The 72,089-nt window shown below is 36.3% G+C and overlaps 4 protein-coding genes across 4 annotated transcripts; 2 read left to right on the plus strand and 2 right to left on the minus strand.

The window, feature by feature from the left end:
- The first annotated feature begins 29,486 nt into the window (after positions 1 to 29,486).
- On the plus strand, positions 29,487 to 30,855 carry LOC131649782 (uncharacterized). The gene is made up of 4 exons (XM_058919539.1): positions 29,487 to 29,686; positions 29,875 to 30,077; positions 30,197 to 30,316; positions 30,449 to 30,855. Exons 1-4 carry the CDS (start codon positions 29,487 to 29,489, stop codon positions 30,853 to 30,855), a joined length of 930 nt encoding a protein of 309 aa, XP_058775522.1.
- A 2,384-nt stretch (positions 30,856 to 33,239) lies between these two features.
- Positions 33,240 to 33,647, plus strand: LOC131649783 (uncharacterized). Its single transcript, XM_058919540.1, has one exon. The coding sequence runs from the start codon at positions 33,240 to 33,242 to the stop codon at positions 33,645 to 33,647; it is 408 nt and encodes a 135-aa protein (XP_058775523.1).
- A 1,936-nt stretch (positions 33,648 to 35,583) lies between these two features.
- Positions 35,584 to 37,242, minus strand: LOC131646612 (RING-H2 finger protein ATL51-like). The gene has a single exon (XM_058916609.1). It carries the CDS (start codon positions 36,855 to 36,857, stop codon positions 35,745 to 35,747), a length of 1,113 nt encoding a protein of 370 aa, XP_058772592.1. The 5' UTR covers positions 36,858 to 37,242; the 3' UTR covers positions 35,584 to 35,744.
- Positions 37,243 to 39,428: 2,186 nt separating this feature from the next.
- Positions 39,429 to 42,128, minus strand: LOC131646613 (29 kDa ribonucleoprotein A, chloroplastic). Its single transcript, XM_058916610.1, has 4 exons — positions 41,721 to 42,128; positions 41,438 to 41,536; positions 39,963 to 40,268; positions 39,429 to 39,839 (listed from the first exon to the last, which is right to left on the minus strand). The coding sequence occupies exons 1-4, from the start codon at positions 42,069 to 42,071 to the stop codon at positions 39,630 to 39,632; spliced, it is 966 nt and encodes a 321-aa protein (XP_058772593.1). The 5' UTR covers positions 42,072 to 42,128; the 3' UTR covers positions 39,429 to 39,629.
- Positions 42,129 to 72,089: the final 29,961 nt, after the last annotated feature.

The raw sequence follows: 72,089 nt of genomic DNA on the forward strand, positions 1-72,089 counted from the left end.
TTTAGCTTTTCCTTTCCAAGTATCCTTCTTGGGAGGTCTCTCCTTTCTCTTGGAACTGAATAGCTCTCCTGACAGATCGGGCCTGAGATTTATCCTTAGCTAGGCCAAAGCCTGAAACAAATCCTAGCAGCGGGTTTTCGTCGTTAGGGATCTCATCCTGAACTAGGGTATCCCCAGACTGAACCTCTTTTGCTTTTTCTTGTTTATCCAGGAGGGCCTTCATGAATCCTAACATCTGAGTCATACCTCCTTTAACCTCTTCCATACTAACCTTTGGTTGATCCACATCTTCACGAAGGGCAGTTTGATTTTGTTCTAGCTGCTCCATCGATTTCTTTTGCTTGGCTTTTGTTTGATAGTATGGTCGGGATGTTAGGTTATCCTTCCCAATGGTCCCTTACTCTGGAGATAGAAGAGGAATCTTCTCTTAATGTCATGAAAATGATGTGTATGCCGTGCATGATATGTATGATATCCTTTTTTTCCTTTTTTTTTGAATAAAATATGATGCAAGAATGCACATGATGTATGATGAATGAAAAGAGAAATAATAAAAATAATGATCAACACAATATATACATATAGCACAAATCACATAAGTTCATAGGTTCGACGTAGCGGCTCTTGGGAGCCAACCTTTTAATAGGGGGTGTTCTAGAAGGTCTCATGGGGTCGTTCGTAGCCTCCGAGACTTTTTGTCTCTTCGGATTTTGGAACAACTCATTTTATCCATGAGGTTCGAATTTTTGGGGTAGGTTCCCGGAGAGATCAGCTAAGTATCCAGTCCAGCCCTCCACAAAGTCAAGCTTCGTTTCGGACCTTTCCAAATACCTAACCCACTCCGAGTGGAGTTATCAGTGAGACTCGTAAGGCGATTCATGTCCCCTTTTGGTCTCAAAGTTAACTCCCACACTTAGGGTTTTAACACTACATAATATATCCAGCAGTATATAGAAATATAATAGTTAACAAAAATATAAATATATTCACATAGACAGTTAAATATAAACATATTATAAATAATTAAATATTTTTAGACAAAAATGAATAAACAATTTTTAAGAAATAAAGAAATAAAAAAATAATTGTAAACCCTGAAAAAGGCGCGTTAGCCAAACCCTAAAAAGCTGCCAAACCTAAACCCTGCCAAAACCTAAAACCTATAGGAGCATAGTAATTCACCGAAATAGTTATCCCCAGCAGAGTCGCCAGCTGTAGCAACCTGCCCTAAAAATTTATAACTTAGAGAGTCGCCACCTATTCTGAAGGGCGAATAGGAAACCCTACGCAGTATAGAGATCAGGGTTAGATACTATATTCAGGTCGAGGGAAGGTGTTAGGCACCCTCAACCCTTTCCTATGGCTTTGAATGTAAGGTAAAGGTTTATAGCAAAATTATAGAGGTTAATAGCTAAGGAAATGAGAAGGGGAAAATTGAGATTTTATGGAGGGGGACTCGCCTTGTTGCCAAGTGCCTACGTATCTCCTTATGGAGAATCAGAGTCAACGTAGTTCGGGCACAGGATTGTACGCCTTAGAATTAGATTTGAATGGTTTGAAGTTGATTTGAAATTGTTTTTGAAATGCGAAGTTCGAAGGTATTTTGAATTACCTTATCGTAGTTTGAACATCGCAGAATTGAAGAGATGAAAATCCGTGGTTTGTGGTTTAGTGTGTTTTAAGTGTTTGGGCGTACAACCCTGATTTAATATGGCACTATTAACCGCAACGATCAATAGATTCGATCGCCATAGTTAACAGATTAGTAAAGGATTGCTGGCAATTCTAATCGATTGATTCGATTATCACTTTTAGCAAATTGATGTATTTTAATTATTAATTTATTAATTTATCGTTACCCCTCATAACCGATAGTTTCGATTACAAATAATAACGAATTGATAAGGGGAAATATGCTAATCATCATAACCAATAAGATGGTTAAAACCATTTAGCAAAATAAATTTATTTGAATTTTAGTTTATAGGATTTGATTAATTAAATTAATCGATTATTAACCATCGCGACCAATAGATTTAGTCGGAACGAATAATAAATTAAATCCTAATATCTTTGATACTTTGGGCAAATGGGATGGAGCAAACCCTAATATCTTAATGTATTTATAAGGGTTTTTTATTATAATTAAAATTAATTAAATCAATTAAGTCGAATAATCGACATAATCGAATAATGGGGAAAATATGATACTCCTAACCCTAATTATATATTCTATCCCTAAAATAAATTGATTAAATTAAATTAAATATAATTTATAAATATCCTATCTAAATAATTAAATCAAAACAAAAATAGAATAAAAATAGAAATATGTTTAGAAAAACCTGGCTATGATTGTGTGTGGGCATCCTCTGGGGGTTCATGGTGAAACCTCAGCCCTTTTGTGCGTTAGATCCGGATGGTAGGAGATCCTATGGCTGAGCATTGAGGGCGCACCATAGACTCCTCCTCTGTGTGCGCGCTGGAGTATGGGAGAAATAACAACCCCAAAAATAATATGGAACCAGGGATCGAACCCTGGTCCTTATGGTGACAAGCATATCTCCCTTACCAGTCAGGCTACGCATGTAAGTCATTTTAGTAATGAACTGAATAAAATATAAAAGGAACCTGGATGGATTACTGAATTGGACAAAGAATTGCAGACGTGGGACCCTTAGCCAACCGTATAGCCAATCGCGTGTGGAGGGAAGTGTTTGACTGGCCAACCCTACCATGACGCGCTCAGAGAGAGAACCCCAGGTTTTGACCCACCAATGGTGACGTGCCACGCGAGCTGCTGGATATCCCATAGAAACAAAGCCACCGAAACAGTAATTTCCGGTTTTCTTCTCCGGCGAGAAGAAGCTTCGAAACCTGCAAACACACGCAGCCAAGCAAAAAAAACAAACCAGTTCACCTAAATCATAGGCTGCGAATCTAATAGACACGTTACTTTTTCTTGATAAAGTTTGTAAATCTGGGTTTAACGCTTCCCGAGCTCCACACCCTAGTAATGGCAAAACCATGTTCTCACGCTGAAGCTTACGAGAGACAAACCAAAATCACCCTAATTACCATCATGAGCAAGAACATGTAAAGAGAAACACACCATAATGCGAGCAAAACGATTTTGAAGTTAAGAATATATGCAAACCGGTGCAATACGAATGGAGGTGATCCAGGATGTCTTAAGCTTCAGAGGTAATCATGTTACGCTCCTAGAGGCCTCGAGGATCAGATGGGATGCTTAGAAACTTCTGAAAATTGCTGGAGAAGATTATCACTTGTGCCCTAGTTTTTTTGACCTTTGGAAGCCTGAAAACCCTAACCTCCTCCCCTCAAATTTCGTCCTCCCTCTCCTTCTAAATGTTTTAATATATATATGGGCTCATATTAGGGTTGCATCTTTGGAAAACATTTAATCCATTATTCACATAAAAATTGGAAAAAGATTTTGTATAAAATCTTGCTATTTTGGACATTATGTTATTCCATGCATATTTTCCATTTAATATTGACCATTGGATTGAATTTGGCTTGATTGAATATTTGGTACATGAATTATAAAATTTATTTTAATTGAGATTTTTATTTCGATTAAATTTGATTTTACATGAATAAAATCAAATATAACTAAAATAAAAATCATGCAATAAAATTCATGTGATTAATGGACCTCTCTTGAGCTTGGGATCATTTGGACTTTTGAGTGAGCTTTGGAATTGAACCTTGAACTTTGAATCATAGTGAATGGCATATGGGGGGCAAATTTTGGGGTATGACAGCTGCCCCTGTTCAATCTTCTTGAACCTGAAGAGGTAGAAGATGATTGGACACTGAAATGCCCTGAAATTTGCTTGCGTAGGGAAAGAGTTCCGCGGGAGATGGGCTTATAGATGCCACCCATTTACCTGGCAGGGTATTTGTCTAAAGCATATGCTTTTCAGACCTGGATCAGTTGATTGTATCTGAGGAGAGAGGAAGTAATGTCTTACATAAGACTACCTGAAGAGGTTTCTGGAATGGATACGAAAATTTGTCTTGAAGAAGACTACCTAAAAAAGGTACTTAAAACAAGAATGCCTCGAAGAAGGCTACCTAAAAAGGAGTCTTAGAAAAAGGATGTCTTGGAGAAGACTACCTAGAGAGGTAAGAAGGGATTGGATACATGTTTCGAAAAGATTACCTAAAAAGGTAAGATACATCTTAAACAAGACTAACCTATAAAAATGTTTGGAAAGGGTGTGATATGTCTTAGACAAGACTGACCTGGAGAGGCTCTTAGACAGGATATGATACGTTTTAAACAAAACTCACCTAAACAAATTCCTATAAAGGACATGAAACATTTTAAACAAAACTACCTATAGAGGTTCCTACAAAGGGAATGATATGTTTTAAACAAAACTACCTATAAAGGTTCCTATAAAGGATATGACATGTTTTAAACAAAACTACCTATAAAGGTTCCTATAAAGGACGCGACATGTTTTAAACAAAACTACCTAGAAAGGTTCCTATAAAGGATACGATATATTTTAAACAAAACTATCTAAAAAGATTCCTATAAAGGATATGAAATGTTTTAAACAAAATATCTAAAAAGATTCCTATAGAGGATATGAAACGTTTTAAACAAAACCATCTAAAAAGATTCCTATAAAGGATGCGAAACGTTTTAAACAAAACTATCTAAAAAGATTCCTATAAAGGATATGAAACGTTTTAAACAAAACTATCTAAAAAGATTCCTATAGAGGATATGAAACGTTTTTAAACAAAACCATCTAAAAAGATTTCTATAAAGGATGCGAGCGTTTTAAACGGAATTACCTAGAAAGGTTTGGGATATGTCTTAAACAAGACTGCTTGGGAAGGTTAGGATAGTTATCTTGGACAAGACTACCTGGAAAGGTAAGAAACTGTTTGATTGCTTCTGGATTGCCTTTGACGAAAGACTTGGAATGAAGTATTGGAATTGTATCTGTTAAGATTGAATCGTTGATACGATCATGTTTGCGTGGTAATTTGATGATAACATCTTTTTGAAGTGAAGCGACCTGAAAAGGTAGCATTAGTTTTATGCAATGTCATGATGCATGTGTCATGTAATGAGATTCTCAATGAGAATTATGCATGTATGCCTATCCCACACTGCAGGATGTGAATGGTACAGGCGTGAGAAGATCAAATATGCAACAATGCTTTTTGTATGATTCCAATGTGACTTTCCGAATATTGGAAATTTTGAGAGACGTGCCCCTTAATCTGAAGGAGGGACCTTTCGAGGGAACTCGAATTTCACCATGTCTTGCCTGATATGCATTGCCCCAGTGTTTGAATTCTTGAAAGATATGCCCCCCAGTCACTAGGATTCTGGATTGTATGCCCCTGTTCTAGGAAAACCCTCTGAACGTGGTTTCCCCATCTAAGGGTTTTTATCAGGAATTATCGTCTTTGATTAGACCAATTTAGAGGTCTCCTTGATGCTAAGTGTTGGTTTGAATATGAAGCAGATGCTGAGTCATGCGTTTCGGTCGCGCCTGACGGATAGTGATTTGCTGAGTACTCATGAATGAGATGATGTCTGCTATAAGATTACCTGAAGAGGTCCTTGGAAAGAATGAGAAATTGTCTTAAACAAGACTGCGCTTTAAACAAAGCTCAAAGGGATGTGTTTGTGAGGAGTGTCAAAAATATTCCTATAGAGGACAAGGACTGTTTTTGTGGAATGTGGGGTTTTAAACAAAACTTAGGGCAAAAACATCTTGAAGAAGATCACCCTAGAAAGGATGGTGAACCGTCTTAGAAAAGACTCTGTACTTTAAACAAGGTTCTTGAAAGCATAAGAGAAGTTTGAATATGTCTTATAAGACTAACTGGAAAAAGTTAAGAGATGTCTTCCAGAAGACTACCTAGAAAAGGTTCTTGGAAAGGAATATGCCTTAGAGAAGACTGTCTGAAAGGGTTTGAAAATAGAAAGGATAAGAAGATGGGTCTTTAAAAGACTATCTGAAAAAGGGCTCCTAAAAAGGGTGAGAAGTATTTGAACATGTCTTAAAGAAGACTATATGGGCAGATTGAGAAGTATCCTATAAAGGTTCCTGGAAGGATGTGAGACTGGCATTGACACCATCTGATACTGAGTGATCTTTGCAACGTGCCCCCAGGTAATGGACTTGCCCCATGGGCCATCCAGCATCTTTCTATGGATCTTGATTTGTTTGCCCCATGTAAATGGGATAATGACGAGTTATGCCATGTGTACACATTAGCCATCCCAGTCATGCGTAAGAGATGTTTCTTTTTTTTGACAAGCTTTTAAAAGCTACTTCATCAGTCAGTAGGATTTTTAGCCATTAGCCATGCCCCATGCAACTTCTCCCTGATGTTAACATTTAAATCTATATAGACAAGTGTACTTTATAATGAAATGCAAATGCATACGTCTGTCTTGAAAGTTTGAAAACATTTTTTGAGTAAAACAAAGTTTTTTTTAGAAAGTGATATCAACTCAAGAGTTATAGTAGACCTTAAGGAGTCGGGATACCTTTGGTAACAACACGCTTTCGAACTAACCATGTTTCAGTTAGGACTTTTAAGGGTTGTAACGTGGCCTGGTTCACGGTTTTAAGAAACAAAAGATAGAGGCTCAAAGTTTATTTGTACCCATCCCAATCTTTGTGATGTTCTCCAGTCCTATGCTTAGTTAGCTATGCATTTAGTCTCCAAAAGAATTTGGGAATTATGACGTTAACATTTATGATGGTTCAAAAAACAGAAGTTTACTTTGCAAAGGCAGTCATCCTCCTTTCTTTTCTTTTGTGAGGGTATGTAGTGACCTCTTTTCAACTTTCCCTGAACTGTTCGTTTTAAAACTACAGTCAGCGGGATGCCCCAATTTTGCCTAAGTATCCTTAATAGGTTTTGACTTAGCAGGCCCTTGTATTGCTTTCTTTTCCTTTGCGGACATTGACTGCCGGACTTAATTGATGACGGAGAACCATCAGCGATTATGTTCAAAGGAACAATTTGGAATGGTTAAGTTAACTGAGCAGCTACCCTACCCCAGGTTGTATATGAAGGGTTTTGTTTTATATGAAGGAAAACTCCTACTTCTTTTAGGCTCAAAGGGGTTGACGAGGGATTAACATCCTTATATCTCCATTATTTAGGAATTGAACAAATGCCTGTACATCGTCAACACGGTCTGTTCGAAAGCGTAGTGTATGAAATTGTGGTATCATTTTCGTCATTCTCCCTCTAAAGGTGTACGACTTTAATCGAGAGTTGAATATCACAAAGGAGAAAACCGAGTAAAAACACAATTTTAAATATAGTGAGAACACTAGGAATGAATCAAGACAAACGTAAGCAATGCATTAATGATTGTTGTAAAGTACATAGCATATGTCATAAGACTAATGTTTAAACAAGCGGAAAGAAATTGCGAATGAAAACAAAACTAATGATCTAAGAAATCCTTCTTCTAGCCACCTTGATTTGTTCACTGTCCTTGGAGTCTTCCCCAGAGTTAGGGATAGACTGTTATGTCTGAGGTGTTTGGTCTGTGTTGTCCACCTCTTGCACTCCGTATTGTAAACCCAGGTAATCATCATCCCTAGGGACATTGCTAGCAGAAATGCGAACTATGCGGGTTGTCCCTTTCGTTTGTGGAGTGGGGACAAATCCTTCTTGGGAGGTCTCTCCTTTCTCTTGGAGCTGAATAGCTCTCCTGACAGATCGGGCCTGAGATTTATCCTTAGCTAGGCCAAAGCCTGAAACAAATCCTAGCAGCGGGTTTTCGTCGTTAGGGATCTCATCCTGAACTAGGGTATCCCCAGACTGAACCTCTTTTGCTTTTTCTTGTTTATCCAGGAGGGCCTTCATGAATCCTAACATCTGAGTCATACCTCCTTTAACCTCTTCCATACTAACCTTTGGTTGATCCACATCTTCACGAAGGGCAGTTTGATTTTGTTCTAGCTGCTCCATCGATTTCTTTTGCTTGGCTTTTGTTTGATAGTATGGTCGGGATGTTAGGTTATCCTTCCCAATGGTCCCTTACTCTGGAGATAGAAGAGGAATCTTCTCTTAATGTCATGAAAATGATGTGTATGCCGTGCATGATATGTATGATATCCTTTTTTTCCTTTTTTTTGAATAAAATATGATGCAAGAATGCACATGATGTATGATGAATGAAAAGAGAAATAATAAAAATAATGATCAACACAATATATACATATAGCACAAATCACATAAGTTCATAGGTTCGACGTAGCGGCTCTTGGGAGCCAACCTTTTAATAGGGGGTGTTCTAGAAGGTCTCATGGGGTCGTTCGTAGCCTCCGAGACTTTTTGTCTCTTCGGATTTTGGAACAACTCATTTTATCCATGAGGTTCGAATTTTTGGGGTAGGTTCCCGGAGAGATCAGCTAAGTATCCAGTCCAGCCCTCCACAAAGTCAAGCTTCGTTTCGGACCTTTCCAAATACCTAACCCACTCCGAGTGGAGTTATCAGTGAGACTCGTAAGGCGATTCATGTCCCCTTTTGGTCTCAAAGTTAACTCCCACACTTAGGGTTTTAACACTACATAATATATCCAGCAGTATATAGAAATATAATAGTTAACAAAAATATAAATATATTCACATAGACAGTTAAATATAAACATATTATAAATAATTAAATATTTTTAGACAAAAATGAATAAACAATTTTTAAGAAATAAAGAAATAAAAAAATAATTGTAAACCCTGAAAAAGGCGCGTTAGCCAAACCCTAAAAAGCTGCCAAACCTAAACCCTGCCAAAACCTAAAACCTATAGGAGCATAGTAATTCACCGAAATAGTTATCCCCAGCAGAGTCGCCAGCTGTAGCAACCTGCCCTAAAAATTTATAACTTAGAGAGTCGCCACCTATTCTGAAGGGCGAATAGGAAACCCTACGCAGTATAGAGATCAGGGTTAGATACTATATTCAGGTCGAGGGAAGGTGTTAGGCACCCTCAACCCTTTCCTATGGCTTTGAATGTAAGGTAAAGGTTTATAGCAAAATTATAGAGGTTAATAGCTAAGGAAATGAGAAGGGGAAAATTGAGATTTTATGGAGGGGGACTCGCCTTGTTGCCAAGTGCCTACGTATCTCCTTATGGAGAATCAGAGTCAACGTAGTTCGGGCACAGGATTGTACGCCTTAGAATTAGATTTGAATGGTTTGAAGTTGATTTGAAATTGTTTTTGAAATGCGAAGTTCGAAGGTATTTTGAATTACCTTATCGTAGTTTGAACATCGCAGAATTGAAGAGATGAAAATCCGTGGTTTGTGGTTTAGTGTGTTTTAAGTGTTTGGGCGTACAACCCTGATTTAATATGGCACTATTAACCGCAACGATCAATAGATTCGATCGCCATAGTTAACAGATTAGTAAAGGATTGCTGGCAATTCTAATCGATTGATTCGATTATCACTTTTAGCAAATTGATGTATTTTAATTATTAATTTATTAATTTATCGTTACCCCTCATAACCGATAGTTTCGATTACAAATAATAACGAATTGATAAGGGGAAATATGCTAATCATCATAACCAATAAGATGGTTAAAACCATTTAGCAAAATAAATTTATTTGAATTTTAGTTTATAGGATTTGATTAATTAAATTAATCGATTATTAACCATCGCGACCAATAGATTTAGTCGGAACGAATAATAAATTAAATCCTAATATCTTTGATACTTTGGGCAAATGGGATGGAGCAAACCCTAATATCTTAATGTATTTATAAGGGTTTTTTATTATAATTAAAATTAATTAAATCAATTAAGTCGAATAATCGACATAATCGAATAATGGGGAAAATATGATACTCCTAACCCTAATTATATATTCTATCCCTAAAATAAATTGATTAAATTAAATTAAATATAATTTATAAATATCCTATCTAAATAATTAAATCAAAACAAAAATAGAATAAAAATAGAAATATGTTTAGAAAAACCTGGCTATGATTGTGTGTGGGCATCCTCTGGGGGTTCATGGTGAAACCTCAGCCCTTTTGTGCGTTAGATCCGGATGGTAGGAGATCCTATGGCTGAGCATTGAGGGCGCACCATAGACTCCTCCTCTGTGTGCGCGCTGGAGTATGGGAGAAATAACAACCCCAAAAATAATATGGAACCAGGGATCGAACCCTGGTCCTTATGGTGACAAGCATATCTCCCTTACCAGTCAGGCTACGCATGTAAGTCATTTTAGTAATGAACTGAATAAAATATAAAAGGAACCTGGATGGATTATTGAATTGGACAAAGAATTGCAGACGTGGGACCCTTAGCCAACCGTATAGCCAATCGCGTGTGGAGGGAAGTGTTTGACTGGCCAACCCTACCATGACGCGCTCAGAGAGAGAACCCCAGGTTTTGACCCACCAATGGTGACGTGCCACGCGAGCTGCTGGATATCCCATAGAAACAAAGCCACCGAAACAGTAATTTCCGGTTTTCTTCTCCGGCGAGAAGAAGCTTCGAAACCTGCAAACACACGCAGCCAAGCAAAAAAAACAAACCAGTTCACCTAAATCATAGGCTGCGAATCTAATAGACACGTTACTTTTTCTTGATAAAGTTTATAAATCTGGGTTTAACGCTTCCCGAGCTCCACACCCTAGTAATGGCAAAACCATGTTCTCACGTTGAAGCTTACGAGAGACAAACCAAAATCACCCTAATTACCATCATGAGCAAGAACATGTAAAGAGAAACACACCATAATGCGAGCAAAACGAGTTTGAAGTTAAGAATATATGCAAACCGGTGCAATATGAATGGAGGTGATCCAGGATGTCTTAAGCTTCAGAGGTAATCATGTTACGCTCTTGGAGGCCTCGAGGATCAGATGGGATGCTTAGAAACTTCTGAAAATTGCTGGAGAAGATTATCACTTGTGCCCTAGTTTTTTTGACCTTTGGAAGCCTGAAAACCCTAACCTCCTCCCCTCAAATTTCGTCCTCCCTCTCCTTCTAAATGTTTTAATATATATATGGGCTCATATTAGGGTTGCATCTTTGGAAAACATTTAATCCATTATTCACATAAAAATTGGAAAAAGATTTTGTATAAAATCTGGCTATTTTGGACATTATGTTATTCCATGCATATTTTCCATTTAATATTGACCATTGGATTGAATTTGGCTTGATTGAATATTTGGTACATGAATTATAAAATTTATTTTAATTGAGATTTTTATTTCGATTAAATTTGATTTTACATGAATAAAATCAAATATAACTAAAATAAAAATCATGCAATAAAATTCATCTGATTAATGGACCTCTCTTGAGCTTGGGATCATTTGGACTTTTGAGTGAGCTTTGGAATTGAACCTTGAACTTTGAATCATAGTGAATGGCATATGGGGGGCAAATTTTGGGGTATGACAGCTCTCAAGCGCGAAATAGATATCCTGTCGTTACCGATGATTATCGGTGGTCTGGATATAGTCTAAAGTAAATAAAAACTTCACAGAGTAAAAAGAAACCCCATAGTTCCGAAAATTCTTACACAATGATAATGATAAAGCAAAAAACCACACAAAAATCTAAAGATAATAATACTTAAAGCATCAAGGTAAAATATTTCATTAAATATTAAAAGTTATTACGCCCAAGGCACAAAAGCCGAAGGAATATGGCATGACATAAATAATATAAATCAATAAGAAAATCAAGGCGTGAAATTTGAGGCTGAGACATCGAGACCAGCTCCTTAAGTCACCTTTGCACTTAAATGGGTCCAGCATCTCAGTAGAAATCACAGCGTCGGAGCATAACTTTCTCTCCCGCTCCAGAACTCGTTCACAAACTCTATTCACATTGTGCATAGTCTACAAAAGAGAATTATTGAGCGCACGCCTCATACTGACTTATCCTGTAGAGCTTCCAAGGCCTATGTATCTTTCCGGTACTCTTTCACCTTGCGAGCCTTTTCTTCAACATAATTAGAAGCAACCTTATACCGCTTCTCTGCATCTTTCAACTCAGTTATGTGAGCCGCCCTTGAAGAATGAGAGTCATGTATTTTTATTGCCTCTTGTAGAAAGAGTTAGAAGCTTTAAGCTCCTCCCACAATGTAACAAGCTTTGTCAGGAGATTAGTACACCTCAGCTCCAGAGCTTCATCTTTTCCTCTCCAAGTATCCTTTTCCATGATTGGACTAGACGGGGCCAAGATATCAACCCGTCTAGTCGAGACGACAGAGAAAATAATACCAACTCTGAACATGTTGTAAGCAAGCTGGCAAGCCAAATGTGTATAGGAAGAAATCAACCAAAAATGCAGCAACCAAAAATGGTAGCCGAGGAGATTAGTACACCTCAGCTCCAGAGCTTCATCTTTTCCTTTCCAAGTATCCTTTTCCATGATTGGACTAGTCGGGGCCAAGATATCAACCCGTCTAGTCGAGACGACAGAAAAAATAATACCAACTCTGAACATGTTGTAAGAAAGCTGGCAAGCCAAATGTGTATAGGAAGAAATCAACCAAAAATGCAGCAACCAAAAATGGTAGCCGACATCATTCAACATACTGAGTTGTTACAATCAAATGCATTGTTTCTTTCTCAAAGTAAAGCAGTAAAGGCTCTCGAGCGCGAAATAGATATCCTATCGTTACCGATGTTTATCGGTGGTCTGGATATAGTCTAAAGTAAATAAAAACTTCACAGAGTAAAAAGAAACCCCATAGTTACGAAAATTCGTACACAATGATAATGATAAAGCAAAAAACGACACAAAAATCTAAAGATAATAATACTTAAAGCATCAAGGTAAAATATTTCATTAAATATAAAAAATTATTATGCCCAAGGCACAAAAGCCGAATGAATATGGCATGAAATAAATAATATAAAGCAAAAAGAAAATCAAGGCAGGAAATTTGAGGCTGAGACATCGAGACCAGCTCCTTAAGTCACCTTACACTTAAATGGGTCCAGCGTCTCAGTAGAAATCACAGCGTCGGAGCATAACTTTCTCTCCCACTCCACAACTCGTTCACAAACTCTAATCACATCCTGCATAGTCTACAAAAGAGAATTATTGAGCGCACGCCTCAGAATGACTTGTCCGGTAGAGCTTTCAAGGCATATGTATCTTTCCGGTCTCTTTCACCTTGCGAGCCTTTTCTTAAACATAATTAGAAGCAACCTTATCCCGCTTTTCTGCATCTTTCAGCTCAGTTATGTGAGCCGCCATGGAAGAATGAGAGTCATGTATTTTTATTTCCTCTTGCAAAGAGTTAGCAGCTTTAACCTCCTCCCACAATGTAACAAGCATTATCTGGAGATTAGTACACCTCAGCTCTAGAGCGTTAGCTTTTCCTTTTCAAGTATCCTTTTCCATGAATGGACTAGTCGGGGCCAAGATATCACCTGTCTAGTCGAGACGAGAGAGAAAGTAATACCAACTCTGAACATGTTATAAGCAAGCTGGCAAGCCAAATGTGTATAGGAAGAAATCTAAATGTCAAGTACTTCTATGTCTTTAGGAGCAAGTTCTACATCTTGACATATCGTGGGAAAAGATGAAAGATGGATCCTAAGAGTAATGAAGGAATCTTCCTTGGATACTCGACAAACATAAAAGCTTATAAAGTTTATAACAGGCGCTCCAATGGTATGATGGAGTTTATAAATATTGTCATTGATGACACTCTTTAAGATAAGGAAGAAGAAGATGATGAGGTTCCTCCGCAACAAATTGATGTCCCAATTAATGTCCCATACAAGGATTTCTACATTAACTCTAAGATCACCAATACTGATAATACTCTAATCAACAAGGGACTATTAATCAGAGTTCAAAAGGATCATCCCTTTGAAAATATCATATGAAATCTTAATGAAGGATTTGTAACAAGATCTAGAGAGAGTATTTCCAACTCATGCTTTATCTATAAGATTGAACCTAAGAATGTCAAGGAGGCATTGAATGATGAATTTTGGATCAATGGTATGCAAGAAGAGTTGTGCCAGTTTGAAAGGAATAAGGTATGAGAGCTAGTTCCTAGACCTGAAGATGGGAATGTCATTGGCACCAAGTGGATTTTCAAGAACAAATATGATGAAAGTGGTAATGTGACAAGGAATAAGGCAAGGTTAGTTTCTCCAGGGTATACGTAAATTGAAGGTGTAGACTTTGATGATACATTTGCCCTAGTAGCCAGACTGGAACCCATTGGACTATTACTATGAATTTCATGCATGATGAAATTCAGACTATTTAAAATTTATATTAAAATTTCCCTTTTAACTGGGTATCTCAATGAAGAGGTCTATATGGAGAAACCCAAGGGGTTTACTTATCCCAACTCTCCTGATCATGTGTACAAATTAAAGAAATATCTTTATGGATTCAAACAAGCACCAAGAGCTTGGTATGTGTGATTAACTAAATTCTTGATCAACAATGGATATAGTTTAAGGGGAATAGATAAAACTCTATTTGTGAAAAATAATGGAGAGAAGCTTATGATAGCCCAAATCTATGTGGATGACATAGTTTTTGGCAGGATGTCTTTCATGATGGTGAAGCATTTTGTTCAACAAATACACTGTGAGTTTGAAACGAGTCTTGCAGGAGAACTGACTTATTCATTGGTCTTCAAGTAAAGCAAATGTAATATAATATTTTTGTGTCTCTGAGCAAGTATGCTAAGAGTATAGTGAAGAAGTTTGGTCTTGACAATGTTATTCATAAGAAAACTCATACTGCAATTCACTTGAAGCTTTCTGAGGATGAAAATAGAGTTGATGTTGATTAAAGCCTCTACAGAAGTATGATAAAAAGTTTACTATATCTCACAGCTAGCAAACCTGATATTATATTTTTGTAAGTGTGTGTGTGTGCTAGGTACCAAGCAAAACCTAAGGCTAGTCACTTGACTTAAATGAATAGAATCTTGAAGTACTTAACTGGAACTTATGAGTATGGAATATTGTAATCTCATGATACAAATTCCATACTTGTAGGGTATTATGATGTTGATTGGGCTAGAAGTCCTGATGATAGAAAAAGAGCATATGGTGGATGTTTCCTTCTTGGCAAAATCTACTACTAGAACTAAGTACATTGCTGCTGGAAGTAGTTGCACTCAACTGCTCTAGATGAAATAGATGTTGAAGTAGTACAATGTCGAACGAGATGTCATGACATTGTTTTGTGACAACTTGAGTGTCGTAAATATATCAAATAATCCTATTCAACATAGTGTACATGTATTCAGGGTGATTTATTTTTTCAATCACTCCTTTTATCTAGACAATCGACACAAACAAGAGAAAAGTTACCATATCCCTATCGGGTACTAAGAATGTAGTTCTCTCTTCTATCTTCCAAGTGTGGGTGTTATTCAACATGAGTTAGAACAAGGAAAAATCCAATAAAACTTCCTCTAGAAAGGGAATCAATATCGACAAGGCTAATGGGAGGTTTCTTAAGGCTGAGAGGAACAAGAACAAGTGAGGTGGTTCCACTGCTGCTACTAATGTGGAAACCCATGATGGACCATATATTGAAACATTTGGGAAAAGGAAGACATACGTGTCCAAGATGAAGACCTTGAAGAAGAAACCAATGCAAGAAAGTGACTCAGGTGCTGACGAAGATTGGACAACCTTCATGAATTCAATTAGGCGTGAAGACTGAAGACTTTAATGGTGAAGGGACCTTCTGATCCTGAATATTGAAGGTTTATTTTTTTCAGTTTAGTTTGTTAGCCTATGTATTCTGGGCATGTTTTTGGCGTCTTAAGAATGGTTTATATAACTGATATGATGTTGGTGCATCATTTGAGGTCATTCTGGTTTGTCTACTTTTTTTTGGTGTCTATGTGCTAACATACAAACCAATGTATGACTAACCCTTTGCCAAATTATGGCAAAATGGGGGAGTAGTGGTGTGTCTGATATGTGTTAGTTAGTTTGACTAACTAACAAGCAACATGTAATTTTTTAGTACTGACTATCTTGTAAGTACTAATTATGAGCTCACGTGCATATGCTCACATGCTAGAGTATCGGGAAAGATATTCGACCCTTTTGGAGTGAGCTCTTGTATTAGTAATATTATGCATATCCTGATACTAACTACTAATTGTGTGTGTTATGCATGGCTAAGTATGTGAATGATGGCTTGCTAATAATTGTTAGTTGGTAGTATTGTATGCTACTAACTATTTGTTGGTTAAGTGCAATGCACGACTAAGATTCTGAATGATTGCATGGTGACTGATTGATTTTTAGAGAATTGTTATTGTAGGGCATCTATTCTCATGTTGCTTATTTTCTACTAATGTGGTATAACTCTGATGAATGTTTTTGCTGCTGAATGAGTGCTAATTTATCTTGAATAGTTGTATTACCATAATTTGCCAAAAGGGGTATTGTTGTTCCTTTTTGGACTGGCTACATTCTGCAAAATAACATGAAGAAATGTTCAAGTGTTCAATATTTCTCTAGATTTTTCAAGTTGTTTTATGGTGTAGAAGAGACACATGCTGGATGCGATGTCCAAGCATGTGGGTACGAAATTTGGACCTTGCTCAATAGGCCAAAATGATGAATTTTGGGAGATTTTCTTAATAAGATTCAATCAAATTTTATTGCTTTTAGTTAGCAATATGACTATATGATTTGTTGGACAACTGTGAAAATCAAATTAGATTTAAATGGAGATTTAAATTTGAATTTGAAACAAACCAAATCGTATCTTTGTGTTGGAGATATTTATGGAACAAATTATATCCAACTAATTGTGCAACTATTCAGGACAAAATCAAATCAAATATCCAAGGAGAAAAGCCCAAAATACTTTTGCTATATAAGGAGCTGAAACCTACATTGGAAAACAGGCAATACATTGAAGATCTTTAGAGTGTTAAGGTTTATTTGAATCCTTGTTATTGTTGTATGTACACCACACTATCTTTCACTAACATGTTATAGTTGTAGGTTTGTCTAGTTGAGTTGTAATTCAACGTTCATTCACATTGATTGAGGCTGATCAATAGGGTTTAATGATTGAGAGAAAGTGAAAGTGGTTCTCATATTTAGGGGAGTCCTGAATAGAATTTCATTGGGTAATGTTAGGAAGAGACATTGAACAACATATGGCTTGTTGTTCTGACTAAATGTACTAAGCTACTAATAGTGAATTTCTTTTCTTGCGTTGAAATTCAACCTTCCAGACGTAGGTGTTGTTGCATCAATCTTGGTTATCAATTAATATTTTTCTGCTCCATCACCTTGTACAAGTTAAACTGTATTAATTGTGGTGATTATGAATTAAAGTGTCGAATCTGTTGTCCAGGACATTGCATTCGTTTTTTTTACCATAAAAAACAAAATTCTTGATTTTACAAATATCTCTATGAAAATAGAGACAATATCAGATCATGCACTTATGACGTATCAAGTTGATGAAAAAGTTTGAAGCATTGAAGTAGAAGAACTTTGTGTTAAGAGTCTCACATCGGATAATATATGGCATAAACATGTGTTTATAAGTGGGGGCAATCCTCACCCTACTAACCGATTTTGTAGAGATGAGTTAGGCCAAACCACATTTCTTAACATGGTATGAAGAGCCTCGTTTAAGATCCGGTGGGCCACCTATTACGGTTTCCGCTATCGGGCCACCCACCATTTTATTTCCACGCTCCAGTTGTCTAGTCCTGAGCGTGAAGGGGTGTATTAAGAGTCTCACATCGAATAATATATAAACTAAACTTGTGTTATGAATAATAGTAAATAGATGTGGATGTTCATTTTCCCCAATCTTTCTATATTCCTTAACTCCTATAATTTAAGTTCTTAACCTTTGTGTATTCCTTGAGTTAATGGTTGTTATTGGTCATGTACTATAAATATGGATCATATTGTAATGTAAATGGTACTTTTGGAAGAAGATAATACAATATTGCTTTCTCTCTTCTCTTTCTCTCCTTCATGTATCATTCATCTCTATATTGATTTGGTGAATTTCATAACACGTTATCAGCACGATACTCTACAACGCGAGTAATGATATAGCCAGGTTCTATGTTATTTTTCTAATCTTAATATATTTGAACCAATATAATATAATTCATGATTTTGTTACTATTTTTTTTTCTTCATATAAATATGTTTATTTTTTATATATTTTGTAGAGAAATTTATTTACCTTGTACAATAATATTAGATTTCTTTGGTCATTCTTGTTAAATTCCGGAAGAATTTAACATTAAAGCATTTCTATATGTTAGTCCGGAATTGAATTTTAACACATCAAAGTGTTAATTTAATATTCAAGCATCCCTGAAGGATTGCACAAAGAATAATTTTTCTTGACCGTTGTTTATGGAAATAGTTTGTGATGTGATATTTGTAGAACAAAAGATTATTATTAAACTATCTCCAAATTATTGTTCAAAGATTGAGTTTAATCGAGTATTGTGTTTATCAATAATTGATGAATTCCAGAAGAATTCAACGTTCAATCACCTTTAAAAGGTCGCATCTATAATATTATTGAATCCCAGAAGGATTTCATAAAAAAAAATATTGTTGTATCGATCTAAAAATTCATAATTTGTAATATGTTCATTAAAAGATTGTCATTCCAGAAAAATGACACAAATAATTTTAACGCATCCCAGAAGGATGGTTATATATTTTATTTATTTTTTAGATTATTGTTTATAACAAATTATTTATATAGTTCCTGAAGAACTTATCAAGCATCGCTGAAGGATAGTAAATCAAATTAATTATATGACGATATAATTTTAGTGATATAATATTGTATGATTAAATATGTTTAATTTTATAAGGGGTAATTGTTTGATAATTATATGATAATATGTTCATATGAATGTGTTTGATTAAAGTGTTTAATAATGAGATACTATTATATTGGTTTTGAATTATATTGGAGGTATCGAATATCTTTGTATTACACAACACAATTTGGATATAAAATGTGTAGTAGAAAAGCTACCGTCTTTTTTCTCGGGTTTGTACTACACTTATAGTAGTACAATTGACGCACATGTCATTGTAAACCAGTAGTTTACAAATTACACTTAAATGTGTCGTTGGTAAAACCGGTTGGGTCATCTCGGATATAATATGATGCGAATAATTTGTATTGAAGAACCAGAAGTTTCTTCAATCCAGTAAATTTTTGTGTGTTTCTAAAGGAAAATAAAAATTTGAGAAATTGAGTTTTTATGACATTAATTGTTGCATCGACTAAAAGATCATGCATATGTCTCTACTCACAACTAGAAGTATGTGAGATCATTTTCTCAACTAATTAGACTAAGATCTTGTTTTCTGATTTTTTTTAGAAATTCCTTTATAAGTATCACATATATTATTAAAATTGATATTGAATATCATGTAATATATGTTCATAAAAAGAAAATGGACCCGAAGATCCATTCTTTAGACGTCTAAAGTTAATTATATGGTTGATACTTATAAGATCATCAATTCTAAATTATATATTTGAAACACACAAAGTATGATATTAAGATATTTATTCGCATTAAGCCAACAAGATACTATATCTTAGTCCTCCCTAATTTATTCTAATATTTCTCATCTAAGTGAACATTTGGATGTGTTGTGTATATTCCAATTGCTCCAATATAATACATTAAGATGAGTCATGAAAGAATATTGGAAAAATATAATTAATATGAATCTCAATTTTGAGGATATAATTTGAGAAAATAATTAAATACTTGATTGCAGCCCAGTAGGCTGATTATCACTTGGTAAATTAATTTTCCCAATATTAGGGGGAGGGAATAAGTAGCTGAAATCATGAACAAGAAGTTCAAATGAACAGCTAAAATCATGAACAAGAAGTTCAAATGAACAATTTAAAATAAATTGTTGTCTTGATCCTCGTACAAATCAATATGAACCAGAAGTTCAAAATATAATTCATTTGCAAAGTATATGAAATAAATTATCAGCTGATAATACTCCACTCAAAGTGGATTCTCCTATTGGATAATATAATATTGCAACAGAGTTGTTGCTGCGCCTGAAGCGTGGTATGAAAGTCGGTTCCAATGTTAAAAGTCCTCTACTAAGAAAAGAAACTAAAGATGACCCAAGTGAGGATATGAAAATGCTAAGAGCATTGTGACCTAATTTAATTTTCAGTTCCAGAAGAACAAATCAAGTACTTGAAATATGAAATAAAGAGATCTCGATAAATTATGTCATGGATGAAATGGAATGGAATCGAAATTGAGATAACCAAATAAAGTCAATATTGACAATGTCTTTGTATACAATATAGCGCAAAAGGTGATCAATGATAACGAGGATCATGAGTCAAAGTCTATTAAAGATTGTAGACTAAGTGAGAATTGGCCAAAATGAATATATTCAATTAAAAAAGAATTAAACTCACTTTACAAGTGACTCACTTTTGGACCTGTAGTCCGAACACTTCAAGGTGTGAAACTAATTGGATATAAACGAGTTTTTATGAAAAAGAAAAATAAGAATGATATAAAGTTTGATTTATTGCTCAATGATTTTCACAAAGACCTAAGATTGATTTTGATAAAACATATCCACCTGTAGTGGATTCAATCGAATTTTGATATTTAATTAGCCTTGTAGCACATGAAGGGCTTAATTTGAACATGGTGAATGTTATGACATCTTTTTTATATGGTTCACTTAATAGTGATATTTACGTGAAACTCCCTGAAGGGTTCAATATACCAAAGGCACGTAATTGTGGATCTCGAGAAAACTACTACATCAAATTGAACAAGTCTCTCTATGGGCTGAAAGAATCTGGATGCATGTAGTATAATCGCCTTAGTGAATATTTATTAAATGATGAATATACTAATAACTCAATTTTTCCTTGTATTTTCATAAAATGATGTGGAAAAGTATTTGCAATAATAGTTGTCTATGTGGATGACATAAGTATTATTGGAACTCTTGAAGAGCTTCCAAAAGCTATAAATTGCTTAAATAAAGAGTTTGAGATGAAGGACCTAGAAAAGACAAAATATGTCTAGGTTTGCAAATTGAGCATTTGGACAAAAGAATATTTGTACATCAAGAAGGCTATATAGGAAAGTGTTGAAATGATTCTATATGGACAAATATCATCTATTGTCTACTCTAATGGTTGTTAGATCATTAGATGTAGAGAAAGATCCTTTCAGGCCTCAAGAAAATGATTACAAAAATTGTTTGGTCCTTAAGTACCATATCTTAAGTGCAACTGGAGCACTAATGTATCTTGCTAATTATACATGTCTCGATATATCGTTTGTGGTCAATCTATTATGAAGATACAATTATTCGCCTACATGAAGACATTTGCACGGAGTCAAACATATACTTCGTTATCTTAGAGATGTTGGTTACTTGTCAGATTCTCACAAGGGTAGATCTGAAAGAGGTTATTTGTTTAGATGTGATGGTACAACCATTTCATGGCGATCTATGGAACAACTCATGGCAACAACTTCATCAAATCCTGCATAACTATTAGCACTCCATGAAGTCACTTCCAAGAAGAAATTTTAAGCAACTACTACAAATAATATCGTCTCACATGTAAATGTCTGCATGAGGGGGAGAAATACATATGTTTTGCACTCTTTTTCCCTTCACCATGGTTTTGTCCCACTGGGTTTTCCTGGTAAGGTTTTTAACGAGGCAATTCACATTTAAAGGATATTGTACTCTTTTTCCTTCACTAGAATTTTTCCCACTGGGTTTTCTCTAGTAAGGTTTTAACGAGGCATATCCTCAATGAACATCCAAGGGGGAGTGTTATGAATAATAGTAAATAGATGTGGATGTTCATTTTCCCCAATCTTTCTATATTCCTTAACTCCTATAATTTAAGTTCTTAACCTTTGTGTATTCCTTGAGTTAATGGTTGTTATTGGTCATGTACTATAAATATGGATCATATTGTAATGTAAATGGTACTTTTGGAAGAAGATAATACAATATTGCTTTCTCTCTTCTCTTTCTCTCCTTCATGTATCATTCATCTCTATATTGATTTGGTGAATTTCATAACAACTTGTATTTATAAGTGGGGACAATTTTCACCCTACTAACTAGTTTTGTAGGAATGAGTTATGTCAAACCATATTTCTTTAACACTTTGATTAATGCTACTATTAAGTTCTTTTATAACAAGAGTAACTTTCAGATATATGTCTCTCAAAATCATTTTATGATGCATTGAGTATGTCTCTCAAAATCATTTTATGATTATTATTTGAATGCATTGAGTATGTTTAATAATAAACTGATTTATTTATAAATTTAGAATTAAAGTGAATTTTGATACTACAAGAAAAAGTTGGCGCATTTCTTAATCGAAATTGAAAATACATTTGGTTTGCATTTAGGGATTTTTTTTTCTCCCGGAAAATAGTCTTTCATATACTTATTTACGTCTCTCATATACTTATTTACTTCTAGAAGTGGACAACTGACATAAGACATGTTAGGGAATATTCAAATTAGTTTATCTTTGTTCAATAGTTTCGATAAAAAAAAGGACTAGAAGTTATAAGTTTAAATTTTCCAATTTAAATATTCAAATTAAATTTTTGCTTTACAAAGTTATTAGTGTGATTATTTAAACCGAACCGAGTATTTTGGGATAGAAAAACTTTTGAGAATTTGTTTAGTTTTTTTTCTAAATTTTTGTGGACATATAGTATTTATCTTTCAAAATGAAAAGTGAGAATTGGTTTTTTTGTGTATGTATCTTGCGTTTTTGTCCTTCATGTTTATTTGGGCCTGTTGTCATTTAGGCCTATTAACATTTTTTTGGTCCATTTTATTTGATCAAAGAATTTGACCATTTTATTTGATCAAAGAATTTGATTAATTAACATGCCACTCCACACTTATTCCTGACACCCTCCTTTTTTGGTAATATTCTCACATAATAATCGAAAATTTGAATTTTTTTGGGAAATACCAAAAATTTTGTACAATATTGAAAACTTCATTAAAGTTACTATTTTTTACCGTGTGGGTTACCAAAAATTTCAAATTTTTGCTACCGGAAATTTCAAATTTCCGGCAACGCGGTAAAATATATTGAAAAATTTGAAATTTCCGATAATACTGTTGTTTATGTTTTTTCTCCTTTTTTAATAATTTTTTTTGAAAATAAAATTTGGTAAAGTAATTACCTGACATTATATATATATATATATATATATATATATATATATATATATATATATATATATATATATATATATATATATGCATAAAAAACAAACTAGAATGACTTCTTATACATGTCTTTCCCAGTGTCTAAAGCGACCCGCATATGCTGATTCTCATGCTTTTGCACCATCAGTACAATTCTATCTTCAATGGTTAGTGACGGGAGGCAATGGACAATCAGATTTCAACTTTACCTGAACCAAATGATTCTCGTTGATAAAACCAACAACAATGATTGTGTGTGTACTCGTATACATATGCGGAGCTAAGATAAGGGGAAAATGTGGTGTTAAGTCTCCTGGAAAGGGAACCAAATACGACATTGTATTAAGAAGCAATAGGGTAACCCATATAAGGAATCGTCATCCATTTGTCCCTACCCAGCATAGCCAAGTGTTCTACTCGTAACACATTCCTAACTGTAGAGACACTATCATAGAACATCTTGGAAAACAATTCAGAGTGTTGATGAACTTGAGTATCTAACTGCGGTTGTATCAAAGGACAGGACTCTGTTAGAACAAGATTTGGTTCTGCATCCAATCCTTAAGTTTTGATGATAGCAATACATATATTTTATATGTAACAATTGTGTACTCTAATAGTTTCTTGAGTGTGCAAATTCACTATTTTTATTGATTAAGGATTGTTGTCTAGAAGATCATCAGAAATAGCTTTAACACACCTCAGAAGAACTATTCATCCCATTCTGAAGTGACATCAATAATTTTGAAGAATGTTGAATGGCTCAATAGATAAAGGATTTACAAATGTTTCTTAAAGCTAAGTTATTCTATCAAATCAAAAATCAAGATTTCAAGGCTCAAATAAACTTTTGCTTCCAGCTCAGAAATCAAGATGCGTCGTTTGGATTAGCTGTTTACTTTCAACTCTAAAGACTTCATTCTGACTCTGAAGAATCAACTCTCTTTGGTCGTCTATATTATCAAATTCTTCCATGCCTTTTCTTCTTCATATCAGAAGTACATCTCAAAAGAAGAATGACTAGAAACTTGCAATAGAAGCAATATGGCACAACAGTACAACACTTTTTCCACTATTGTATGACGTATTGTACAAACCCGATTTTGGTATGCTCTTTGTCCCCCACGATATTTAGGATCCGTTACATCAAGGAAATCTACGTCTTGTCCTCTCTCAATGATCATTTTTTCCATGAGACTATATATATGAGGCACTCTCATTTGAAGAAGTTGCCGAATTACAATGCTGCTAAGGCAATATTTTTAAACTCAGCAAACAAACTTCAAAGAGAAAAAGAGAAAGAAATATCTTAGAGATATTATTCTAAAAATCTGATATTGTTTTATGATATTACCTTGTAAAAATTGTTCATCAAAATACATGGTTTTATCATCATCAAAAAGGGGGAGATTGTTAGAACAAGATTTGGTTATGCATCCAATCCTTAAGTTTTGATGATAACAATACATATATTTTATATGTAACAATCTTGTACTCTAATAATTTCTTGAGTGTGCAGATTCACTATGTTGATTGATTAAGGATTGTTGTCTAGAAGATCATCATAAATAGCTTCAACACAGGTCAGAAGAACAATTCATCTCTTTTTAAAGTAACATAAGCAATTCTGAAGAATGTTGAGTGGCTCATCAGATAAAGGATTTACAAAAGTTTCTTAAAGCTAATCTATTCTATCAGATTAGAAGTCAAAATTTTAAGACTCAGATAATTTTTTGCTTCCAGCTCAGAAATCAAGATGTGTCGTTTAGATTAGTTGCGTCGTTTAGATTAGCTGCTGCTTTCAACTCTGAAGACTTCATTATGACTCTGAAGAATCATCTCTCTTTGGTCGTCTACGTTATTTGAATTCTTCCATTCTTTTTCTACTTCACATCAAAAGTACATCTCAAAAGAAGAATGACCAGAAACTTGCAATAGAAGCAATATGGCACAACAGTACATCACCTTTTTCCACTATTGCAGGATGTATTGTATGGACCCAATTTTGGTCTGCTCTTTGTCCTCCATGATCTTTAGGAGCCATTACATCAAGGAAAGCTACATCTTGTCCTCTCTTAATAGTCATCTTTTCCATGGGACTATATATATGAGACACTCTCATTTGAAGAAGCTGCAGAATTACAACATTGTTAAGGCAATATTTCAAACTCAGCAAACAAACTTCAAAGGAAAAAAAGAGAAAGAAATATCCAAGAGATATTGTTCTAAACATTTCATTATGAGAAATCTAATTTCTAAGAATCTCTAGATCACAAGAGCTGCTTCTCATTAGATTGTGTTATCATTTATACTTAAGGTTTTTATTTCAATCTACATATTTAGAAGCAATATCTTGTAAACAAATTCATTTGTAAATTTGTTGAGATTTGTATTCCTCAAGTGACTAGGTTGTTAGTCTATATACTTGAGAGGGCTAAGTTGTCTTTCTAGACTTTTAGAGTTTGTTTGTAATCTTTCAAGATTAGTGGATTAAGTCTTTTTGTAAGGTGAAATCACCTTGGCGGGTGGACAAGATTAACCTTTTCTAAGGTGAACTTGTATAAACCGAACGTGTCAATCTCTCTTCATTTGTTATCTATCTTACTGATTATGGTAAAGAAAAAAATTTAAAAAATGCAATTAACCCCCCCATTTCTTGTGTTTTTCTCTACATTCAAACTCTTCACCACATTCAAGTAAAGCTGCAATAGCACGGAAACCACAATTTCCATCTTTACCAACATCAATAATGTCATGGATGTATGGATATAAGAAAGCAGGGAACTGTGATAAGTAAAGATGTCTTGATTAGTTGGTGGACGATTGGCTACCAATAGGCTGTTGACTTACTGTTGGTTTTGTGCATGATCTCTTCGTAGTCTGGCTCTCATGTGAAGCCTCAGCATTCTCCCATTGGCTAAGTTCTCAATGCACATCACTCTCTTGACCCTTTATACTCTTCTTAACTCCCCTCTTTGGCTTGTACTTCATCGGTATTAGACACATTGAAGTTGTGGATGGAAATGTTAGATCAAAAACTTTTTTCTTCAACACCCTCTAACCTACAACACCCAAAGTACTTAAATATCTCTTCAACTCTTCACACTTTTCTTCCAACTCTTCACCCTCTAACCGGGCTCATGATCTGCAATATGAAATTTCGTCCAGAATACGTGAATTGAGTCTAAAGGAACAAGGTTGCCTAGAATTTGGAAACCTGCAAGCTGACACGCACACGGTAACCCATGTGTTGTTCTAATGAAGCAACCACATCTCTCTTTGCTTGAACCAACAAATTTTACCCTTTTTAGTTCTTTTCCAATAAGCTGTAAACATTGTCTTGAGACAAAATCGTGCAACCTATCATAGAATGGAGTGTTATACTGATGCTCAATGTTGACAATAATTTTTTGAAATGACACTTTGATGAAACCAAGATGCAACTTAAACATGGTATTCACGGCATTCTAACTTTGACATAAATCACCCTGACTTGTAGTCAACATGTTTTTTTGTCTCCAATGAGCAGACTCCACCCTATGATCCATAAATAGAAAAACATGTTTCAATCTATTTTTGAAACATAAACATAAATAATAATAATAACATCAGACTGTCATGATATGTGTAACTTTTTGTTGTTGTGTTCCCTAAATGAGTGACTCTGTTAGTCCAAGCAACAACTAATCTTTCTTTATAAGGTGTTAACCATGTTTCATTTACATGCTTAATAAATAAAGGAATATCAACACAAACACTTTCTATAACACTTCGATATTTAGATTTAATTATTTAATCTATTATTTGATATTTTGAGGTGATTATATGGGTTAATATGAGTTATATATGAGATTATGTGACGTGTGATGCTAAGTGTAATGTTTGTAAGATAGTGGAAGTAAGATGGTAGTTAGAATAATAAATAATATAGTTCTAATTAGCGTTGTTAATAAAATAAAATAAATTAAAGAGATAATATGAAGTAGAGTTAGTAAGGGCGTATTAGGAAGTTCATAATAAGGGTCCTAAGGCCAACTAGGTAAATAGAAGAAAGGAAGAGAATGATCATTAGTCGTAGAATTTTGGAAATAAAAAACGTGAAAAGAAAGAGAGAGCTAGGGCAAGAACAGGATAAGAAAACGACTGTAAGATTCGGGAAGATATTCAAGTTACTCGATAATCTAAGGTAAGGGGAGTTATCCTAGTTACTATATTAGCCCTAAGGGATTGATAATTGTAGGTTGATTTTGGGTTTGAGATTCTATGATGAATTTGATGATCTTGATAAACTATGATGATGAATTATTTGGATTGTATGATTAATATGATGTATGATATTGTTGATTGTTGTATTGATGAATGATAATGTGAACTAGAGTCAAATTTACCATGTTTATGAACTTGAAGGACTAGGGTTTGATGAAGATTGTTGGAGGTATGATGAACATGTGTAAGTTGGTGTTTAGAATAATTAATCTATGTTAGAACTAGGATTATAGACCTTAAATCACAGGAATTTAATGATTAGAACATGTTTTTGGGTGAAATATTGGGAATGGCTTAATGCAGGTCGCGTAAGTTTTTCTACAAAATTCGCAGACCGCGCTTAGCACGCTTTTTTTAGCAAAAATTAGGGCGAGGTAAAATAGAGCGCGTTTAGCTCGGTGGTGAGCGCACGTTGCGCGGTTTACTGGCACAAAATTTATGATTTTTGAAAAATGATGTCAGAATATGAAAGCTTATATTTTACTCTAATTTTTGAGAATTTTCTGGAATTTACTACGCACGTTTGGGTAGGTTTATTGGGAAATTTGTATGGAACTTGATTTTATGAATTCATGTATTTCTATACTTAATTGTGATTAATGTTGTTGCGATGATTGATATCATGACAATTGATAATTATGTGTCGAGTTGACCGAGACGTTTATGAAGTTTTGTGTGTTTGAGGTAATGATATGATTTTGATGAATAAATGAAGGATGGTGCTATTTTTACTAGCCTTGGTCGTTGATTTTATGATGTTGAGCATCATGCATTCATAGCATAATTGTAGGACGATAATCTAGTGATGTTTGTAGGACCATTGTCCAGTGACGCCCCTTAATCCCATTGTTCAAATTGAGTGCAATATTGCGAAGTGCTCCGGTTCCAAGCAGGAATCGATCCTATGGCGAGGATCCATTGGTGTTGCATTGCATTGATGGTGACGTGAATGATTTAAATGATGATCATAAATGAATTGTGTGATGATGTTGTGAATAGATGATGATGTGCAGGTGTGACTAAGTATGTGAAGCATGAGGATATGTTGTATTAGTATATGTGTGTGATTGATTATTTGTATACCACTACTATATTTATTCCTTATGAATTATATAATAATTATGAAATACTATCCCTTTGAATGTTACCTCCACGTGGGTAACGCGCAGGTATTCAGGAGTAGTCCGCCAAAGTTACAGGATAGCTTAGTGGAGTCCCTTTTACCGTTTGTTTAGAATAAAGGGAGTCTTGCTCTGATACGTAACATCGGGGTCGAGATCGTTGTGTTTGGAACTATTATGTTCACTTTTAGTTATTTGAATTTAATTTGAATTTGATGAATTATCATTCATGGGATTATGATGGTTTGAGTTATGACTCATGAACTATGAAGTTCAATTAATGATTTATGAAGTTTATTGAAGAACTTTTTAAATTATGAATTTCGCTGTGAGATATTATGTTTTGTTTTGTGACGATAATGGAGTTTAGTTTTAAATAAATTTTGAGAACCCGTGTTACGGAGCAAGACATTCAATTGCGATGTTTTTTTATGAAGATGTGACACCCTTATTGGTGGTTTTAAATTGATTTAATTGATATTATATTGCGAATTTTCCTTGTGGGTTAGAAGGGTGTTACATTTGTGGTATCAGAGCAGGTCGGTCCGTCTGACCAGGTTATTGGGTATATAGTGTGACAGTTGAATAATGTAGATAGTTAATTCTAACCATGATGATAATTTTGATGTGTACAGAGTATGGCTGGAAGAAACGACGCTGCAATTGCTGCTGCTTTGGAGGTTGTTGCTCAGGCCAAGCAGAATCAGCCTAATGTAGGAGTGGTTGACGAGTTACGTAGTTTGAGTATGATCCAGATGGAGCTCAAAAGTGGCTCAAGGAGATCCAGAGGATCTTTAGGGTGATGGATTGTTCTGCGACGCAGAAGGTACACTATGGTACTCTTATGCTAGCTGGTGAAGTTGATGACTGGTGGGTTTTTACTCGTTTGAGGTTGGAAGATGTTGGGGAGGTGATTACTTGGGCTGTGTTCACGAGGGAGCTCATGAGGAATTATTTTCCTAAAGATGTCAGGGGAAAGAAAGAGATGGAGTTCCTTGCACTGTAACAGGGGAATTCAACTGTCGCTGAATATGCTGCTAAGTTCGTGGAGCTTGTGAAGTTCTATCCACACTATAGCAAGAAGACAGATGAGTTTTTGAAGTGTATTAAGTTTAAGAGTGGGTTGCGTCCGGAGATCAAACAGAAGATGGATATCATCAGATCCGTAGGATTGTAGAATTAATGAACAGTTGTCAGATTTATGAGGAAGACAATATTGCTCATTCGACTCATTACAAGAGTCTGAACAAGAAGAGAGGAAAACTGCATCATGACCGTAAGAAGCCTAATAATGCTCCAGATGATAAAGGGAAACAAAAGGTTTTTGACTGGAGGAAGACAAGTGGGGGAGGAACTCCTGCTACTGTTCGATGTTATAGGTGTGGTGAGCAAGGTAACCGTTCTAATGAATGTGATAACAAGGTGCTGAGGTGTTACAAGTGTGGTAAGACCGGTCATCTTGCTCCCGACTGCAAGGACGATGGTCCAACTTGTTTTAATTATGGTGAACAGGGTCATATATCAATATCCAGTGTCAGAAGCCAAAGAAGGATGTGAATTCTGCCAAGAACAATGGTAGAGTGTTTGCTTTGAGTGGAGCTGAGGATTCCAAGAAGGACAACTTAATTCGAGGTACTTGATTTATTAACAATGTCAAATTGGTTGCTATTATTGGTACTGGTGCTACTCATTCGTTTATTTTGCTTGATTTTGCCACTATGTTGGGATTGTAATTGTCTTCTATGGATGGTAGTATGGTAATAGATACTCTTGATAGGGGTTATGTTGCAACTACTTTTGTTTGTAAGGAATGTACTTTAACTATCTTTGATAAGAGTTTTATGATGGATTTGGTGTGTCTACCCTTACACCAAATCGATGTGATCCTTGGAATGATCTGGTTAGAGTTCAACTATGTTCATATCAATTGTTACAATAAGACATTGAGGTTCCCCAAGTTCGGTGATAACGAAGAACTGATGCTGTTGACTGCTAAGCAAGTGAGTGAATGTCTTAGAGATGAAGTCGTGATGTTTGCAGTGTTTGCATTGTTGCAAAGTAACCATGAAGCTACAAGTGTTGAACTTCCGTTTGTCTGTGAATTTCCTGAGGTGTTTCTGGATGATATAAGTGATTTGCCTCCGAAATGTGAAGTAGAGTTTTCTACATAATTGGTGTCAAGTACGAGTCCAGTATCGATGGCTTCTTATAGAATGTCGGCTTCCGAGCTGAATGAATTGAAGAAGCAATTGGAAGAGATGCTTGAGAAGAACTTTGTTCGACTGAGTGTTTCCCTGTGGGGTGCGCCTGTGTTGTTAGTTAAAAAGAAAGATGGAAGTATGAGGTTGTGTGTGGACTACAAGCAGTTGAATAAAGTGACTATCAAGAATAAGTACCCACTTCCAAGAATTGATGATTTGATGGATCAGTTGGTGGGTGCTAATGTTTTCAATAAGATTGATTTGAGGTCGGGTTATCATCAAATTCGTGTCAAGACAGATGATATTCCGAAGATGGCGTTACGAACAAGGTACAATCATTATGAATATACTCTGATGCCATTTGGTGTGTTGAATGCTCCAGGCATTTTTATGGAATATATGAATCGGACTTTCCATTCCTATTTGGATAAGTTTGTGGTGGTGTTCGTTGATGATATTTTGATTTATTCCAAATCGAAAGAGGAGCATGCCGGGAATTTATGCGTGGTGTTGCAAGTGTTGAGAGAGAAGAAGTTGCATGCAAAGCTATCAAAGTGTGAGTTTTGGTTGAAAGAAGTGAGTTTTCTAGGCCATGTGATTTCTAGTAGTGGAATTATTGCGGATCCTTCTAAAGTTGATGTTGTGTTGCAATGGGAGACCCCGAAGTCTGCGACTGAAATTCGAAGTTTTCTTAGTTTAGATAGATACTGTCAAAGGCTCACTGAAGGATTTTCTGAGTTGGCATTACGGTTGACTCAATTGGCTCGAAAGGGTCAAGCGTATGTATGGGATGTTGCGTGTGAAGAAAGTTTTGTAGAATTGAAGAAGAAGTTGACGAACGCTCCGGTATTAATTTTGCCTAATCTCAGTGAGTCTTTTATGGTGTATTGTGATGCGTCAAAGATGGGCCTTGGCGGTGTATTGATGCAAAATGGGTAGGTTGTTGCCTATGCTTTGAGACAACTTAAAGTTCATGAGAGGAATTATCCTACGCATGATTTAGAGTTGGCCGCTGTGGTGTTTGTTTTGAAAATTTGGAGACATTATCTATTTGGCTCTAAATTTGAAGTGTTTAATGATCACAAAAGTTTGAAGTACTTGTTTGATCTGAAAGATTTGAACATGAGGCAGAGAAGGTGGTTTGAATTATTGAAAGACTATGATTTTGATTTGAGTTACCATCTTGGTAAAGCAAATGTGGTAGCTGATGCATTGAGTAGGAAGTCTATGCATATGTCAATGATAATGGTGCGTGAATTGGAATTAGTTGAATAATTCAGAGATATGAGTTTGTTGTGTGAATCAACTCTTGATAGCGTGAAATTGGGAATGTTGAAGTTGACGAGTGGAATTCTTGAAGAGATTCGAGAAGGACAGAAATCCGACTTGCGACTAGTTGAGAAATTAACATTGATTAACCAAGGTGAGGGAGGTGAATTCCGACTTGATGAAAATGGTGTGATGAGATTTGGGAATAAAGTGTGTATATTCTAGAGGTTCCAGGACTTAAGAAGAGTATTCTTGAAGAAGGATATAGAAGTGGTTTAAGTATTCATCCAGGTGCTACGAAGATGTATCAAGACTTAAAGAGATTGTTTTGGTGGCTGGGTATGAAGAAAGATATTGATGAGTTTGTTTATGCTTGCTTAACTTATCAGAAGTCGAAGGATGAACATTAGAAACCTTCTGGGTTAATGCAACCATTGAACATTCCAGAGTGGAAGTGGGATAGCATTTCCATGGATTTTGTGACGGGTTTATCGAAGACTGCTAAGAGAAATGATTCTATTTGGGTGATTGTGGATAAGTTGACTAAGTTGGCTCATTTCTTACCGATGAAGATTAACCATCCTATTTCTAATTTGGTTGAGATATATTGAGGAGATCGTGAAGTTTCACGGAATACCTTCGAGTATTGTGTCGGATAGGGACCCAAGGTTTACGTCGAGGCTTTGGGTCCTACTTTGAGGTTGAGTTCGGCGTATCATCCGCAGACGGATGGTCAAACCGAAAGGGGTATTCAATCATTAGAGGATTTATTGGAGGCTTGTGTGTAAGACCAATGAGGAGATTTGGATACCCATTTTACATTGATTGATTTTACTTACAATAATAGTTTTCATGTGAATATCAGTATGGTGTCGTATGAAGCGTTGTATGGTAGGAGGTGTAGAACTCCGTTATGTTGGTATAAATCAGATGAGAGTGTTGTGCTTGGACCTGAGATTGTGCAAGAAATGACTAAAAAGATAAGGATGATCCAAGAGAGGAAGAAAGCTTCTCAGAGTCGTTAGAAGAGTTATCATGATAAGAGGAGGAAAGCACTTGAATTCTAAGTGGATGATGATGTGTTTATGAGAGTTACTCCGGTAACTGGTGTCGGTAGAGCTTTTAAGTCGAGAAAGCTTATGCCACATTTTATTGGTCCGTATCAGATTTCAAAGAGGATAGGTGAGGTGACTTATCGGATTGCTTTGCCGTCGTCGTTTGCAAATCTTCATGATGTGTTTCATGTATCTCTATTGAGGAGATATGTTCCAGATCTATCGCATGTGATTCAAATGGATGATGTACGAGTGAAAGATAACCTGACTATTGAAGCGTCACCAGTGCGAATAGAAGGACGGGAGGTGAAACAATTGCGAGGTAAAGAGATTGCCTTAGTGAAGGTGATGTGGGGTGGACCATCAGGTGAAAGTCTGACGTGGGAGCGAGAGGACCATATGAGAGAGAGTCATCCGTTTTTTGTTTCAGTCATGTAATTTTCGAAGGCGAAAGTCTTTAAGTAGGGGAGAGTTGTAACACCCCGATATTTAGATATTTTGCGGTGATTATATGAGTCAATATGAGTTATCTATGAGATTATATGACGTGTGATGCTAAGTGTGATGTTTGTGGGGTAGTGGAAGTAAGGTGGTAGTTAGAATAATGAATAATATAGTTCTAATTATCATTGTTAATAAATAAAATAAATTAAAGAGATAATATGAGGTAGAGTTAGTAAGGGCATATTAGGAAGTTCGTAATAAGGGTCCTAAGGCCAACTAGGTAAATAGAAGAAAGGAAGAGAATTTTCATTAGTCGTAGAATTTTGGAGAAAAAACGTAAAAAGAAAAAGAAAGCAAGGGCAAGAATAGGAGAAGAGAACGACCGTAGGATTCAGGAAGAGATTCAAATTACTCGATAATCTAAGGTAAGGGGAGTTGTCGTAATTATTATATTTTCCCTTAGGAATTGATAATTGTAGGTTGGTTTTTGGTTTGGGATTCTATGACGAATTTGATGATCTTGATGAACCATGATAATGAATTATTTGGATTGTATGATTAATATGTTGTATGATATTGGTCATTGTTGTATTGATGAATGATAATGTGAACTAGAGTCTAATTCACCATGTTTATGGATTTAAAGGTATAGGGTTTGATTAAGATTGTTGGAGGTATGATGAACATGTGTAATTTGGTGTTTAGAATAATTAATCTATGTTAGAACTAGGATTATAGACCTTAAATCACATGAATTTAACGATTATAACATGTTTTGGGTGAAATATTGGGACTGTCTTAATGTAGGTCGCGCAAGTTTTTCTGCAGACTGCGCTTAGCGCGCTTTTGAAAACAAAAATAGGGCGAGGCAGAATGAAGCGCACTTAGCGTGCTGGTGAGCGGGCGTTATGTAGTTTACTGAGACGAAATTTATGATTTTTGAAAAATGATGTCAGAATATGAAGGCTTATATTTTACTCTAATTTTTTAGAATTTTCTGGAATTTACTGTGCATGTTTGGGTATGTTTATAGGGCAATTTGTATGGAACTTTATTTTGTGATTTCATGTATTTCTATTCTTAATTGTGATGAATGTTGTTGTGATGATTGATAACATGATAATTGATAAGTATGTGTCAAGTTGACCGAGACGTTTATGAAGTTTTGTGTGTTTGAGGTAATGATATGATTTTGATGAATAAATGAATGATGATGCCATTTTGACTAGCCGTGGTAGTTAATTTTATGACGTTGAGCATCATGTATTCATAGCATAATTGTAGGACGATAGTCTAGTGGTGTTTGTAGGATCATTAGGCCCGCATAATTATAAAATTTTAAAAATATATATTAATATTTATATTGTTTACTCCAAAATATCATATTGATTTTTCTCTCCTCACTAAATTTTATCTCTATTCTATTCCATCTTTCACTTTTAAATATAATACATTAATATAATCAACATTCTTAGATTGTATTATATTAGTTTTTCCGGTATTTTAAATATTCAAGTATTATTTTATGCAATTTAGACATATATTGTATTTAAAAGCATATTATAGTATTTATAAGAGATAATATAGTACTTAAAAATGTATTATGTTTAAGATACTATAATTTTTAATTTTAGTTATAGTAAATATTATGGAGTTCTTATTTTAATTTTTTTAATTAAAAAAACTCGTTTAGGGCCGGGTAGTCTAAAGTCCATCTAAAATCGAGCTTGGATAGTAATTCTCAAGTCCATATTAAACCGGGCCTTTTTGGCCCAGCCCTAAAAAGTCCAGGACCCGCAGAGCCGGTCCGTTTAAGGCCGGATAGTTCATTTTGACAGCCTATAGAGGCTATGACGACAAGACACGTTTATTTAAGCTGTTGTTTCCAAATGCGCTATTAATGGAGATGGTTATAATTCATGATAGAAACACTTTTATTTAGTTCATTAATATACATATAATGATTCAATCATGTCAATTGTAGATCTTCTACACAAAAATTTGTTCAATCTTTCATTTCTAGTACATCATGATGCTTTCATAAAGTAAAGAGCATGAAAAAAGAAAAAGAAAATTACAAAGGGAAACTTCTCAAACATGCAAGATTCCAAGCCTTCCTCTACCATTTCTACTAAGGAAAAATCTTCCACTTGAAAATGATCTCTTCATTGCAATTGGACTCATAACACAATGCAAAACCTTTCTTCTATAACTACACTTACTACTTTCACTTTCATCTCTTACTCTCTTTGATGAACCTTCAACTTGAGAACAATCTTGCTCTTGATTCATATGCATAACATTAACATCATCAACAACTGAAATGCCACTTTGAAATGAATGATCCATAGAAATCGATCTTCGAATCGATTCGTGATAGTCTTCATTATCTCTAATCTCAATCACACTATGCCTTCCTCTTAAATTTCCTAAGTCGCTTAAAGCGCGAAATTCACTCTTTGGAATTGGAACTTCTTCCACTTCATGCAATTCATTGTTACTTTCAACATCTACAATTTCATTCAGTTGTTGATTTTCTAAAGAAACTTCATTCCTTGAAGATTGTTCAATAACCGGTGCTGCTAAATGAAGTGTTGTTGCACTTGAACTTGAAGCGTTGAAGGCGAATATGGTAGCGCGACAAAGAGGACAATTTGAGTGAGATTTGAGCCATGTATCAATACAAGGAAGATGAAAAGCATGGCTGCATTTAGGTAAAAGTCGAATACTTTCATCGTCTTGAAACTCGTTGAGACAAACGGAACAATCCGTTACATCAACCAATCCATCATTCTTTTTGTACTTGCAAACTGTAATTGATTTGATCAAAGCTTCATCTAAGCCATTTGTTGTAAGATGCCATGGCTCATGGATTGAATGATTATGATGATGATTGTCTTCGAATTCATCGCTTGTTTCACGCGATTCGCTTTGTGACGATGATACTCTTCGGCCGCAGTATTTGGAGATTATGGTGTAGTAAGTGACAAGAAGAAAAGCACTTGCTAAGATTCCAATGATTGCAATAACAAGAGGAGAGAAATTTGAACTTGAATCATCATCAGGGAATTCAAAGGGAGAAGGTGGAGGTGGAGGGTAAATTGCATAACACCATTGTGGACAATAGAAGCTACAAAAACCTTGAGAACAATCTTTGTTGTTCATATATGGAACCCAAGCTTTTGGATTTCCAAGAGAAGCCATGGCAAGAAAAAACACCCTTAGCTCTTTTTTATCAATATCAATCAAATACAATACAATATCCTAGGGTTTACAACACTCACAGACGCTACGCATCAATCACTTATACCCGAACCTGATGGTGAAGTATATATTATATACTATCATAAGAGGAGTCTTATAAACATGGTTTCTATTTTCTACTTCTATGACAATTGAAGTTTCATAAATAAAAATAAACTAAAGAATAAAACCTAAAAACAAACGTAGAAGCAAGTGGAGAAGTTATGAGAAGCTTGTGAATCAAGCAAACATATAGAAGATGTAGAAGTAATGTTATTATCTCCTAAATTTTGATGGCTCAGAGTATGAGAGGTTTTATGACATGAAAATTGTTAGTAGCATACAAGAGAATTTAAGTCTCTAACAAGGTAAAAGAGAACATGGAAAAAGTGTCAAAGGGCTTAGATGGAAAGCAAGGAAAAAGATATAGAAAATGGGATGCTGATGAGTATACTTTAACTTTTTTTTGTTTACCTTCTTTTTCTTTTTTCATAACTTTAATTGGTCTCTAGTTTTATCTTTATTGAATACAATTTGTTGACTAATGAGATGGTGGTGACTAATTGGTGATCTAGGTTAAGAATTTAGAAAAATATTATAACTTTTTTTTATTACATAGACGAAATGCTAATAATCTCTAGAAATTCGTACAAATAACTGTGACTATCAGGATTCGAACTCTAGTGATGACGTCAAACCTAATAATATTGATTTCTCTGAGATAGAATTTGCAGACAAAAATATTATAACCTTAATTATATATCTAGTCAACTTGATAATGAGAATATGTTGATGAGGGAATAAAGGTGAAGTAAATAAGAGATATGATGCATTTTAAAGCAAGTTATTATAGTCAAATATATAGTTGTCACTAATCACCTAATCAACCAATATTTGCTCACACCTTGAGCAATCTATTCTTCACTTTTCAACTTCACTTTCTTCTCTCCGAAGCCACTAAATTTTGTTAGATTTGAGATTATCTAGGAATTTTCAAATCAAACGATACCCTGCATTTTATATAATATGGTTAGAATAATTGAACCCTTGGATCTAGCCATTTTGTGACCCTTCATTAGCAAAATATAATATTCCAAAGTGGGAGAATATTTGGGATGATAAAGAAAATTAATATCATGTTTGACATGCTTTGATCCATTTACATAGTTTCACTTTAAGCAAAAAAAAAAAAAACTATTTAAAAGAATTAAGGAATATCAATGAGCAATAAAGTTAGTAAAAGAATACTAGAATTATGTGTTGAAATCATTCACTTGAATTATGGCTGACATTATGCCTTGGACTAGGACCATTTTTCATGTTATGTAGAGACATAATCATATGCACAAAAGCCAATAACGTCTTGAACTAACTCTTTTTGAGTCTTTTGACAATAGCAGAACTAAAGATAACCCTCATTTGTATACACCTTGAGGTCACTTTTTTTAGTATTAGGACTTGGTTCTCAAAACATTGAATCTTCTCTTTATTCATTACTTTTCTTTTTCTGTATATAATTGTGTGGTTCTGGTTTTCATAAAGGATAAACAAAATCAGATAGTTGTGAGTTTTAAGGTGATTTTCAAATTGCTAGACTACACATGATTTTGGTTATAGATGCTATTAGAATGCTCTAATTTATTTACAAATATATATCTACGTTATTGCTCATGTGAGACTCTTAATACATACTTTTATAACTGACTAACTAAGTGGTGGTCGAACGGTAGAAACTTAGTAGCTTGAGGTTCAACGTATCGTATATATGTTCTAATATCATCTTAAAATTTGAGTCGAATGTAATTCAACCTTGAAAAATCAATGTCCTTGAATATCAGCTTGGTTGGTAGATGTGAAGAGGATTCCCTAATTAAAGGAGTTAAAAGATCACAGTTCAATCCTTAACAAATGGAAAAATATTAACATAACAATTAACATAGTAAAGACCAACAATTAACATACTAAAGACCAGAAGTGAATGAGTTTTTAAAACGATGATTGTTTTCACTTAAATAAACTTATGTTAAAGTCATTTCTCATCCAATATGAGACTCTAAATACCTCTTGCATCTCGTGTCCAAAATTGAACATCTTTAGTAAGATCTTGAATGTCTCGATAGGAGCAGAATTATGATAGCATGTGGTCTAGTGAATATTGAACATGCTCTTATAACATCTTAAAACTTAAAAGTGAGTTTAACTCGACCTTATTAAACCGACAATCTCCTCGTAGATTGTTTAAATATGATTTTAGTGCAAGTTAAAATGTGTTAAAAGCGGATTGCACAATTATTTCAACATGGAGACATAATGTGAATTTGGTAATCATTGTTCATCTTTTATGTTCATACATACACAGACAATGAACCTTCTCTCTTCCATTATGGCCTTAGGGGATAGCAATAGCATATGTGAAACCAAGGAAAATCTCAAATATGTTTGGAATTCAGGTGGTCCCATATGAATTTTTTCATTATATGCCCCAAAAAAAGCTCTTAGACGAATACACTAAAAAATTTGTGAACCAAGAAAGAAAATCAGACTTGAGACTTATTAGGAAAACTATATTGAAAATAATCTTAAATATTGCACAATTTAAAGATGTGTCAAACTCAACCTAGTTCAAAAAGAATGTGAATGCAAGAAATCGTCCTTGGTATCTGCTTGTAGAGGTTACTGCTCAATCCACATACCATAACCATGTCCAAAAATCAGTAGAAGGAAAGTTAGGATTTATGATTCTTCTAGTTGAGTATCAGCATTTTGGTTTTCACCTTCTAGTTGAGCATCAGCATTTTGGTTTTCAACTTCTACTTGAGCATCAGCATTTTGGTTTTCACCTTCTACTTGAGCATCAGCATCTTGTTTTTCACCTTCTTCATTACTAGCTTCTTTAACTTTCTTTTCACTTATTTTTACACGAAGTGGTCGTCCTAGTAACTCCTGCAACGGAATAGGATTAAAGACAGACACATAGAATTTAGATCAATCATGAATAGAAAATCATTCAACATCGGTAAAGAAATAGCATAAGCAAGTGACCATGAATAATGAGATGATAACTACCTTCCCTTCCAAGGCAGAAATGGCAGCCTCTGCTTCCTCCACCGTGTGATAAGAAACGAATCCATACCCGGCAGATCTGCCAGCAGGGGTTTGAAAGACGACCCTGGCTGAAACTGGTGCTTTGAAATTCTCGGCGAAGATGTCTCTAAGATGTGTAGATCTTGCTTTCCATGCAAGATTGGATGTATAAATTACAAAACGTGCTTCGATAGGAGCGGGACTTGGAGGGGTGCCTGGAGGAGGTGAAGGAGAAGGTTTCTTTAAACTCCTTGCAAACTCTACCCTTATTATCCGGCCTGATATTTCCTGAACCACACAATTGGATGTCAAAATAATTATATCCAAATTTTGAAAGTATTTGGTCTAGGCAGCAATACTAACAAGCGCGAAAACAGACATGGACACCAAACACAGCAGGAACACAAACACACTAACATGGATAGTATCTAAAACCTAGGACACATATCATATTCATAGTTGAGTATAATAGGTGCTAATCATAACAGTTCATACATGTTCATAAGCATGGTCAAGATTATCTTATCTGATTTTATATTACCATGTAAAACATACATGTGTGAGAAGCACAAGAACAAGTAGAGCAAGAACTACATCACAAACTATAAAGCACCGACTCTCACACGAACACTGAGACACGACACAACACAGACAGTCTGACACCGATAATGTCAAAAACATAAAACATTGACACCATTATTTGAGCTTCATTTATCCATCTATTATTAAAAGAGTTAAAAAATATTCAAACCTAAATTGATGTCTTTAATTATTTATTCTCGTAACATTGCTTCAATACAAGTTTAGCATTTTAAGATTTGTGTGAGATTTGTCCAAAATATGTATAAAAGTGTGTTGAAGCAAAGAAAATAAATAAATTTTGTTTGAAACACTTATCTGTCTTGACACCTTTGGTATCATGTCAATCAAAGAAAGAACTCATTTCTTTAGACATTTGTTTGACTTTTTTGACATTTGTTTGTCTCTTCCGATGCGTGTCGTACTAGTGTCATACAAGTGTCAAACACCGCGCCTACTCCTAAAGATGTTATCACAAATCAGGTCTTTTGATGACCTTTCTTGATATTTTTCAAGTTTAAACTAATTTTTTTTCTATAATGCTGAATTTTCTGAAAAAATTTAACAGCAAAAAGATAGTTTGCTATAAAATCAGTGTCCTTAAAGTACTAAACCATGGTTGAATGCCAGCCAACTATCCAAGTCATGTTGGCCGATAAAAAAATAAGTATTTAATCTAATACAAACTATGAATTACAGACAAAGACATAAACACAAGCATCAAACACAACACTGAGTAATAATTTGAAAACACACTTAAAAATAGTGGAAACAACATACATCCATTCTAGAACAAACAACATAACCACAATTCATTTCAAATTCTTAATCATTAAACCAAACAGAATACATACACATTGAAAATTGAATCAACTTACACGAGCATTAAATTGATCAACAGCAGCCTGAGCCTCTTCTGCAGAATCCATAGTAACAAATGCATAACCTTTGCCCTTTCTATCTTTTCCTTTTATAACCTACAAATTGTAGACTACAATAATCCATAAAACATTTCTCACAATTACACAATCATAAACATTGTAACAATAACATGAAACAGATAAAAAAAAACATTATCCAAAAAAAAAAAACAATAATTGAAATTTAAAATCCTAGATTCGAAAAATCAAAACAAAGCTTACAAACATATTTTGAAACAACCTTAACGTCGGTTACGGTTCCACATTCCGCGAAGAGTTCCTTAATGTCTGCCGCAGACTGTGACCAAGGTAAGTTAAATACAGCAATCTTCTTCTTATCGATGTTTAATGTCTCTGTTTCTTCTATTTTTTCATCTTCAATTGTTGCTTCTGTTACCTCTTGTAAAGCGAAGCATGGTGTTCGGGTTCTGAAAGAAGATAAGTGAAGTTTATTGTGGCTATGAGAGAATATAGAAGAAGAGAATGAAGTGGTTGAGAGTTTGACAGAATCGGGTGATTTAACGAGGAAACGGTAGTTATTTGGAAAACGTTGAGGTGCGAATACAGTTATGGCTGATTCTAAGGTGGCCATTGGTGCTGCAATTTCGAACACGATGAAGTGTCAAGTAGATAAGAAGTAATAATGAATACGGATTTTTATGTGATACTATTAATTTACAAATAAATTTATTTTTTTTTCAAAATAGTTTCAATGTGTTTTAATTTTTTTTCTAAAATCCAGGTGTGAACTCAGATCCCCCAACACATATCTTAGCCAGTTCGTTCCACAAAATGTCCTTAGTCGACCTGGTCTTTAACCTTCGACATCTTGATGTTGGATCCGTTATGGGAAAACTTCATGTTGGTTCATTTTTGTGAAGATTTTACAACTTTATTGAAGTCGGGGAAAAAACTGCGACTTCGATGGAGAAATTTGGAGAGTCCTAGTGGGATCCCAACTAGTTGAAGTCTTTGAACCTGATAGATTTTATGCTTGAAAAAAATTGGAGAGCCCCAGTGGATGGGTTTTCGATTAGTTTGACAACATCCGAATCACGAAAGGTTTTCAATGTTTTCATAGGTTGGTACTTCTGAGTGGATTTTTCTCATGACCTCGGAGGATTTTTGGCACGATTAAAATTGTAGTTTTCTCTTTATTGATCCACAATTGTTTTAGTCATCCTTCGAGTATGCATTATGTAATGCCTGGATAATAATTTTTTTTCTTAGTGCACTGTGCTTATGTTTATTTGAGGCCTTTTGTATTCTCCTAGCTATTCACTTATAGCCTCGTGCGTATATCTGGTCGAGTTTAGTACCTTGTAAGCATGTCTTATGCCCATGTATGGGATATATATCCCACCCGACTTTAGTATAAGTAAGAGATACGATTTAACCGAAAATTAATTTTACTTTATCTTGTTCGCTGATTTAAGAGTTAAATGGCAATCCTCAGTTTTAAACGTTATCTTTGTCAAGACACGCTCATAGTATTTTATTTTATTTTGTTAAATCTTGCTAATTTGTCAATTTTGACTATAGTCAATTTAATAAGCCCTAATCCATTGAGGTCGGGTTCATATGCCCTGGTGGACGGAATATTTATTTCCTATAATTGGTATTTCCAATAGTTATCTAACCGGGATGCCTGTAAAATCTTGTAGAGGTGAAATGTTTAAATAAGACTCACCCCGACCATCCTTGCTTTTTGGTTAGCCATCCAATAGGATACGATTTGTATTTTTGTAAGGGTGTTTGTGTTTAGCTCTTAGCATTCAGTATCACGGCTTAAAATAATTCGTGGTGCATGTATCCAAGCCCTCGAGCACGAAGTTCGTAGGGCTTAATTGCTCGATCATAAACAAGACTGGAATTATTTTTGCCTTTTCAAAATAGAATTCATGGCAGTTTATGCATTTTCTTTAGCCATGTAAAGCCTCAGGCGGCTAATAACTTCGGCTCATTGTTATTTTTATGTGTTTATATCGGGATACATGCAAAGTTTTCCGTGTACAAAGTTCACTGATAAGAAGTATTTTGTACGGGTTGTGACATAACCGGGGATTTGGCCAATTTTGAGCCCCAGGTTTAATCATGTGAAGCCCCATTCACGGGATTCGGCCTTACGTTATCTTCGGCCGAGTTAAGAAATCAGCATTAGTGTTTATTTTGGATCAAGAGCCCCCAACCCTATTTGAGGTCGGGCGTTCGTCCGTTTATCCGTAACTCTGGGCTAATGCACCCAAAGCGAGCCTGTCAAGATTTATTACATATAGGAATTACCATAACGGTAGTTACCTGTTTGGTTTAGAGTCCCTTTTGCCGCGAATATGAGGTTGACCGAGTACGCCAGAGGCTTTAAGTGCGTTTGGATTTAAGGTTCCGAGCCCTTTTCGCCGCGAAGGCGAGGTTGACCGAGTATGCCAGAGGCTTTAAGTGCGCTTGGACTTAAGTTTCGGAGCCTCTTTGCCGCGAAGGCGAGGTTGATCGAGTATGCCAGAGGCTTTAAGTACGCTTGGACTTAAGGCTCAAAGCCCCTTTTGCCACGAATGCGAGGTTGACCGGGTATGCCAGAGGCTTTAAGTATGCTTGAACTTAATGTTCAAAGCCCCTTTTGCCTTTACGGCGAGGTTGACCGATGTTTAGAGCCCCTAGCAAGGTTGACCGAGGAGGTTCAGAGCCTTTGGCGAGGTTGACGTAAAGTTTGGTTCAGAGGTTTATATTTACACCCACTGCCAAAGTTTATTATTGATCTTATTTACATATTGTTCGAATCTCACCTAGTTTTGAAACTAACAGAAATAGTGTGTTTCCTGCCCATGCAAGTGAGAAGGACGACACTGCTTGCTTTAAAGTAGTTTTAACAAGTTCTTTACATAATTAAAAAACGGTAGAAACCGTATCTCGCCTTTCAATAAGCGAAATCATAACTAGACATTTGTCCTCGTTCTCGGCCCTGGCTTTTAGAGAGTAAGTCTTTGACCGAGATTTGTACATGCTACCTAAATTAAATAAGCTTTGAGATGTCCTCTGACTTCCCCTCAGATTACGTTCAATTGGCTTGTCTAATCGGTTGACTTATCCTCTTAAATACCTGACTTGTTTTCTTCGTATGATATCTTGGCTTTTTTGGGTAGTATATCGCTTCTTCCATCAACCATTTTGCTTAATCCCTATAAGCTAGAAATATCGAGGTGCCTCATGCCCACACAGGAAAAATGAGCAACACCTACAACTTTAAATTGAAAAGAGTTCACTAAAATGATTACAATCGGCAAAGACCACTACTCGCCTTATCCAACAATATAACATAATAAACCTTGAGTCGTTGCTGATTGTTTTATATTTCAACAATTCTCAGTGTATACTTGTATTATCCGACATAACACTTTAAGAATCAATGAGCTACATTTTCCTTTTGCTGATGCTTCTACTCGGACTGTTAAGTTATGATTGCATATACTAGTTGCACAAATCATGACCTCTTGGGTCACAACACTCCACCCGTATATAAATTCTTTCCAATTCTGCTTTCTTTTGAGATGTCCATATGTGGTGAGCTCTTGTGAATGAATCTGACTGGTTAATTATTCATCCTGTTTCATTATCATAATCATAACCGATAATCTCTTAAAATAAATGAACACATTGAATTTGAGTCCTATTAAAAATATGGAGATATGCTACTAATTCAGTAGCATATTATAGTAGCATATTATCAAAATGTTTGGAAGTACAATACTTATAATATTTAAAGCTTAAGAAAACTATAAACTTAACAATCATAGATAAACATTGAAATTATGCAACCTAACCCATACGAAATACGAACCACATCGATATCGACCAAAACAACATGCACACTAGCGTTTCATATAAGTAATTCCATTTTTTATAAGAGAACTTTACATAGAATTTGTTACATACACCCCTTTGGTTAATGAAGAGGAGCCCACAAGTGTTGAGCCCATAGAGATTGCTGAAGCTAGGTCAGTCAAAACTAAGCCCAAACGTATTACCAAGCTACCTACGAAGCTTCAAAACTATGTGATATACAAGTGACATCAGCTGATGGTTCTAGAAGCAAATCTTTCATTAGATTCTGTTTGTTATGCAATTGTGCCAGCATAGAATAATTCCAAATAGTTTGTTAGCAAGTATTGTTGTAGTTCCTTTATTTAAGGAGTTGTATTCCCTTGATGGGTATCAATTAATGAAATAACAAATCCATTTCTATCATCTATATTCTTAAGGAGGCACTCAGTCCTCGAAACTGAGAATTTGGTTTTAACATTGGTGCTCTCATTGAGAAAACCACCTCCAACATGACCGGAAAACCATCTTCCGATGAGCGTTTCGACGAGCTATCCCAAAAAATCGCCACCTTCTGGAGACCCGTTTCGCTCCGACGGCTTACGACGACCCTCGTGGTAACCTTTTCAAACTCACTCAATCCACCACTGTTGCAGCTTATTTGGTGGAATTCGAGGCACTCGCCAACCGTCTCGTGGGTCTTTCACTGGTGGATCTACTTAGTTGTTTTATATCGGGACTCAAGTTAGATATACGCCGCGAAGTTCTAGCTCGCCAGCCCACATCTCTGACCCAGGCCGCAGGGTTAGCGCGCTTACAGGAGGATAAGTTGTTGGATCAACAACGTGCGAATTGTCCCAAATTCACACCTCCCCTCCGTCCTCCACCGGAAACATCCGCAAGTTCTGGTCCCGGACTTCTGCCTACACCACCGGTCAAGCCATGGTTCCGCCACCTATCCCAATCTGAAATGGCGGAACGACGGGAGAAGGGATTGTGTTTCAACTGTGATCAAAAGTGGTCTCGAAATCATAACTGTCGTGGCCGCATCTTCTTAATGGTTGCGGACGAAGAAGAAGCGTTTCCGACGACAATGGAATTGGAAGCTACAATTGTTGTGCCAAAGCCCACCAGCGACGATGATCCTCCACCAGCCCAGCTTAGTTTACACGCTTTATCTAGACACCAAGCTTCAGACACATTCAAGGTGACAGGTAAAATTGCTAATCACACTGTTGATATTTTGGTGGATGGGGGTAGTACACACAACTTCATCCAGGAACATGTTGTTGTTGCATTGGGTCTGACCCACAGCTCAATCACTCCATTGAGGGTTATGGTAGTGTTAGTTACCAATTTGTGTAAATATCTTAGGTAATTTTTGGTAACTTTCAAGTCCTTTTGTGGTTAATAGTAGTCTTTTATTATCATTTGGTATATATTTATTCTTATATTTATATTAATGTTGAATAGTTCTTATCTTTGCAATCTATGTTGGATTTTGTAGTTTTTTTTAGATAATTGGAAGCTTGGACCTTGGAAAAAGGACTTTGAAGATGTTCCAAGACCAAAGCCAAAGATTGCTGAAAAGAGGAAGCGCGCTAAGCGAGGTTGAGCCCGCTAAGCGCGGTTTTGAAGAAAAGAAGGAAGTTCTGGCAGAGAGTTCCGCGCTAAGCGAGGTCTGGAGCCCGCTTAGCGCGGTTGGGCGGTTTAAGCAATTTTTGATGGCGCGCTTAGCGGGCTACACCGCGCTAAGCGCGGCCTGCGAAACTTTGTTTATTTGATTAGGGGCCAAATCACATTCTGAGAGATGTAGAGATATTTTAGAGAGAAACAAGAGCATAATACACTGTAGCAAACATAGAGTTGAAGATTGGAAGCCTTGATCGTCGATTAATCGCCTTTGATGCTTGTTGATCTTCATCCTTTCCTTCTTGTGCAAGCTACCATTCTCATGGATAGCTAAATCCCTTTTGTATCAAGATAAGATGTAATCTTCCTAGCCTTTTGTATGTTTTTCTTGTGAATATATGTGTATGAACAAGTGATGATCAATATAGATGGTTTAGTTTGTTTATTAAAGCTTTTTCTTTGGTATAAATGTTTGAGACATCAATGTTTGTATCTAGACCTAACTCATCATCTTTCAAACTATAAGTTGCAGACATGGATTTAGAGTTTGATGTTTACTAAGTATCGGTTTTAAAACTTTATTTGTATTGTTTAAACGGTGGAGAAATCGTCGGTTAAACAATACGGTAAATCTAGCTATATCGTTGCGGACACGGACGATATAGGTGTTGATACGTAATTATATTGATCGTTAGCAAGTTCATAAGCATATATTTATAAGGAAACATACAAACTTAGGTCGATGAAATCGAATCTTGATGCATTTTCTTTAACATAGAACCTTCATTAATTTACTCTTTGCTACTAAAGTGATTGAATGACCTTTTGCAAACCTAAAACTAAAGTAACATTAACTCAAGACAAAATAGGCTATAGAACGGCGGTGATATCGCAATAATCCCTGTGGATACGATATAAACGAAAAGTACACCACAATACTCTTTCAACAAAATGGCGCCGTTGCCGGGGATTGTTGTTTAGATATTGCAAGCATTGCAATAGTTTGTTTTGTATTGAGTCTTATAATTAATATCTTGTTTCTAAATTTATTTTCCTTGTGTTTGTTAATTTGCTTGGTTAGTTTTTCAGATTACAGTTTATGCGAGGACGTATACCTGCAGATCAACTCCTTTTTGATCCTGAGATTGAGAGGACTGCTCGTAGAGAGAATAGCAAAACTCGTAGGAGGAGACGACTAGCTAGGGAAAGAAGACAACAACAAGAAGCATCTTCTTCTTCAACTCCGGTTGAAAATTTGGTTGAGGAAGAAATGGCTGCGGATCCTCCAGCTCGAGGGTCATGTGTTAACAGCCCTCGTCTCAATGCACAATTTGCTCGTGATCAGGCCAATGGAAGAAACTCCGAAATGAAGACGGGGTTACTTCAATTATTATACCAAAATCCGTTCACAGGGGCAGATCACGAGGATCCATTTACTCATCTAACAAAGTTCTACGAGATCGCCGGAACAATTGGTGCTCCGGAAGACCAAGAAGAACAGGTGTTCAGGAGACTCTTTCCTCATTCCTTAATTGGAAAAGCTAAGGAATGGTACCTTGATCAACCAAATAATGTCATGACAAATTGGAACGAGTTAGAAGAGAAGTTCTTGGATCGGTTCTTTCCTCACAATAGGTTCATGGAAGCGAAAACTTTTATTGCGGTGTTCTCTCAAGGTTCGAATGAATCTCTCAATGAAGCATGGGAGAGGTTCAAGTCCATGGTTAGAAAATGCAAAGGTCATGGGTTTGATGAATTGTCTCAAATCCATATCTTTAGGAATGGACTCCAACCTCAACCAAAAACTCTTTTAGATGCTACAGCGGGTGGTTCGTTGATGTCAAAAACAGCTGCTGAAGCAATTGCTATCATTGATAGGATGGCTTTGAATGATCATCAAGGGCAACACAACCGTAGTGCATCGCAAAGAAAACCAGGAGTTCTTGAATTGAATACTAGTGATGCAATACTTGCTCAAAACAAGTTATTGACACAACAAGTAGAATTGCTCACTCAACAAATGTCAAAACTCCCTCAACAAATCAAATAGATAAATGGGAGCCCTTCTAAAAATCAACATGTGATGTGTTGTGAATTGTGTAGGGGTGACCATCAAACAGGTTTTTGTCCTCCACCGGGTGAAGAGGTGAATTATGTGTCTAATCCTAATCAAGGATATGGTGGGAGACAACAACAACCTTACAACAATAACCAAGGTTACCAACAAAGAGGTAATCAAGGTTATCAACAAGGATGGAGGCCGGAAGCGGGCCCATCGAATCGTCAAAATCCTTATCAAGGTGGTTACAATCAACAACCTCAACAAACAAAGCTTTCAATCGAGGACACTCTTAGCCAATTCATGCAATTGCAAATTGCAAGCCAAAAGAGTACAGATGCCGCAATAAAGAACCTTGAAACTCAAGTCGGGCAATTGTCAAAGCAACTTGCCGATCAAAACAAAGGTCCTTTTCCGGCTACTACACAAGAAAATCCTCGTGAGCATTGTAAGTCAATTCTAACTCGTAGCGGTAGAAATATTGATATGGGTGTAGGAGAGATAGTTGAGGAGGAAATTGTTGAGCGTGAAAAAGATAGGGTGATTGAAGTAGAAAAAAATGTTGAGGGTGATTTAGTTGAAAATGAGAAAGAGAAAGAATTAGTGGAAAAAGAAACTCTTGAGAAAGTTGTAGAAAAAGAGAGAAAAAAATTGAGTGTGAGTGAGAAGGGAAAGAAGAAGGTGGATGATTCTATACAAGTGAAGAAATTACCTTACCCTCCCGGTCCGTCAAAGAAAGAAGATGCAAAGCACTATGCTCGGTTCTTGGACATCTTTAGCAAGTTGCAAATCAATGTTCCTTTTTCCGAGGCATTAGAGCAAATGCCAATGTATGCAAAATTCATCAAAGACATCATCACTAAGAAGAGAAGATTCTTGGATCCGGAGGTAGTAACGGTGAGCTCTTGTTGTAATGCGTTAATTCAACGCACTACTCCGATAAAATCAAATGATCCTTGGCGGGTAACCTTACCGGTGTCTATTGGAAATGTTCACATAGGCAAAGGTTTGGTAGATACCGGTTCTAGCATTAATTTGATCCCATTGTCTATGGTGAGAAGATTAGGAATCAACGATTTGAAGCCGACAAGAATGACGTTATCATTAGCGGATAAATCCACAGCTCATCCTCATGGAGTTGCGGAAGACTTGCTTGTCAAGGTTGACAAATTTTGGTATCCTGTTGATTTTATTGTCATAGACATGGAAGAAGATCCTGAGATTCCATTGATCTTAGGAAGGCCTTTTATGAAGACGGCCCGAATGATGATAGATATTGATGATGGCTTAATGAAATTAAGGTACCAAGATGAAGAATTATGTCTTGATCTCTTTGAAGCCATCAAGCATCCTAGTGATGACGATGATTGTTTTAGAATCGATGCTACCGAAAGGGCTATTATGAAAGTGGAGAATCAAATGCACTTGTCGAATCCTCTTGAGAAGACTTTAATGGAAGCTCTTGAAGTTCTCACCAAAGATCAAGAGAAGGAAATTGAAGATTGCTTGAGAAATTTAGAGGCTTGTGATGAGATGAATCCATTTGAAACTCAAATTGAAGAGTTGAAGGATGAACCTAAAGTTGAAGAGCAAAAGGTGGAGTTGAATGTGTTACCGTCTCACTTGAAATACGTGTTTCTCGGTGACAATTCTACTAAGCCGGTTATCATTAATAGTGGTTTGTCTAACAAGGAAGAGCATCGATTGAAGGAAGTGTTGACACAGAATCAAGAAGCAATAGGATGGGTTTTATCCGACTTGAAGGGTATTAGTCCGTCCTATTGTATGCATAAGATTATGTTAGAAGATGATTTTCGACCCGTGGCACAACCTCAAAGGCGATTAAATCCAACCATGAAAGAAGTTGTTAGAAAAGAGGTTGTGAAGTTATTAGAGGCGGGGATGATTTATCCCATCTCCGATAGCGAATGGGTGAGCCCGGTGCATGTGGTTCCTAAGAAGGGTGGATTGACAGTTGTGAGAAATGAGAAGAACGAGTTGATTCCTTCGAGAGCGGTGACCAGGTGGCGTATGTGTATTGATTATAGGAGGTTGAACCAAGCAACAAGAAAAGATCATTTTCCATTACCTTTTATGGATCAAATGTTAGAAAGGTTAGCCGGAAGAAATTTCTATTGTTTCTTGGATGGTTATTCGGGATACAATCAAATATCAGTGAATCCGGCGGACCATGAGAAAACTGCCTTTACATGTCCTTTTGGCGTTTTTGCATACCGAAGAATGCCATTTGGACTATGTAATGCTCCCGCAACATTTCAAAGGTGCATGCAGGCTATCTTCTCAGATTTGATTGAGAAAAGCATCGAGGTGTTCATGGATGATTTTTCTGTGTACGGGTCGTCATTTGACTTGTGCTTGAAAAACCTTGATGTGGTGATGGAAAGATGTATTGAAACAAATTTGGTTCTCAACTGGGAGAAGTGCACTTTCATGGTAACGGATGGGATTGTTCTTGGCCACAAGGTATCTTCAAAGGGGCTTGAGGTCGATCCGGCAAAAATTGAAGTTATTGAAAAGCTTCCCCCTCCGGTGAACGTGAAAGGCATAAGGAGCTTCTTGGGACATGCTGGGTTCTATAGAAGATTCATCAAGGATTTCTCCAAGGTCGCAAAGCCTTTGAGTAATTTGCTCAACAAAGGTATGGAATTTAATTTTGATGAATCATGTCTAAAAGCTTTCCTAGAACTTAAAGCAAATTTGACTACCACACCCATAATTGTCGCTCCTAATTGGTCGCTTGAGTTTGAACTCATGTGCGATGCGAGTGACTATGCGGTTGGTGCAGTCTTAGGCCAAAGGAAGAACAAACAATTCCATGCTATACATTATGCGAGCAAAGTTTTAAATGAGGCACAGGTTAACTATGCCACTACCGAAAAAGAATTGCTCGCAATTGTATTTGCATTGGAAAAGTTTCGCTCTTACCTCATTGGTTCTAAAGTGGTGTGTTATACTGATCATGCCGCAATCAAATATCTTCTCACCAAGCCTGATTCAAAACAGAGGCTTATTCGGTGGATTCTTTTGCTTCAAGAATTTGATCTTGAAGTGAAAGATAAGAAAGGTACAGAAAATTTGATTGCGGATCATTTGTTTCGGTTAGTGAATACCGAGGTGACAAACAATGAAAAAGAAGTGAGGGAAGAATTCCCCGATGAAAAACTGTACATGGTACAAGAAGTTAGACCCTGGTTCGCAGATATGGCTAATCACAAAGCATCTGGCTGGATACCGGAGGATCTAACTTGGAATCAAAGAAAAAAGTTTTTAAACGATGCTAATTTTTATGTTTGGGATGATCCTCACTTGTTTAAGTTGAGTAGTGACAATCTTTTGAGAAGATGTGTCGCGGATGAGGAGACAAAAAGCATTTTGTGGCATTGCCACAATTCGCCGTATGGTGGTCATTTTAATGGTTTGCGTACGGCCACAAAAGTCCTTCAATCGGGATTTTGGTGGCCTACTTTGTTCAAAGATGCTTACCACCATGTTGCCTCATGCGAAAGTTGTCAACGAACTGGTGGAATAGGGAAAAGAGAGGAAATGTCCCTCCAAAGTATTGTAGAAGTAGAAGTATTTGATTGTTGGGGCATTGATTTTGTTGGACCCTTCCCTTCCTCTATGTCAAATGAATACATCTTGGTAGCTGTGGATTATGTGTCTAAGTGGGTGGAAGCGATTGCTTCACCCAAAGCGGATGGTAAGACCGTGATAAAATTTTTGAAGAAAAATATATTTTCGCGGTTTGGCACGCCAAGAGTATTAATTAGTGATGGTGGATCTCATTTTTGTAATGCCCTGCTTGAGAAAGTGTTGGAGCAATATGGAGTAAAGCACAAGGTGGCTACTCCATATCATCCACAAACTAATGGGCAAGTTGAGAGGACCAATAGAGAAATTAAGAGAATTCTTGAGAAAACTGTGTCTAGCTCTAGGAAGGATTGGTCGATGAAGCTTGATGAAACCTTGTGGGCATATCGGACCGCTTTCAAAGCACCGATCGGTCTTACACCATTCCAAATGGTGTATGGTAAAAGCTGTCACCTTCCCGTAGAACTAGAACATAAGGCATATTGGGCCTTGAAGCTTTTAAATTTTGACCACAAGTTGTGTGGAGAGAGAAGAACAATCCAATTAAATGAGTTGGAAGAGATGAGATTGCATGCCTATAAGTCTAATTCAATTTACAAGGAAAAGACCAAATTCTATCATGATAGTAAGATTCGAATTAAGGACTTTAAGGTAGGGCAATTAGTTTTACTCTTCAATTCCCGGTTAAGACTTTTTCCGGGAAAGTTGAAGTCTAAATGGTCCGGACCGTTTTTGGTCAAAGAGGTTAGAAGCCATGGGGCTATTGTGATAGAGGACCAAAAATCAAAGCAAGAATGGGTAGTTAATGGTCAGAGGTTGAAGGTTTATCGAGGAAGCGATTTTAATCGTGAAACTTGTGTTTTATCGTTTGGTGATCCTTAATTGCCTTTGACCGTCGAGCTGACCGACGTTAAACAAAGCGCTTATTGGGAGGCACCCCAATTTGTAAATATTCAGCTTGTTTTATGTGTTTTTTACCGTTTATGTTTTTTGCGTTCTGGTCGAGCCAAAATTAGTCTACCGGTAAAGTTACACTTGCTGGTAGAAGAAAATTTTTTCTGTGTTCTGTCAAGGGCGCTTAGCGCGCTCTAGCCCGCTTTGGAAATTTTGGAACCCTTAGTTCCAGAGATATGCGCGCTTAGCGCGCTTCAGACCCCGCTTAGCGCGGGTGGTTTTTCAGAGAAAAAAAAATATTTTTGAAGGTTGGGCCTTTGTTTCTGACCCGGCCCAGCGCGTTTTCTGAAAGGAAAATAGGGTTTTGAGGTCTTTGTGCCTCATTTTCCCCATTTTTGCTCTTCTAAGCTTGCTTTCTCTTTGCTTCTCCATTTTAGTCTTTGCTCTTTCTTCATCTTCATCATCACCAAGGTAAGCAGCTTCTTCTCCATTTCCTTTTCTATTTCTTTACGCTTGTTTTATATATTAGGGTTTAATTGTAGATTAGGAATAGAAATTTTGTGGTTAGGGTTTGTGTTTTGAAAACTTAGTGATATAATCTGATTTCCAGTGCCTTGTACATGTTTAGAATAGAATTTGGGTGCTGGAAATGTTTGGTTGCAACCCTGGTTCGCAGGGAATTTTTCTGCAAATCGCAGAGCCCGCTTAGCGCGGTAGGCGCGCTTAGCGCGGTCTGGGGATTTCAGAAAAATTCCTTCTTCTGCCTGTTTTTGTTTGATGCAGGGGGAGTGTTCTATTGCTTTGATTCTGATTGTAGCTGTTTATTTTTGTTATTTTTATGTTAACATGTTGGTTTTGTGTTGCCATTTCTTTAATTATTTCAGATGGGACCGAAATTCTTAGGCTCTAAGAAGCGAAAGACCGGAACCGAAGGTGGCAGCTCTTCTCAAGCACCTAGGGCTATTCCGTTTAATCATAACCGATTTAAGAGTCATGTCCAAGAGGAGAGGTATAAGAAGCTAGAGGTTAGGACATGGTGGCCTGAGCGTATTGTGAGAATCAATCATGAGGGAACCTATGGGTGGTGTCATAACACCATTGAGGAGTATGGTTGGCTTAAACTTTGTGAGCCTGCACCTAAGTTTCATTTGGAGATTGTAAGAGAGTTTTATGCTAATGTCGTTCCAAATGAAGAATTTCCGGTTGAAGGTGTTCCCTTTGAGTTCAAAACTTGGGTGCGTGGTAAGGAAATTGATTTTTCTCGTCAGGCTATCCGTGAGTTTCTTGGAACTCAATTACCTTTTGAGGATGGTGAGCTGTGTGGGTATCATGTGCAATCAGCAAGGGGTAATTTTGATTGGGAGCATCTGAGGGAGGTCTTGTGTTCGAGGGGGGAGTCTTATGATCTTAATCCTTCACAACAGCCCCAGAAATTCTCTAGGAAGTCGTTGTCTACTAATGCTCAGATTCTCATGTCTGTGGTCCTTCATAATTTAAGGCCTAGGAGTCACACTTCCTCTTTGCCTGTTGAGTCTGCTGCACTGGTTGCTCGTATGATTGAGCATGAGCCGATTGATATTACTCGCATTATTGCGAATGAGCTGAAGAGGGTTGCTTTGAGTGGAACTCGGCATGGTGATCGTGCTCCCTGCAAGCTGATTTTTCCTGGTTTGATCATGAATCTGTGCAAGAAAGCAAGAGTGCAGATTCCTTCTGAGGGTCTTGTGTCTATTGACACTTTTATTGATGACATTTTTATTGAGCGTTATTGTTTATCCAGGTTGACTGCTGTTCCTGTTGCTGCTGCTCGCCCTGCTCGCCGCCGTAGTAATCCTGATAGAGAGGAGAACTTGGCATTTCATATGGCTCATCAGAGAGCATTCATGTTTTTGCATGATTCTATGTCTCAGCTGAGGTTGCAGATGATGGAGCCCCATGTGGCTCATCCGTGGAGTTCTCGCCAAGACTTGGTGGATTATGCTGATTGGCCTGAGGTCAGTCCATTTCCTGAGGAGGAGGAAGGTGGCGAGGATGAGAATGTGGAAGAAGATCTCCAGGATGAGGATGAGTAGTTCTTTTTGGTTGATGCTTAGTATTTTCATTAGTATTTTTAGTGCTAGTTGTTATTTTATTTTATTTTGACTTAAGTATTGGTATGTTTTGTTCCATCCTTCTAAAGGATGAGGTATTTTGGATCTTAGGCATTGCTATGCCTTTTGGATATTTTGACACCTTTTGGTGTTTGTTTTTAATGTATTAAAGTTTTTAGTTTAATTGCTTTATATTTCTATATACTATTGCAATTGTGTTTTAAATTTTTGTTTGTTGTTCTTGTGAAAGTGCTTCTCGGATGAAGCAAGCTTTTACACCCAATTGGGGCGGTGATGATATAATGTGAAATTAGTACGTACAAGGTACATTTTTATCGTTTCTTTAATATACCATGAATTAGATACTTGTAATTGTACAAATTAGATGTCATATTTTCTTTAGCAAATCTAGTTCAATATTGAATCATTTTAGTTCTAAAACTAGTGTGAGGAGCCTTTCCATTGTACATATATATATTATTTTGTGATAATCAACAATGTGCGTTTAACTCATGTTTATTATGTTTAATCTTGCGTTTTTTATTTTAATTGTGTAAAGCATGAAAGTGATCAAAGCATTTTGTTTCGCATTTCGAGTATAACTTCTCTACCATATATAACCTACCCGGTGAGTGTGTGAGCATTTGATAACCACTTTGAGCCATTTGTGCCAAGATTCAAGCGGTATCAATTCCTTGTCTATATTTGCCGATTTTTGATATGAATCTTGATGATTTTCTTTCAACCTTGAAGAGTACCATTAATTGTGGTTAGGAATGTTTCCTTTTCGCCTTAGAATAGAGAGCATTCGTGATTATGTGGTGGTAATATTCAAGTTGGGGAGAATTTAAAAAAAAAAAATATTTTGGTTGTATTGGTAGTGAGAAGTAAATAAGTGATTGCTCAAGAGAAAAAGAAAGAGAAAAAGAAAGGGAAAAAGAAAAAGAAAAAGAAAAAGAAAAAAGGGCTTTGTATATAGCTAGTTCCTTAAATTAAGAAGGTGAACTCTTGAGCAATAAAATTGTGTGATCGGTTGATAAGGATGTGTGGATATAATCTTGATTTGAATGCTCTCTTAGGAATTGACCCTTTCGTTTCAATGGCCTTGAGAAATGACACTTCCTTGTTAACCAAGCCAAGATACAACCCTAAAGACTTTGTGATTCTTGCTTTTACGCTTTTTATATAAATGTTGTGTAGATGAATGCATAATTAATTCTGGATGTTGGCGACATTGTTGTGTGAGTGTTAGGTCCTCAATTTTGTCTCTTACTAGAGAAGTGTGTAGGTTGTGATTCAATTTTGAACTTATTTTGTTTTAGGAACTGTTTACATCAAAGGTGTATTTAGTATTAGTATCTCAATCATGGTATTATTTTAGCAAGGGTGAAATGTTACTTGTGTACTTATGGAATTTGAACCACCCAATTGTTTTTGTCTTAGCTTGTGATTTCTTGGTTGTATTTGTTTTGTTTGAGGACAAACAAAGGTTTAAGTTGGGGAGAGTTGTTAGTTACCAATTTGTGTAAATATCTTAGGTAATTTTTGGTAACTTTCAAGTCCTTTTGTGGTTAATAGTAGTCTTTTATTATCATTTGGTATATATTTATTCTTATATTTATATTAATGTTGAATAGTTCTTATCTTTGCAATCTATGTTGGATTTTGTAGTTTTTTTTAGATAATTGGAAGCTTGGACCTTGGAAAAAGGACTTTGAAGATGTTCCAAGACCAAAGCCAAAGATTGCTGAAAAGAGGAAGCGCGCTAAGCGAGGTTGAGCCCGCTAAGCGCGGTTTTGAAGAAAAGAAGGAAGTTCTGGCAGAGAGTTCCGCGCTAAGCGAGGTCTGGAGCCCGCTTAGCGCGGTTGGGCGGTTTAAGCAATTTTTGATGGCGCGCTTAGCGGGCTACACCGTGCTAAGCGCGGCCTGCGAAACTTTGTTTATTTGATTAGGGGCCAAATCACATTCTGAGAGATGTAGAGATATTTTAGAGAGAAACAAGAGCATAATACACTGTAGCAAACATAGAGTTGAAGATTGGAAGCCTTGATCGTCGATTAATCGCCTTTGATGCTTGTTGATCTTCATCCTTTCCTTCTTGTGCAAGCTACCATTCTCATGGATAGCTAAATCCCTTTTGTATCAAGATAAGATGTAATCTTCCTAGCCTTTTGTATGTTTTTCTTGTGAATATATGTGTATGAACAAGTGATGATCAATATAGATGGTTTAGTTTGTTTATTAAAGCTTTTTCTTTGGTATAAATGTTTGAGACATCAATGTTTGTATCTAGACCTAACTCATCATCTTTCAAACTATAAGTTGCAGACATGGATTTAGAGTTTGATGTTTACTAAGTATCGGTTTTAAAACGTTATTTGTATTGTTTAAACGGTGGAGAAATCGTCGGTTAAACAATACGGTAAATCTAGCTATATCGTTGCGGACACGGACGATATAGGTGTCGATACGTAATTATATTGATCGTTAGCAAGTTCATAAGCATATATTTATAAGGAAACATACAAACTTAGGTCGATGAAATCGAATCTTGATGCATTTTCTTTAACATAGAACCTTCATTAATTTACTCTTTGCTACTAAAGTGATTGAATGACCTTTTGCAAACCTAAAACTAAAGTAACATTAACTCAAGACAAAATAGGCTATAGAACGGCGGTGATATTGCAATAATCCCTGTGGATACGATAAAAACGAAAAGTACACCACAATACTCTTTCAACAGGTAGGAAGTGGGCAAGAGTTATTATGTTCATAGATCTGTCTGGGTGTACAATTAGAAATTCAGGGTCATTCATTTTCGCTGGATCTTTGTTTTGGGGCTTAGAGGAGCGGATGTTGTTTTGGGAGCTCAATGGCTCCGACAGTTAGGCCCTGTTTTAATGGATTACAATAACCTTACCATGAAGTTCTTCCATAATAACACATGTATTGAGTTAAAGGGTGATCCTACTTCCTTCCCTTCACCATTAACCTTACACCAACTTCAGAAATTACTCAGTAATGACAATGTTGGCCAATTCTTCTCCCTCCGTGCTTATGAACCAGAAACTAACCCACATCATTCATCCCCCGCCCTTCCACGTTCACAAACAGACCCTCAAATCACCTCACTTATCGAGAAATTCTCCACTTTATTCTCCGAACCTACCCATTTACCACCCCCACGCCTCACAGACCACACCATTCCACTCCAACCTAATTCTTCCCCTGTCAACGTCCGTCCTTATCGATATCCGCATTCTCAAAAACTTGAAATTGAGACTCAGGTTGCTAAGATGCTCAAGACTGGTTGGGTCCAACCCAGCAATAGCCCTTTCTCTTCTCCAGTGTTATTGCTTAAGAAAAAAGATGGATCCTGGAAAATGTGTGTGGATTATCGTGCTTTAAACGCCCTCACTATCCGTGACCGTTTCCCTCTGCCTACCATTGATGAGCTGCTAGACGAATTGGGGAATGCTCGTATTTTTTCAAAATTGGATCTCACCTCTGGGTTCCATCAAATCCGACTCACACCAGAAGACACTCACAAGACCGCATTTCGTACCCACGATGGTCATTATGAGTATTGTGTTATGCCATTCGGCCTTTGTAATGCTCCAGCGACATTCCAAGCCACCATGAATGACATTTTCAGGCCTCTTCTCCGAAAAACCGTGATTGTATTCTTTGATGACATTCTGGTATTTAGCACTTCATTGGACCAGCACTTGGAACATCTCACACAAGTTTTCACCATTCTGTCAGAACAACAGTTCCACCTTAAAGCTTCCAAATGCTCATTTGGTCAATCCAGGGTCGCATATTTAGGCCATATCGTGGAAGAAGGAACAGTAGCTCCGGATCCCCTCAAAATCCAGGCAGTGTGTGATTGGCTGACTCCTAAATCTATCAAGGGTTTGAGAGGATTTTTGGGACTGTTCGGATTTTATCGTAAATTTGGGCGGAATTACGCTTCCATAGCTCACCCTTGACTGAATTACTGAAAAATGATGCATTTAAATGGTCTTCTGAAGCTAACACATCTTTTGCTGCACTAAAATCGGCCTTGGTAAGTGCACCAGTCTTAGCCTTACCGGATTTTTCTGTTCCCTTCATTGTGCAAACGGATGCTTCGGGTCAAGCTATGGGAGCAGTCCTGTTAAAGAACAACCATCCCCTTGCCTACTTTAGCAAACTATTTTGTCCTCACATGGCTAAGGCTTCTACTTATTTGCGTGAGCTACATTCTATCACAAGCGCGGTTAAACGATGGCGGCAATATCTTCTCGGCCATTTTTTTATCATCCAGACTGACCACAGAAGCCTTAAGGAGCTCCTCACACAAGTCATTCAAACACCCGAACAACAGTTCTACCTTTCCAAGTTGCTGGGGTATCATTATGACATCCAATATAAGCCGGGCAAGTCTAATATTGTGGCTGACACTTTGTCTCGTGCATTCGAAGGGATCGAGGCTACCCTACACACTCTCTCTGTCCCTCAGTTCATTTTTTGGAGGAATTGCGTCAGGAGCTGTCTATTGATCCAGCTTATATTGCACTTCGAGCGAAGATAACTTCCTCTCCCCATCAATTTCCAGAATTTACTCTAACAAATGGATTGATTATGCGGCATAGAAGGATTTGGCTGAGTCCGACTTCACGCTTCAAACAACTTTTGATGAAGGAATTCACGAGACTCCGATTGGGGATCACGGCGGTATCATTAAAACTTTGAAGCGTTTGAGTGAGAATTTCTATTGGGAAAACATGACGACTGAGGTGAAGACATTCATCAACTGTTGTGTGGTTTGCCAACAAACAAAATATAGCACTGCAAAACCAGGAGGACTGCTCCAACCACTGCCCATTAGTCGATTACATGGTCTTCCTAAGAGCATCGTTTCAGATCGAGACCCCATCTTCATTAGTCGATTATGGGCAGATCTCTTTCGTTTCAGTGGTACTTTACTCCGAATGAGTTCGTATTATCACCCTCAAACTGACGGGCAGACAGAAGTTACTAATCGCACGATTGAGCAATACTTGCGATCCTTTGTTCATGATAGACCCTCACAGTGGTTCCGTTTCTTGTCTTGGGCCGAATTCCATTACAACACTTCCTTTCACTCTGCTACTGGGATTACACTGTATCAGGCAGTGTATGGCAAACCTCCACCTTGCGATTCCTTCCTATATTGAAGGCTCGTCCCTTATCAATGCGTGTGACGATATGCTCCATTCGAGAGAAGAGATTCTGGCCCTTCTCAGCCACAATTTAGCAAAGGCTCAGGCGTGCATGAAGGCCAATGTTGACAGCCACCGGAGGGAGGTATCTTTCGAGGTTGGGTCTTGGGTTTATGTTAAGCTTCAGCCATATCGACAAATATCTGTGGCCGGTGAGAAGTATAGTAGGCTATCCAAGCAGTTCTACGGTCCTTTTGTTGTATTGGAGAGAATCGGGGAAGTAGCTTACAAATTAGAACTCCCTTCATATTCCAAAATCCACAATGTGTTTCATTGTTCTGTCCTTGATCCGCTGTCGCGCGCGGGTCAAAAACGAGTTAATTTCCAAAACTGTAGTAACGACGGTAACGGTAACTCGAATATCGTCTCACAAGGATTCTTGAATTTACTAACCAAAATCGAAATTAGGGGGTTTGTTTGGTGGTCGAAAAAGTGATTATCAAAAGCAATTATTGAAATAAGCTGTTTTGAAAAAAATGATTATAAAATAAGCCAATCTACCGATTCAGTTCCTACCAATCATCGATTATTATAACTTCACTATCCTAAGCGGATTCTAATCCTATTTGGATGCAAACTCAATGACAAGCGCGGTGAGGTTTGCGAGATGTGCGATCCTAATGTCCGAATTAAGCAAACGGGATAAATTATCATGAATTAAGCAAACACGATCGATCAGACACGGTACGAATTAAGCAAACATAACGCGTCTATGTTAGGATCATACAATCAACCAAATTGAATCAATATATTTCATACAATTGAATTAAGCATACAAGAATACAAAATATCATTGAAAGGAATAGAAGTTAAATTGTAAAATTATAGTAATCTCATAGTATTAGAACCTGAACACGGTAGATCGACTCAGACGGATTAGTTCTCCATGAAATCGTACAGAACTCAGAGTATTTTTTCGTGAATAGTGTAAAGTATATTTGGCTGTACGGCCAGACCTAGCTAAAGAGAAAACAAAAGGAAATTCGGGTCATAACCCAACTGGGTCAAACAGACGACCCAGGCCCAAAACTAATTGACCCGAAACTTAACTATAACTAGTGCTGCAACTTCAACGAATTTTATGGCTCTTCTACAGTCCGATTCTGACTTCGACTCCAACATAAGAATTGTAGCTCTTTCTCTTAGCTTTCCGTCGATTATTAGAACGCCTCAATCGGACTCCTGGAACTCCAGTTATGACCATTTCCGTGCAGACTGCTAAAGCTGAAAAATAAATACGAAAATCAAATAACAATAAAAATAAATTAAAATATAAAAACATAATAAAATAGAAAAATAAACAAACTAAACCATAGAAATGCCTAAGTACAAACATAAAGGAATGTGCATCAAAATGCACTGATCAAATTCCCCCACACTTGAACTTTTGCACTCCGAGCAAAATGAAAAACAAAACAACGAAAGCATAAATACATCAATAGTTACTCATCCTAGGCTACAAATCTTCTTCGGGTAAGTTCGCATCGCCATGTACTAATCTTGCACACTAAGGGCATCGTAAGAACACTAACCACATATATGCAGACATAAGCCTCCTAAATACACAAACCAATTCAAATCATATTATTATACCATAGCCTAACCTACTCATCCTTTTTGCTCTTTTTCATTCAGGCGCAATCACATTAAGCCCGTTATCTCCACACACTTATAGCAAGGCTACCGGTTAGTGACTCTGATCCCTTTTTTGCATGGGGTTCCGGTACTTACGTGGCATAACCCTTTTGCTTACTCAGCTGTAGTTGCGGGGGATCGGACCGTAATCCTCCCTACCAAGTTCAGCACCACAAACCGCTAAACCAACTAACAAAGAGTTTTGAAATCTTTTTTTTTGAAGATTACACAACCGTTGGGTTAAGTGACCGGGTGAGGGTCACCAAACTTAGAAGGTGTATTATCTTTTTTTTTTCCGGAACATTCACTTATATTCATCGGCTTCCCTGCGTAAAGTGTGTGAGAGATGGTGCCGACTGCTGAAATAAACTACTCAAGAGCTGTCAGAGAATGAGAATTTAAGGCTAAAACATAATAAAAAAATCAAATCAATTTCCATATGCAGGAGACTTACGATGTTAAAACGATACCGATCTTGTGAATTTTTCCCAAGTCTCCGCAAACTCGACTCAAATCAGTCTATAGCCTAAAACTTTCAAAACGATGCATATTTATTATTTTTTAAACTGAAAACAAAACAAAAATATTGAAAGAAAACAAAATAAATAAATGATTCCCTCCCCCACACTTAAAATATGCATTGTCCTCAATGAAAAGACATAAATATCAAAGTAAGAGGGAGAGAAAGGAAAGAACACACCCGAGTATTCAAGGAGGATATGTGATCGCATAAACAGCCTTTGCTAGTGAAGCCTCTTTTACAATCTCTCCTTCCAAAGTAGGGCTCTCATGAAATAGCCTAATACGGTGTACATTGACCTTGAAATTTATTTTAGTGCCTTCTCCTTTTATTCCAGGATCAAAGAACAATCTCCGAAAAGTAAAAGTGTCGAATCCGCACGTGAAAGTATTTATCACAACATCAAAGATCAATGGTTGAAAGGGTTGCCTCACTAATTTTTCTTCATCTGAAAGTGAGATCTTATGCTCATTACATGATGGAATAATATCAAGAATGTCAATCAAAGTCCATCCAATTCCATTTCTATGTTTCTTCAATGATTTCTCTTCATTCTCAAATTCAGTCTTTGATGAATAATTTAAATCTTCAAGAAGTAGTTCAGACTCTAAAGAAGGTGGTTGTTCAACGGATGGTGTGTTTTGGGAAGCCGAGATTTCAAGTTCACCTGCATAAACAACTTCATCGACAACTTCACCTATAGGAAAAATGTCACCCTGCAAGGCATCATTAATCTCAGCACAAACAACACACACGTTAGTGTCAGTACAATCAGAACATGAGTAAACATCATCAAAATCAGACAGTGATGGAAAATCAGAGGAAAGCAAATCATTACGAGTATCATCAACATTTTCAGAAAGCGACTCAATTTGAAAAATAGAATGCTCTTCCAAGGTTTGTTGGTTTGATCCTTGAGCTTGCTGCATGGCATTCATCAAAGTGGAAAGCTGTCCAATTTGTGTTTGCAAAGTCTGAAGAGTAGAATCTATTTGTTGTTGATACTGGAGATTATTCATAGCCATTTGCTTAACAAGGTCCTCTAGTGAAGGTCCGGAAGATGCAAAAGTGGTAACTTGGGGAGGGAAGAATCTTTCTAAGAACACTTTTTTGAGATCATTCCAGCTTGTAACAGAGTTCGGCTCAAGGTAGTATAACCAATCTTTTGCAGCACCTTGAAGTGAGAACGGGAAGACTCTCAGCTTGATATGGTCTTCTGTTTAGGTCTCAATAATGTAGAACAAACAATCTGGAATTCCTTTAGATGCTTATGTGGATCCTCACCTGTAAGACCACTAAACCTTGGCAACAAGTGTATTAAACCAGATTTCGATTCAAAGGGAACAACAACATCAGCATATTCAATACATAAACCATTATAATTAACATCAATCGCAACTAGATGCCTTAGTGTTCTTTGATCAACCATATTATCAAAATCAAGTTCAGAATCAAAATCAATTAAGCAATGCAACAACAAATGCGAAAATGCCAACAATGTCCTATAACAGCCATAAACAAATAGAATGAAGGAACACGATTAAACTAAGTTCAGAAAAATATAAAAACACAAAATTTAATCTAATTAGATGAAATAAGAATTTTGAGAATTTTTTTTGGATTTTTTCGACTCTATGAAAATAGTAAAAAGTTCATTACAAATAGAAAAACGATGAATTTGGCAATTTTGGCTCGAATTCCCTTACTCTTCTAGAGTAAGGGAGTATTAATCACACGATTTTTCTACTTCCAGTAGGCAAAAACTTTTTACAATCGAACACAATTTTTTTCAAAAACTGAATTTTTTGACTCTAAACGCGGATTGGCCAAAACCGTGAGGAAACTAACGCCTAAACGCGAGAACACTAAATCTAAGACTCTAAAATCAGTTAATAATAACAATAATCCCCGGCAACGGCGCCAATTTGATCCGCTGTCGCGCGCGGGTCAAAAACGAGTTAATTTCCAAAACTGTAGTAACGACGGTAACGGTAACTCGAATATCGTCTCACAAGGATTCTTGAATTTACTAACCAAAATCGAAATTAGGGGGTTTGTTTGGTGGTCGAAAAAGTGATTATCAAAAGCAATTATTGAAATAAGCTGTTTTGAAAAAAATGATTATAAAATAAGCCAATCTACCGATTCAGTTCCTACCAATCATCGATTATTATAACTTCACTATCCTAAGCGGATTCTAATCCTATTTGGATGCAAACTCAATGACAAGCGCGGTGAGGTTTGCGAGATGTGCGATCCTAATGTCCGAATTAAGCAAACGGGATAAATTATCATGAATTAAGCAAACACGATCGATCAGACACGGTACGAATTAAGCAAACATAACGCGTCTATGTTAGGATCATACAATCAACCAAATTGAATCAATATATTTCATACAATTGAATTAAGCATACAAGAATACAAAATATCATTGAAAGGAATAGAAATTAAATTGTAAAATTATAGTAATCTCATAGTATTAGAACCTGAACACGGTAGATCGACTCAGACGGATTAGTTCTCCATGAAATCGTACAGAACTCAGAGTATTTTTTCGTGAATAGTGTAAAGTATATTTGGCTGTACGGCCAGACCTAGCTAAAGAGAAAACAAAAGGAAATTCGGGTCATAACCCAACTGGGTCAAACAGACGACCCAGGCCCAAAACTAATTGACCCGAAACTTAACTATAACTAGTGCTGCAACTTCAACGAATTTTATGGCTCTTCTACAGTCCGATTCTGACTTCGACTCCAACATAAGAATTGTAGCTCTTTCTCTTAGCTTTCCGTCGATTATTAGAACGCCTCAATCGGACTCCTGGAACTCCAGTTATGACCATTTCCGTGCAGACTGCTAAAGCTGAAAAATAAATACGAAAATCAAATAACAATAAAAATAAATTAAAATATAAAAACATAATAAAATAGAAAAATAAACAAACTAAACCATAGAAATGCCTAAGTACAAACATAAAGGAATGTGCATCAAAATGCACCGATCAGTCCTCAAACAGCATAATGGTTCTAGTTCATCCGACATCAACCCTCTCCCATTTGATTCGGTTGATAACCATCCTATTGTGGAACCACTCGCTATTCTGAATTCTAAGATTGTCACTTTAGTAGGCGTCTCTAAGCGTCAAGTCCTTGTACAGTGGCAGGGATTGTCCCCAGATGATACTTTCTGGGAAGCTGGGACAAGCTGTCTGCGATTTACAACCTTGAGGACAAGGTTGGCTTTGATGGTGTCGGCATTACATACACCCCTTTGGTTAATGAATAGGAGCCCACAAGTGTTGAGCCCATAGAGATTTCTAAAGTTGGGCCAGTCAAGACTAAGCCCAAACGTATTACCAAGCTACCTACGAAGCTTCAAGACTATGTGATATACAATTGACATCAGCTGATGGTTCTAGAAGCAAATCTTTCATTAGATTCTGTTTGTTATGCAATTGTGCCAGCATAGAATAATTCCAAATAGTTTGTTAGCAAGTATTGTTGTAGTTCCTTTATTTAAGGAGTTTTATTCCCTTGTTGGGTATCAATTAATGAAATAACAAATACATTTCTATCATCTATATTCTTAAGGAGGCACTCAGTCCTCGAAATTGAGAATTTGGTTTTAACGGAATTATATGATATTTTATCACAATGCACCATAAGAGAATTTCTATTAAATCATAAGATTTATGAGTGAGTTACTTATCTTTCACTAAACCGGAAGTGGTCAACATTCGGATCATCAAGAATCAATATGAAGGGTTACTCTGATTTCTATTTTATTAACCGAGCTCAACAGAGAATGTCATTACAATGATCTCGGTCCATTACAGCTTTTCGACGTAGAAGTTGAAGCAGCATGCCTATTTGGACAGCATGACCTTGTCTACGTGGACGTAGTCATGGAGTTTTTGAAGTCGGCGTCGGTTACACCGGATCTATCCTCCCTAGGATTCTACCTTTATGACGTTTAAAGCAGGAGGATCACCGAGAGAACCATTCTCCCATCAACACTTTGTCGGATTCTTTAGAACTAACTCTTGTCAGTACAATTTGATTCTATCACCAAAACCCCTTTCATCCACTTTAGACATAATGGGTTCCAAGTAAACCATCGTGTGAATATGAGTGTGTGGGAGGCGGTGCACGACCTGTCACATAATGCAATGACTCTTCTTCGATAAAAAACCATGATCTAACGGCATTTGGTACTATTGCAATGGAGAGTGATAGTATCAAATGAAAAAGAAAGAATCATGACTATGGGGGCACTTATATGGAAGGTAATATAATCCAGTGACAGATTAATAACATGGTGTGATGTTACTTCCTGTAATAGTCATAAAGAGATTGATCTTGAGGCCAAGGTTAGTTTTACCGAGGCACTACGGTGAGCGCCAAATGCTCTTGCTAAAAACATTAACTTAGTATCTCTCCTGATGCTAGCCAAGAAGAATTGCAAATGAATTGGGTATATGTGTTTTTGGGGTGTTTTAGGAGAAGGATGGAAGACCACCATTGTTGGTGACCTTCAAGATTCCATTCCTCTAGGTGTTCTTTAGTGGTTAAGATCTCTAAGGGAGATATTGGATGATTTGGGGGATTCAAGTGGCACGATCAGAGAATGCATGCGCCTAAGATCATGATCTTGCTTATCCCTTTGGCGGGAGCCTCTCTATGACTTTGCTATGTGTTTGTGTTGTGTATATTCTCAGATCCTTTTTTCCATTCACCAAGGACCCTTTATATAGGATAATCCTTGGTCTAATGGCTATTAAATCCATTACATAACGTTCGTAACCTCCTATGATGACTTGTAACGTTCGTAATTGCCCCTTAATGACTTATAACGTTTGTTTTATCATTAGGTCATAGTTACGCCTCTTGCCCTCCTCGGGTCTGACTTCCTATAAATCGGTTGTATGGTTCTGAGATTAAACCCGAAAGCTTTATTCAATGTCAGTCCTAGATCACACCCTGGCAAGACCTGACTTAGTAGTCGGATCCGGTCGGTAGGTCCTGACTTGTATTTCCTTTTTTGTTTGAGTTCGTTCCTCGTCCTTGATAAAAATATCCGGGATGTGTGCTATACCTAAATTTCGATTCCATAATTTAATAAAAAAATTATTAATAGATTTTTTTCACTAAATCATTATGTCATATTATTACCCATAATCTATCGATAAGATTGACTGATTGAATTATGATTTTGAACTTCATTGCACTTTTGCATTCATGATAGTTAGTTTGTTATAATGTCATTACTTTTGTATTTATAGAGTTCCATGTATGCTACCTCACCTATGGTACTCATGCATATACATGATGATTTATGTTTCATACATTCATATCTATGAGTTTCATACATACACTTCTATGGTGCAATGTCTTATTCCTTGTACTACAAGATACTCTTTTAATGCTCTCCTACAAGATCATAGAGGGCTGAAAGCCACAAATTTAAGTTTATCAACAACATGTAATGAGCTTGGAACATGTTGAATCTTATACGTTTAGAGATTACTCTTTCTCGTACAAAGTGGATATCAAGCTCAATATGTTTGGTGCGCGCATGAAGCATGAGATTATGTGATAGAAGAACAACGTTAAGATTGTCACATAAAAGCGTAGGAGAAAAGAATGGAACTGCAAGTTCAGTGAGAAGAGACTCCAACCAAAGTAATTCAAATGTATTGTGCACCATGTCATACCCCAATTTTTGACCTAAGATACCATCTCATATCATCTGCATATGCATCATTTGCATCTCTAACAAATTGCATAGCTTGTGTTTGCTACTTGTGACTCAGTAGGATTTAAACAAGAAATCACTCATCAGTACAAGTAACAACCAATTAGGGTTTTGTTCTCCCTCCATCTCAAAGGAACTATCTTCATCAACAATCAACATTTGGTCCTCAAAAATCCATTTCAACAAGCTCAAAGGCTCTGAATCGATCAGATTAGGGTTTTGACTGAAGATAGCATACTCCTAATTTTTACTCAGGATTTGACCTAATGACCTGGGACATGACCTCAAGACCCCAAGTACATCATTTTGACCTAATCCATTGGCTCAGGACATCTCCTACACCAGGATTGATCAACAGTGAAATTTCAAATCATCAAATAAGGGTTTTGAACTATCAGGGACTGAAATCAGGATCACATTTGGGAAACCCTAAAAAGCTCCAGGGGATCACTCAAAGGTTTCAATCATCTTCAAATAATCCCTATGACAATATCCAATGGAAATTACATCTCAATTCAAGATCCACAGTCATCAATCTCATCAGGTCGACAATTAGGGTTTTTGACCTAATTCACCTGAACCACTGACTTTTTAATCAGAACATGGTGCCACAACTTAAACAATGGCTCAAGGTACTCTAATAATTCAATGTGATCCACTCATACCATTCATTTGGTGAGGATAGCCTGGTTCATTTGAAATCTCCAGAAACGCGATTCGTCTGAAAAAGTCAACTGTACAAGATCACCATTGACTTTTGGGGAATTTTGGTCAACCATGACTTTTGAAGTTTTGAATCATCAATATATGATATATGAAGTCATTTGATCAAGAAAAATCAAGAAAATCAATCAAGAATCAAAAAGTCAAAAGTTTGACTTTCATACTTAGAAAATTTTTTAAGTGTTTTTCAATGATTTTTTCAAAACTTTGGAAGGGAATAACTCAAAATTTCACCTACAAACTGAAAAAAACTTCCAACATGAAAGTTGTAGATTTTTATCCAATAAACAACTTTGTCATATAAAATGATTTTCCAAAAGATCAACCATTTAAGAGATATGGAGCTTCAAAGTTGGTATCTTTTGAAAATTTCACTTAAAATCTCACTTTCTCCAAAGTTCATGGATCTTTTTCACCCATTTCCTTAAATGTCTTGAAGAAACTTTCAACTAGGGTTTTGAAGTGTGTAACATAAGCTTTCCAAAATGTCCAAGAGCATGAAAAAATGTGGAGCATAGCTATGGCTTTGAATTATGCATTTAGTGATCATTTTCACTTGAAATTTCAAGTCATTTTGCCAAAGTTTTGAACCATATGGTCTATGATCCAAGTAATGATGCATAGATGCAATAATTGGAAGATATTTTATGATTTGAGACAGATGGGAAAGAGATAAGAAGCATAGCCAATTTTAACCATGGTTTAGGTTTTAACCATCTTGCATTTAATGTGAAAGATTCCATTTTATCTCCAAATGCCAAATCACCATTCTTTGATCAACTTGCAAAGCTCTACATTCAGAATCCTTGGCCTATAAATAGAGGTTCAAATCACTCTTCAAATCACACCAAAACCTCATAATCATAGGTTTTCTCTCTTCTTTCTTAAGTTGCAAGTTTCATGAGTTTCAAAGAGGAAGAATTGCAATTTCCATCTCTTGCAATTTCTGAGCAAAGTGTTGCTTCTAACACTTCCTAAACATCATATGGAAGTTGTTTGATTCACTCACATACCCCAAAACACCTCAAATCTCAGAATCACTCTTCAACCTCCATATGAACATAAAATGAGCCTTATCATGCCAAAATCCATTCAAGCTCAATTCTGTCCAAACGAACACTTCCAACACCTCATATATGTCACATATGAACTATCCAAACACTCACATATAGCCTAAAACATCAGAATCATCAAGCTCGATCCTTACTCCAAGAAACTGCAGATCGGCTCCCATGGCTTTGCTCAGATGAATTCAGTTCACTCCAAGCATCCAGACATGTTCCATAATCATCATTGAAGCTATCCAGATCATTACAAAGCATCTGTAACACCCCTAGCTCGAAATTCAATCTCCAGTTTGGCCGTTTTTGAAGGTAAGTGCTATGAACTTCAAACTCATACATACACGCATCATAAATAAAATATTGCTTTGCCATCTTGTTTCTGCATATGCATGGATCATTAACCCTCAATCAATTGCTAATTATCTTTCACATACACGATTTCATGATCAATCTCAGAATCAGGGTTCTTCGTGTTCATCAGAAAATCAATGGCCTTAGAGTGAAAATAAATGAAATTAAATGGCACCATTGTGTTCCTTGTGAAAAATCGAGCAAGATAGGCTATTCACTTGATCCAAACAACTCAGTTTTAAGAATTTTCAAAATCAAATGGGGATGGTGTTCTTGGCGCCATTTTCTGTTCAGAAATTTCAAATGTTAGTTTTAAATATAATTGAATGAAAGCGTGTATATTACAAGCTGCGCGCGCAGCTCAGTTGGCAAGTGTTTTGGTTGGTGAGAGAGAGGGCGTGAGTTCAAACCCTGGCAGGACCAAACCCTATTTTTTTATCACTTATTTTCTTCACTTTTCTTTACAACTTCATCAATTAATTGAACCAATCAAAATTCATCATTTCCACTTCATTTTTTGCACACTCTTTGTTTAACATATATATTTTATGAACATCCAAAAAAATCACAAAAAAATATTTATTTAATACATTTTTAAATAGGTTTAAAATGACATGTTTTTAAGTGTTTTTAAATACTTTAAAAATTGTTTTTCATTTGATTTTTTCAAAATTAACTACTTGTAAATATTTTGTGATCAAAACCCTAATCATTTAGGTATTAATTAAGTATAATCTTTGCTTTCATCTTAATTAAATTGATTTCTTTCAAAAATTTCAAACCGTTAAAAAAACAAGCGATCACCGTTTTAAAACAAATAAACCTTTTCTTTTTGATTTTTCTTTTCAAAAACTCTTGATTAAATCTTTTTGGATTGATCAATTGATTTTCAAAACAACTGGGCCTCTCGAATATTAGAGAGTATAAGTCCCTTTCCTTTTCTTTGTACAGTTTTTCTTTAAACAGAAAACTTCTTTCAAAACAAAAACTTTCAAACTGTTTTCAAAACCTCGCGCTTTTAAACAAAACAATCAACCATGTTTTATGAAATAAAACATGGGCCTCCACATAGGTATAAGTCCCATTCCCTTATGTTATACCCCAAAATTTGCCCACATATTTTTCAAGAAAACTCCAATCTGAAAATTAAGAGTCTCATATAATCATGGATTTTTATTTCAACAAATATCCTGACATATGAAATACTTAGT

Source organism: Vicia villosa, linkage group LG2 (genome assembly GCF_029867415.1).
Source record: "Vicia villosa cultivar HV-30 ecotype Madison, WI linkage group LG2, Vvil1.0, whole genome shotgun sequence".
NCBI classification, from domain to species: domain Eukaryota; kingdom Viridiplantae; phylum Streptophyta; class Magnoliopsida; order Fabales; family Fabaceae; genus Vicia; species Vicia villosa.

What these genes read in the sequence shown, in the direction of transcription:
- LOC131646612 (XM_058916609.1), bottom strand. Translation starts at nt 36,857, where the DNA reads ATGGCTTCTCTTGGAAATCCAAAAGCTTGGGTTCCATATATGAACAAC.
- LOC131649783 (XM_058919540.1), top strand. Translation starts at nt 33,240, where the DNA reads ATGAGAGTTACTCCGGTAACTGGTGTCGGTAGAGCTTTTAAGTCGAGA.
- LOC131649782 (XM_058919539.1), top strand. Translation starts at nt 29,487, where the DNA reads ATGGATTGTTCTGCGACGCAGAAGGTACACTATGGTACTCTTATGCTA. An exon ending in GAGATGGAGTTCCTTGCACT is followed by an intron (nt 29,687 to 29,874) that starts GTAACAGGGGAA and finishes ATTAATGAACAG; the next exon opens with TTGTCAGATTTATGAGGAAG. An exon ending in TTATAGGTGTGGTGAGCAAG is followed by an intron (nt 30,078 to 30,196) that starts GTAACCGTTCTA and finishes TATGGTGAACAG; the next exon opens with GGTCATATATCAATATCCAG.
- LOC131646613 (XM_058916610.1), bottom strand. Translation starts at nt 42,071, where the DNA reads ATGGCCACCTTAGAATCAGCCATAACTGTATTCGCACCTCAACGTTTT. An exon ending in GAACCGTAACCGACGTTAAG is followed by an intron (nt 41,537 to 41,720) that starts GTTGTTTCAAAA and finishes TACAATTTGTAG; the next exon opens with GTTATAAAAGGAAAAGATAG. An exon ending in TTTCTGCCTTGGAAGGGAAG is followed by an intron (nt 39,840 to 39,962) that starts GTAGTTATCATC and finishes ATTCCGTTGCAG; the next exon opens with GAGTTACTAGGACGACCACT.